The following is a 71,652-nucleotide window of genomic DNA, read 5'->3' as shown; positions in this document are numbered from 1 at the left end:
TATTAGGTTGTCACAAGTAAAGGACGCAGCTGAACAGACAGGTGGGACTGATTAAACTGTCACATGCCAATAATACACTAAGTTACTTTGTCAAGGCAGGAGAAGCAGAGTGGCAAGGTTGCTGTCACTGAGTGTTTTGCTATGTATGGCCACAAATGAAACCCCCAGGGATGTCACGGAATAAACACGAGGACATAAAGCAGGGGAGCATGCATTATGCATGCACAAGGAGGAAAAAACAGTCATTAGTTAAGGACTTGGCTGTAAAGACACAGAGTATGGTACAAAGGATGAAGCCCTCTGCTCCCAGAGGACCTTGTTCTCAGCCTCTTTGGTTTATGAACAAATGATTTGCTTTAAATCAAAATGAATACAAACTACATTTACAGAAGCCTGACAGGTCATAGCCAGAGACTCCCTCTTTAAATTCTCATAGATATTAATTTTCCTGACTCCTGCAGAAAAGAAGGACATGACTATGAACACCTATTGTGTTTTCATTTCATATTAAAGGCAAAGACAAATGGAGAACATAACACTTGGAATTTCGTTTGACTAAGATAAGCCCCTAAAAATGAGAAAGCTTATTAAAAATAAAAAGACTTCTGTAAAAAAATAATAATAAATGTGTAATTATGCAAGACATCAAGCTATTCTATGTTCAAAATTGCTGGAAATTCACACATCTATTTCTAAAAGGATTTCAGGTTTCCACTCAGATCCTGACCAGAAACTAAAATAAGGCATGTTTTAATAAACATATGCCATGCATATCGGTTCAATGAATAATTTTGCTTATGGTACACCACTCCTGTCTTTTCTGTCTTCTACAATAGAATCTATGGAAAGATGGTCTGAGGTCAGACTCACCACTGAGGATGGCTTGGTCTATTTGGTGCTGGTTTGATGATCATTTTAACAGATACATCATGCAGTGTATTCAGAATCTTGAGCACAACTCACAAAAATGACCTATTCTACTCCAAGCCATAGAAGCTGCGGCCCACTGAAATATTCTGCATAACAAATAGCTTTTCCATTTTATCACTTGAATCACATTCAGTGCCCAAGGAAGAAGCTTTGCATGATTGTTGAGGCATTTAGTGTACGTAGGATAGTTAAATATGAAAATATTGATCAACAGTAATGGGAAATGTGTTCGTAAGTCCTATATGGATCATAAATCCCCAGCTTAGTATCACAGAAACACAAGATGCTTGTTTCCAAAAAGTTGGTTCCTATCCTTTGATAAAACTTAGATTCTTACTGTGGTTTTGAGGGATTCAAGAGATGTAATTCCACTTCTCCCAGTTTTGTGTCACCAGCAAACTTACTGACAGTGAACTCTATTCCCTCATCCAAGTCTTCGATGTATATGCTGAATAGTACTGGACCCAGTACCAGCCCTTGAGGGATTCCACTAGATACAGGTCTCCAACTAGATTCCAACCTATTGACCACAACTCTCCAGCTTCTTTCCTTCAGCCAGTTCACAGTCCACCTCACTACCCAATCATCCAGACCACACTTCCTCAGTTTAGATGCAAGGATGCTGTGGGAGACAGTGTAAAATGCTTTACTAACATTTTACTGCCTTTTGAAGACTGGAGTGACATTTGCTATCCTCCGGTCCTCAAGCACCTGTCCCATTCCCCATGACTTTCCAAAGATAATGGAGAGTGTCCTAACAATGACTTCTGCCAGCTCCCTCAGCATCTGCAGGTGCATCCCATCAGGACCCATGGATTTATGGATGTCCAGATTGCTTAACTGGTCCTTAACCCAGTCCTCATCAACTGAGGCAAACTCCTCCTTGATCCTGACTTCCTCTGGAGCCTCAGGGGTATGGGGCTCCTCAGGACAGCCTCCAGCAGTATAGACAAAGGAGGCATTTAGTAACTCCGCCTTCTCTGCATCTTCTGTCACCAGGGCACCCACCTCATTCATCAGTGGGCCTACATTGCCTCTAGTGTTAGTTTTATCTGCAGTGTATTTGAAGAAGCCCTTTCTGTTGTCCTTGACCCCTCTTGCAAGGTTTAATTCTAAGGAGGCCTTAGCTTTCCTATTTTCCTATATCTGCTGACAACAGTCTTATACTTCTTCCTAATGGCCAGCTTCTCCTTCCATGATCTGTATTGTCCAAACAAGTAGTGTTCACTTGCTATACTTTTCCAGTTCAAAACTTATCATCGAAAAGGGCCAAATCCTATTTTTGGCTCCATCTACAGCTACAGTCTTCTGCCAATATCAGCACAGGCACATGTTGAGCTATGGACATTTTACTGGGCTTGAGCATTCAGCTGCTTCTCATGACAGATCTAACAGAAATTAAACTTTGATCTGATTTCTCTGTGGAATTAATTCACTCTCTTTGTGTGTCTAAGCATCCTTCACCATAGATCTGAATATCACTGTTTATATTACCCTTTCTTCAGCTCACAGGCAGCCCAAACAAAAAAACCTCTAAAGATTATTAAAGGATTCCCAATGGCTGCAGCATACTTCAAGAAAGCTGCCTAGTTTTCATATACTTACCTTTGGGTTTTTATTACTGCAAATATTATCTTCAAGTACCTTCTAGTTTTAATTTGCTTTGAACCTCTAGAGAACAGCAAGTACAATGTGCTAAGCTGGTTGGTCACCAGAATCCTCGCCCCCAGATATCTTCTCTCCAAGCCTGGTGTCTTACAGACACTAATTTTTGCATTTGTTGTGGCTTAGAGCACATAAGTTCAATGTGCAATTATTCCAATTGCTTGCAGGCTGAGGTCTTTTTCTATACTGATCCTTTTATCCTAAAAACAGGTCTTCGTTTTAAACAAATAGATGCTATAAGGAAGATATCGAGATCCTGGAGCATTTCCAGAGAAGAGAAACAAAGCTGTGAGGGGTCTGGAGCACAAGTATTATGGGGAGTGAGATGAGGAATCTGGGATTGTTTAGTCTGGCAAAAAGGATGCTCAAGGGAGACCTTATCACTCTCTACAGCTCCCTGAAAGGAGCTTGTATTGAGGAGGGAATCAGCCTCTTCTGATAGTTAATAATGACAGGATGAAAGAGAATCACCTCAAGTTGCACCAAGGGAGGTTCAGATTGGATATTAGGAAAAATTTCTTCTGAGACAGGGTGGTGGAGTATTGGAACAGATTGTCCAGGGAGGTAGTAGAGTCACCATCCCTGGAGGTGTTCAAGAACTGTGCAGATGTGGTTGATACTTAGAGACAGGGGTTAGCGGACAATAATGGTGGTAGGTGGATGATAGAACTGGATGATCCTACAGGTCTTCTCCAACTTTAATGATTCCATGATTCTACAGGGAAAATAACTTCCCACAGCATCAGAAAAAGGAAGACATTCTTATCCCATAACAGTACAAAAGATGAAGTATGTGTTTTCACAGTACCACAGTAGAACACAATTTAATGACGCTTACAGCTACAGCCCTTACCTACAGACCACTAGGTTTTTGCATTAGTTGAAGTAGAGAAACACAGAGCAATTTACAACTGTCCATCCTTCAGCTTTCTCTGGTGTTAGAAGTAAGGCCATATTTTCCTTTCAGTTGGGAAATAAAGACAATCAACAAGAAGCCAAAGGATGCCAGCTTATACTAAACCACATACGAATGTTATATCTCTAAGGTTTTATTGAGTTTTTTAAAAATGAGGGATTAGTATCTTGTAGTGAAGGGAAAGAGCTGACTTGTTGTTTCAAGTTAAGTCTTCAGCAATCAATTAATTGCCTGATCAATGCAGCATGATCTAAGCAGCTTAATTGCTTTTTATAAGCAATAAAGGACTTTTTATAAGGGGACATAGTGACAGGATGAGGGGAAATGGCTTTAAACTGGAAGAGGGGAGATTTAGACTCATCTTGATGAATAATTTTGAAAAATTCACTGTCTAATTGGGTTCAGGCTGCTATGAGTGCTGATAGCCATACTTTTTTCTTCTACTTGGAGATATAAATGTACAACTATAAAGTGAATCAGGTAACACACAAATGAAATAAAATGCCCAACTTACTTTGATTACCTTGCACATTACCAAGAAGGATTTTTTATGGAAGAAGAGGACTTGATGTGAAGGAGTTAATGGCTCTAGGATATTAATATCATCTAGTCATTTTTCTGTCCCATTTTCCAGCCAATGGCCTCAGTACAGCAAGCACTTACCAGTGCATTTTTATCACACATTCAGGTGGTCCCAATTGTAGTTATAGGTCCTTCAAGCCATGTTAATTAAAATAGTAAGATAAGGGAATTAATTCCCAAAGGCAGACTGATCCTCAGCTTGTACTGAAAGCTGACACCAGCTGGGAGTGCAATCCCCACAGCCACCATTTATTTACTGCTCCGAATAACACACCTCCATTCCAGTTCTCCATTTTCATGGCCATGGATTGACAGATCTTGTTATCCGGTTTGAGAAACATTTAAATGATTGTGTCAGGACTGTGAGCCCTGGTAAATAGGGGCAAATGGTGGCTTGTTCTGGGCTACCACAAACCCAGGCAGATTCAAATGTGAACACATTTCCTCAATATTCATCTGCTCAGGCTGACTCCTCTCAGGATTGAAGACATTTCCTGTGGTAAATAAAGGGCTATTACACAGAGTGTGAGGTATTGGCTGTCAGAGTAAATTAAAATTAAATGGGGCCCAATTAACACTTGTTGCTTTAGCCAGTTTCTTTTCTGAACAAATGCACAAAAGTTATGACAAACCTGTACATGCAGCTTAAGCAGAAATCGATAGAGAGACAATTCTATTTCTGACTGAAATCACCGCAATAGCTTTCTTTCAGAAAAGCCTAGCAGAGGATATATGAAATAGGTACTTAAAAACATCCACACATAAAGCATGCCCTTCAAAAACAGCTTGCAGACTGTTTTACCTAGTCGTGTATTCTTTTCTTAGAGAATTCTAAACATCCTTGGTTAATGCATTACAATTGGAATGGTAGTGCCTACACAAAACACTTTCATCAATGTGGCATCAACATATTACAATGTCATCATGTATTGCTCAGCTGACTCTCGTACATCATTACTGACCAACACCAACACCAGCTCCAGCAAAGAATACAGACATTAAACCAACTTACTCTTCATTTGACCAAGGTTACTTTAACTTTTTTTGGAATGACCTCTTTTTCTCAGCCACCCAACACTGCAATTCAGGCACATTTCTTTGATTCAGTGGTTATTTTCCTGCATAACTAAAATACTTCAGCGTGGTCATAGCATCGTAGAATCATAGGATGGCTCGGTTTGGAAGGGACCTCAAGGATCATCAAGCTCCAACTCCACCACCACAAGCAGGACTGGCAACCTCCATATCTAATACTAGACCAGTCTGCCCAGGGCCCCATCCAACCTGGCCATGAACGCCTCTAGGGACAGGGCATCCACAACCTCTCTGGGCAGCTGTTCCAGCATCTCATCACTCTCATAGTAAAGAACTTCCCCCTGACATCCAACCTAAACCTTCCCTTCTTCAACTTAAAACCATTTCCCCTTGTCCTGATGCTATCTACCCTCTATAAGAGTTGACTCCCCTCCTATTTGTAGGCTCTCTTTAGGTACTGGAAGGCTGCAATGAGGTCACCCTGCAGACTTCTTTACTCCAGGCTGAACAAGCCCAGCTCCCTCACCCTGTCTTCATAGGAGAGGTGCTCCAGCCCTCTGATCATCTTTGTGGCCCTCCTCTGGACCCTCTCCATCAGCTCCCTGTCTTTCTTGTACTGAGAGCTCCAGACCTGGACACCATACTCCACATGGGGCCTCATGAGGGCAGAGTAGAGAGGGACAATCACCTCTCTGTCCCTGCTGCTACCCCAATTCTGATGGGGCCAAGAATACTATTTGCTTTCCGAGCTGCAGTTCAAATCTTAGCAGTGTACTTTTCATAAAACAAAATCACCACAGAAGTGCACAGCTAGTTGTGAGTATCACCTTGCCCTAACTGTAGCAATACTGACTGCTGTTGAATAGCAGGAGTTGTTGAGTACTTTAATTAGGGAACTCTCTATTTGAAGTTTAACAGGATGGTCAATGAAGTTAACAATACAGATTAACCTTATGTAAACTGGCAGGTGTCCAGTAACCATCCAACGTCTCTCCTTTTCCCTCTGTTTTTCCACTAGACAAACTCACTGGAAGTTGAGCTTGGAGCAGGGCAGGCAGTAAAACAGCAATAAATATATTCTCAGGAAGCTGTGGCTGTAAGGGCTCCATTGCCTTCCAAGTCTGTTGTAAATTATGCATTGCTGTTTAGTACCCTTGACATTTTTAGTAAGTACAATAAAACACCTTTATAGAGTTGGAAAGAACTGTGTGTCGGCTCAAGGGAAAAAAAAAAAAAAAAAGGAACAAATGAAAGACATAATTGTTTTATCTACAATAGATTTCTTTAGTAGATTAGTACTGAAATGCACTGACTTTTTCCCCATCTACTAGGCAGGATTAAAACCTGAAAGCTCCCATATTTCGTTCAGCCAGCCATTAGATTAGAAAATAAGGTGCAGAAATGAAAATCAAAGAAAATCACAACTGCAAAGTTCAGCTACAGTAAGGAGCTGCGTTTGCCACCATTTTTAAAGTAAACAGAGATGTGAGGATCAGTCAGCTGCTGTCCACAGGTCAGTCAGCATATCCTATATCTCTCCTGTGCCAAAATCCCAGAAGTAAAGTCAGGCTTTGAGCATGATAAAATATTATACAGAATCAGCAGTAAGAATCTAGCTCAGAGACAGATCTTATATTTCTATGCACTTCAATCACAGAATCAGAAAATCATAGAATAGCTTCAGTTGGAAGGGACCTTGAAGATCATTGTGCTCCAACCCCCTTCCATGATCATGGTTGGCCCCAGCAGCTCAGGCTGCCCAGGTCTCCATTCAAACTGGCCTTGAGCACCTCCAGGGATTAAGCATCTAAAAATCATAAGAAAGCTATGCTATGCCTTCCACAGTGATCACAGTCTAAAGGATCTCAAATCTTAAATCAAGGCTGCAGGGAAGTCCTAGAAAGCAGATTTTCATTTTTTGCAGTCATGATGAGAACTTTGATTTTCACACTTAGTCTTAAATACATTCATCCATCAGACCGCATCATTTCCAACTGTCTGACAACAAGAGCAAAGCAAGCAACTGGAAATTGAGATCATTGCTTTTTCCTTTTACTTAGAGTCCGTTTGCTTTTGCTGACATTCAAGTAAAACAAACTACTAGACTGTTACATGTTAATCAGTTCTTTGTGTCCTTCCTGAAGAAGCTGTATAGTTTCCATAGCTTTGATTTCTGCCAGAAATTCGCTTCTTTGGGTCTTGAAATAAACTTATAATGAAGTTCAAACTGTGAAACTGAACTAGTCCTTCTAATAAAAGTTGTATTTTGACAATGCTTTCTTCCCTTACTACATAGAAAAAGATTAACCTGACAACATCCCTCCAAGTAGTTCTTTCTACTCCTGATGGCTACTTCTCCACCCCTGTTCTGGCTTGAAGAACACTGAGACATGGAAGTGTGTATGAAGTAAAGGTGTGGAGCTGAATCCCTCCATGTGGAAAAATCTGCACCCATTGGCATTCATCAACAATTACTGAATGTTTATGGAGTCCAGACAGTGAATGTGAGCACACTGGGTGGTGCATTTCAGCAGTGACAATGGTGACAGTGGGTCATCTCCACTGGTGCCAATTTTTATGAGTATGGCATGCAAGCTGTCGCTTTATGCAGATAAACATGCACAGCTAATGGTGATGACTGTTGAACAATAGTGGTTTGTAGCTGAGAGTTCACTCTATCAAACAGTGTTACTTTGCTCTTTGTAGCTGTTGTGGTTCCATGGAAATAAATAGGAGGTATTACTTTCAGAGTGATCTAAATACATTGGGTGGTTAAGGACATTGTAAAAACACCAGGCTGAACATCTCCAAGAGCACTGACGTGGCATCAGAAAGGTTTCAGACATGACCTGCAGGCATCTGAAAATGCCTGCTATTTGCTCATATCACATCTGAGTGAATATGAGGTACAACTGTGCAACAGACACAGTGTGTGTGTGTTTTTGCACAGATGTACACTCAGTGCCTCAGCTCCAGCCCAGTACAACTCCAGCAAGCTGCCACCAAGCTGACCCAAGAGCTTTAGAAACACATCATAGCAGTGCTTGTCATATCCAGATAATCACTCAGCTGGTGAACACATGCTTGTTCACATGCTCCTGGCACTGGAGCAGCAGGGCAAAGGCTGGTCTGCGTGCCCCAATCCTATACTCACCTCACCCCAATTTACAGATAACTACGCAAAGAGAAGCCTCAAGCTAACAATAAATAAATAAACAAACAAATAAATAAATAAAATAATCATAATCCCCCTATATTGCAGCAAGATTAGAGAAGAAATGACTCATCCAACAAAGTTATTTTCAGAGTCAAATCTATGTCCAGTGGTCCTAACAAGTGGCTTGCATTAGGTAACCTGGAACCTTTGATGTCTACAGTCACTCACCACTGGGTTTTTTTGTACATGCAATTTTTTTTCCCTTGAAAAAGTGTTTTTTTATGAACTGTGGGACTGCTTTCCTCAGATTAAATTAATGCCCTTCATTTTAATTGTCATTTTCAATTACTTTAAGTCCGTGTGTTAATGAAGAAGACAAAAGCTGATTATTATTTGAATCAGTTTTTACTTCAGAGAAATGTGTTTTGCCTTAAAATTAGTGATTTAAAATTACAGCGACCTGTGCCGAAGTTTAAACTAATATAATTACATTCATTTAAATTAAAATAAATGTTTACCAATGAAATTTCCAAAGACTGCTGAATTGGTGGAATTTACTGACTTCTTACCTGAAACTCGAATTTATTCAGGTCGTAAAATTATTTTTGACATTTGGATTCTCTTTTCCAAGTGCAAAGGGAATACTAATTTATGTTTAATCAATTACATCAGTGGAAGAACTATTTCTTTCAAACTATGGATAGAAATAGTTGAATAGCTTCTTTTCTTCCTGTGGTTTAGCACAAAAGAAATTACCAGAACAAATGAGATTCAGTGGTTTTAGAGTCTTAAAGGGCACTGTGACCAGAAATAATAATGTTTGCTAAATAATTAATGGTACTACTTCATTTGTTTATTAAATAATTTGCTTTAAATGTGAAACATTTTTTCATCAACTTTTTTCCTGATATATCTCCCTCTCCAAAGGTAGTTTTAATAAATTAGTCATTAAAATGCTTCTGTGCATTTAATTGAATTCTAATTCAATTTAAAAGTAGTTTGATACATAATGCACATAAAACATTAATCAACTGGTTGAAAGTAAAAGTATTTCATCATCTTACACAGCAAAGATGTGAGACAAAGATCATATACATATACATTAAGCTATTTTTTACAGATACATATAATACATATACACAGACATACAACTTTAGGCATTAAAATGGATATTTCTGTGTATTCACACACGTGGTATATGCACAAAGATACTGTCTTAGATAGCAGAAAAATACCAAATTTATTCTAAAGATCAATTCATTCCTAAATCAAAATGCTTTAACGGCTACTCATCGGTAAGGAAGAACTTGTCTTTGGTAAAGCAATTATAAGTATAAATTCCAAAGAAGATTATAATAGATTATTTAAATCAAGGAGCCTCACTTACTGATTTAAATTATTATTAGAATTGACAACATGCATCATTTTGAATTAACTCAATTTAGTCAGGCAAGGGCACTTTTTGTCATGGACTTACATAAAAAACTTACAGATAATTGAATTGGAATGTTATTTAATCAAAAATCAGTGTTTGATTCACAACAAAATACTGCAAGTTATTTAGAGTTAAGTCTCTGTGTTAAAAGTGCTGCGTAAAGAAAAAAATAAACATATTCCAAAGCGAGGAATTGTCATGTTCCTTGGAGACCCCATTCTCCCAGTCCTCCTTTGTCCTAACAGTGCTGCACTATTTTATACTTGAAAAGATTATCTAATATATACTTTCTTTTAAAAGATGGAGTTAAGGCAAAATAGGAAAATTTAGAAACAAGTTGTAACCTGTCTTCTTACCATATATATTCTTACCATATGTTGTGTGCTATGCACATACATGCGGCTCTGGGCAGCCTGGTCTGGGAGTTGACAGCCTTGCCCACAGAGCAAGGTGGGGGCTGAAACATGATGATGTTTGTGGTCCTTTTCAACCCAGGCCATCCTATGATTCTGTGATTCTTCCAGGCTGCAGTGGACATGGGTTGGGGACATGGTTAGTGGGCATGTTAGCAATGGATCAATGGTTGGACTAGACGACCTTAAGGGTCTCTTCCAACCTTAATGATTCTGTGATTCTGTGAACAGAATTACTCAAAATGAGATTCATCAATTGTGCTTATATCCCAATCCAGATCTGGAACCAGCATTCAAAGCTTTAATGTCTACTTGACCCTCATTTTATGTTTTATTTCATGACCACTTTTGCTTAAAATCAGCCCCCAGCTTTTGACTGGACGTGGCACCATCTGCAAATCTTGGGAAATAAACGGCTCACAGACAAACAGGAGGACATGTGCCATATTATGAAACAAAGGTTTGTCTTAGGTTTTGCATTATTCACCACTGTTAAAGATCTGGATGGTGGAAGGCAGATATTTAATGACATGACTATGCTGGAAAGAACTGGTAGTCCATTCAAGGGCAGATTTACTATTGAAAATCAACTTGAAAAATGGGGAAAATGGGGTGGGTGGAAGGGGGGGAGGGGCGCAAATATATATAAGATCCTCTCTTTAGCAGTGGAAAAGATGAGGCCCACAACCAAAAGTCCCCACACTAAAGTGGGCCAACAAGTTTCACTGTTGTTCTGCAGAAACGATCTGTGCATTGCAGTGGATCGTGATCTGAAAATATCAGCAATGGCATGAGCAAGGCAAACAGTAGCAGGAGACATAAGCAGGAATACTATCTCTGATGACAAGTGCCACAGAGATAGATGGCTTTGGCTAGTTTGTTATCTTCAGATTTTCAGTTTGCACTTCAGGAAATATGTGAGCTTTGGAAGAAAGTACAGAGCATAAGAATGGAAAGAGCCTAAAGCTCAAAATAAAAAGATGAAAAAGACAGAGCGTGTTTAGCCTGAAGAAAAATGAGGGTGAGCCACATCTCAATTTTTAATCCTCTCCCAGTCTGGATCCAACTTTCTGGGATTTGCTGTTTTCTGTCCCTCTCACTCTGTTGCATTTTCAATTCTAAGCAAGCTACAGAAAAACAAAGGTAGGATTTACCTGATCAAACACAGGCATTACAGTGCAAGCACATTTCAAATTCCTTTTCCAATAAAAACAGGTAAATTCAGTTCAGCTTGTGCAGAAGGCACATATTTGCTCCTGAGAAGCATGCAGTACAAATAAATTTGTAGGCTACACAGGGAATCCAGCATGATTAGCTTGGGTGTAAGTCCTTATTAGATATCGGTTGAGAGGAATCTCATCCCAAGTTATTTAGAACAATAGTTCAAGAAGAGCCACTTGTAACTACAGATTTTGCAGAATTATGCTTGTCAACAGAACTATATTTTCTCTGCTACAAACTGAAAAGTATATGTCCAGCTATGGTACCACACAAAACAATTCCCTTTTTCAGTGCAGCTGCTATCCTAATAATCCTAAATAGTAGTCTGAATACAGCAAATACACAGGAAGAAGAAAACGACTTAATAGAATTTTTAAAAAAAAAAAAAAAGAACACTAGGAAGGACTTTGCAGTTAATTCCTTATTTAGGAAGTATCAGCCAAGTAGTACGTGTAGTGCTACTTGGCTAAAATAAAAGTCAGCTTAAGGAACCAAATTAATAAGATCATAGAATCATAGTATTACTCGGGTTGGAAAAGACCTCAAAGATCATCACGTCCAACCACAGCCTAACCATAGTACCCTAACTCTAAAAACCCTCTGCTAAATCATATCCCTGAGCACCAAATGGCTCTTAAATACATCCAGGGATGGTGACTCAACCACCTCCCTGGGGAGCCTATTCCAGTGCTTAACTACCCTTTCCGTAAAGAAGTGTTTCCTAAAAAGATCTAGTTGTTTAGAGTATAAGGTTTTGTTCTCCTGGGACTTAAATGTCAGTGTTTCTTATCTGGGAGACATTAACAGGAAGAAATAAGTATGAACATACAAGAAAAGTCAAAACAGATCTGAAGACATTACAGAAATGCTGAGCTTACTGTTTAAAGAACAGCTAGCATACCATCCTTCTAAAATGTGAAATACAGCAGAGTATAGTCTTTGGGGCAAAAAATATAACTTCCAGAAGTCAGTTGTTCATACTGATTATATACAGGTTTGAATCCCTTTCAGTTTCTCCTCTCTGGAATTGATCACTGCAGCCAGTTACCTACTGAAAATGAAAACCTAAAGTTTACTTATTAAAGCTTCTCAGAGTTGAGAGTCACTTTGCATTTCTTAACTATTCAAGTGATTTCATCCTGAAGAGAACATGATTTAATGAATGAGATTTGATGAATAAGAATAACCCATGGCGTGTGCTTCCCTATTCTTACTGAGAGTTAGAAAGAATGAGTCTGACAGTGTGGATCAGTTCCTTAGAGGAAGAAGCCTGGCTCTTGTCAGTGATGCCCAAAAGCAGGAAAAGAAGCAATAGGCACAAACTGGAACACGCAAGGTTCTCGCTGACCATTAGGAAACACTTCTGTGCCCACTAAAATCCCTCTGTCTCTTCTACAGTGCTCCTGGTGGTTAAAAATATTAACATTACACACAATTTATTTGGAAAATATGTTGCAAGAGTATCCAACTGCAGAATAACTGTCTGCCTCTGGAGTCATCCCCAAGCATTCTCATTCACTAAATACAACAAAGTTTCACAAGATTGCCTCTCAAGAGCAGGCATTCAGTTCATCCTCCTGAACAACCATCATGACAGCTTTCCTAATGCATAGCTTGGTAAGTGTACCCAGTGCTATACAAATAGGTGAGCTGTGCCACACAAATTATACTGAGTTATGCTCTTATCACAGATGACTATAAAATTATATAGGCTTCTCTCCATAAGGGACTTAACTTGCTTTCTGTACTGAACACAAATGAGTGACATGAATCATGAGGACAATGATGAAACTGACTCTTAATAGCTAATTGCTTCACAGGGAAGAGATCACCTTTGTGGGGATAAAAAAAGGGGCCTGTAAATTTAACACAAAACATCTTAAAGCCTTCATATAAAGCTCAGGAGCAGATCAGTTCCCTGATACAGTATTGGGTGTCCTTTCTTCCTATTTTCTTGCACACAAGCCAGACAGCAGTTTTCCAAGCTCAAAATGTATCCTGACAGCATCTGAATTTCTTCCATTCTTTGAGGCAACATAAAGACAAACAGCTCCAGAATGCCATTTTTTCTTTAACCCCCGTCTTTCATTTTCAGAGAATCACAAAATTGCAGGCATTGGAAGGGATCTCAAGAGATCATCCAGTCCAACTCCCCTGCTAAAGCTGGTATGCTACAATAGGCAGCATGGGTAGGTGTCCAGACAGGTAATGAATATTTCCATAGAAGGAGACTCTAAAGCCTCTCTGCGCAAACAGTGCTCCATCACCCCTACAGTAAAGGTCTTCCACATGCTAGTACAGAACTTCCTATGTTCAAAAAACATTTTGTCTCCTCTCAGCAGATCATCGCAACAGACTGTGATGGCCATTGAGCTTAGTCCCAGATCAGGTGAGACATCCCAACACTGAAGAGGAGTCAGTAATGAGCTGAGACTTGCCCAGGTATGCAGACTCATGCCTTTCTCTATAGGGACAGGTCTTCCGTACTCTCTTTAGAACATTGACTGCTAAAAGAGAACGAATTTTCCCAGAAGGTTTTGCTTTTTCTGTCCAGTAAAGAAAATGGTAGGGGCCCAGGTAACTCTCTGACTTCCATTTTGGACATACATATGCACAAATACAAACACACACACTCATATATCTGCCACAGAGGAAGAAGAGCAGCAGACCCTTAATCCTGCCTGATCTCTGCCTGATGATGGATGCACCAAGAGCTGATACTTTAGGAAGAGCTGCATCTTCCTCTGGAAGCAAAAGGACACAGACACCAGGCCACAGTTCTTTTTCCAAACCACTCTTTTGGCCTCAAATCATTATAAGCCACACCATTAGAAAGTAATATATTTACTGTTATTCTCCTAGTTCTGTGCCTGCTTGAGTACAGCATGAAGAATCCCACGTCCTCACCAGCTGCTTCCTTACAAAAATCTATTTCCTTTAATAACCCAAACCAAGGTCTGACCTGAGTTCAATTGCTACATCTATGGGACTTCTGAGAAATGAAAGTATATAACCTCAGATATCAAGGAGCAGAGCAGCTCCACAAGTCATTGCTCAAGTTTAGAATGACATACCATATACTGTTGCACAAACATTTTTCTATCTAATGTCTCTAAGTCTAGTGATTTGGACTATGAGACCAGAGAATGGAGTAGAAATTAAACACTGGTGAAAGTATTTCAGCAGTAGTAATATCTTTCAGTACCTTTAGGACAAGACCAGTACTGAACGTGAACTTTTCCTTCACTGATCCTTTTAATAATAGCAATTCCTAATGGCACAAGGATGAATTTGGTTAATGGCAGAAATGTTTTGTGTAATCAAGACACATAATATTTTAGCAGTATCATTAATTGCATGGGCTATTCCATAGAAGTCCAAATAATCCTTACTACATCTGAATAGTGTCTTAGCAATAGGTGACCTATTCCAAAAATCATTTCTCCAGTTGCTGTCTACAATGATATTTTTTTTTACCTTTTATCTATTTCACTACATGAGACCAGCAGAGAAGACCTTAAGAAAAACAGTGAATTTACTGGAGAATCCTGCACTGTGTAAAAGAAATGAACATTTAACCATTGCTATTTCCTTAAGAAGATTGAATTCTTTGTAGGCAGAAAGTGTTGCAATGCACAGCTATACACCTTGTCGCCCACGAAAAGAATTATCTTACAAAGGAAATACTAAAGCAGCATTCACAAAAGTGAAGCTTCATTTTTAGGAAGGTCAGTTTGCTCCGAGCAAAGTCACAAGACAGTCTTTCCAGCTTTTGTAGGATGATATATCAACATCACATCGGTTGTGCATAGAAATTGTACAGTTAGAGTTTCTGTGCTGAGGGCAGGTAATCTGGCCAAATCCCCGTTGGCAAAACAAAGAACAACCAGATAATAACTCTGCACAAAGCCTACAAACCTGAGTGGATCTTGGAGCTCCATAAACAGATAAAACAATATTTTGTGGGTAAAGAAAGAAGAATGAGGAGTGTGTGTTTCCCTTTGGCAGAGAAAATCAAGAATAATATCTGCTGATGCAGCATTTCAGCATTTCAGTAAGTAATTGCAGCAGCAAGGAGCCAACCACAGGGATTTAGTCCCAAAGGAACACTTGATTTTTCTGTGTATCAGCCAAAACTGTAGATGTTGGGGATGGACCTGCTTTTTGGACAGCAATTTACAAACCACTGACATAAATACTCAGAAAATGAAAAAGAAAAAAAAAACCAACAAACCTTTGGCAGGGATTTAATATTCTGGATGAAAGTCCATGTTTAATATTCTGTAAGTATCAGTGCTGCAGCTGCCTAATTTTCTGTGGACTCCATCACTTTTCATGACAAGTTCCATCAGGCTGATCTGCCAGCACAGTACCTAAACCATATGTATGTATTCTGTGATAGGCTTCACGCTTGTTTTGGGTGGGGGTTTTTTTGGAGGCAATGCTTAGCCCTCAGAGCTTTCAAAGATATTAGTGTCAAGATCCTTAACAAAACACTGTGAATACATCAGGAAAGAAATACAACAGTATTAATACCCCTGTAGCAAGAAGTCTCTTTCAATTTTTTTCCTAGACATGCTCATGATCATAATGTGGAGTACATCCAGCACAAGGTTTTTATGTTCAAAAATTCAGTGTAGAGGATTTCCAAGGTCAAAAATGCAATAATGGCAGAAGCCCAAACCTCTCCTGAGGCTGTCACATTTTGTGACAAGTTTTGTGGGCTAGTAAAGTTGGAGGGGTAAAGACTGCATTTCTTTTATTAAAGCACACCTGTCTTGTCAATTTCCATGCGTGGGCTGATAGTTTTTGTAGTGTAGTGAAGATTTAGGATTGAGCTTCTTTCTTTGCAACATAATTCAGACTTGGAGTTTGACCTTGGCTCACTTAAGTGTCAAATATGTTTAACTGGACAATGCTAGTTTTGTTCTTCACATACAATTAAGCAGCTTCTGCTGAAGATACCGGAGAATGGGAGTTGAGAAATCCACACATTAAAACAATCATTTATTGCCTGTTCCTAAAATAGATTCCTCAAAGATTCAGAGAAGGAAAAATTACCAACTTTGCCTACAGACAAGAACCTGAGCAGCAAGAATGCCTAAAGCTTATTCTTCACCCTTAAGGACAATGTGGAGTTATTTGCCTCAAAATTGTTTTCTTCTTTGTATCCACAGTACAACATAGCATGGAATGTCTCACGGCTGCAGTTTAATTTATGCTCCCACACAATGTTTATTTTTCAAAGTATTCAGCAGATATTCCTGGTAGGGAAACTCAGGAGAGCCCACTGCCTGGAGCACATTTGCAACATGGCATTGGAGGTCCCGGGCCTCCTGCTGACTCATCCACCCTTGCAAAAATAGAGTCAGGCAAAAATGAAAGTTTTCCTTTCAGATACACCAAAAACTTTCCTTGGTGAGCCTTGAGTCACTGATTACAAGGTCAGAAAAGGGACTGGAGATGTTAGTTGACAGGGAGCTGAACATGAACCAGCAGTGTGCCAAGGTGGCCTTTCATCACTTCCTTTACATAGAACTGGTGTTTTAAAAAGTGGAAGAAGAAAATGAACAGCCAGCAGATCCTTCCAACTAAAGTAGTCCTGCTTTTTAACATATTCTTTGCTATTTCTTAGCTGTCCTTGGACTGCAGGGCAAGGACAGAATGTTCTTTACAGATAAAGTGTCAAAATTGCTCAGAACCAATCTTCATATTCAAAGACATATTTGCCTTTAATTTAGCCTTACTGAATGGCCTCCAGTCACTTGAAGATGTTTAAAAGCACCAGAATCGTAAAGAATTATAGCATTTGCTTTAACCATAGAAGCAATTAACTCTCCAGCAGTGTGGAAAACAGCTTTTGAGCTGTATTTATTGATGCATAGATTTCACTGTAGTGTGATATTTGAAGGCAAATTGCTGTGCCCATAATTAAGACCGTTGAGGAATTGGCAAGTGAAATATAATGATGAAAGACCAGCTCAAAGGGCAAGTGAGTTAGATTGGTCAGGATGATACAATCTATACGACCTCAGTGCCCTATTCCTGCTCATTGATTTCCCAATTAAATATAACTTTTTATTCAATCAATTAGAATATACTGCAGGTTATTGATGCACTGCTAGTAGGAAAAAGCAATGAAGTAAAGATAAAACAGTGGGTGAGCACTGTCTCATTTTAACATTTTATTAACCTTAATGGGGTCATGATGAAGATGATGTTATTCACTTGGATCTTTTCATCCTTTTTTCATCTCTATTTTTTTTTTTTTTTGTTTTAGTTTAAAGTGAACTAATTCTGATCAAACTAGGATAGTCAAAGCTTCATACTGGGAATTGTAATGCCTTTTGCTCTCTTTTATTTGAACAATGCTGAAATTTCATTGTCAGTACTGCACCTTCACCCCTTGTCAGCTGGATTAGAGACAAACTAGGAAATGCATAGACACAATGAGAACTGTGGTATAGATTCTCTGCAAGGAGAAACTGGACAAACAAGGACTTTAGCTTGGAAATAAATAAATAAATACATAAATAGGCTTTATGAAATAAGCACAGAATTGCAGAATCACAAGGTTGGAAAAGATCTACAAGATCATCTAGTCCAACCATCCTCCCATCACCATTATTATCCATGAGGCTCACCATTGCTACTCTCTAGCACCTCATCCAGACACCTCTTGAACACCATAAGAGACGGCAACTCCACCTCCCTGGGCAGCCATTCCAGTGCCTGACCACTCTCAAAGAGAAAAACATTTTTCCTTATGTCTAATCTAAAACTCCTTTGGTACAACTTGTGGCCATTTCCTCAGGTCCTGTTTGAGAATGAGTCCAGAATGAGACTAAATAATCTTCTCCAAGTCCCAAAGAAAATGAATGAGAAATGGGACTCCGACAGAACTTAGTTTATTCAGTGTGAAGCACAGAAGGCAAAAGGGAGATGATACAACTGACTACAGCTACCTAATGGAAAAACAGCGAGATGCTGGTGCCAGAGAGCCAGACTTTTCTCATAGGTACACAATGGTAAAACAAGAGGGAATGGATCCAAGAAGAACATTAAAAAATTCAGTTAAATACTAGGAAAAGAATTTCACGAACTGGAAGAGAAGGCCAAAGAGATTGCCAAATCCCCATCTTTAGAGATGTTCAAGCCTCAAAATGGATAAAGGCCTGAGCAATCTGACAAGCTGAGAAGAGGTTTGGACTAAATAGCCTCCAGAAGTCCCCTCCAACCTAATAAATTATTTAGGTGCTGGAGTAAGGACAGAGCCCCAGCAGTGCACTGTTACAGACCAATGGCACCTCTACACACACTCTAGGTATCAATTCTGTGAGCAAAGGGACTAAAAGGCTTCCTGAAAGAACATTAGCTTCATTATTTCAGAGGGTAACACACCAACACACTTGTTAGTGGTTACTGCAGCATCTGAGATCTTTCTAGAGTTAAATCCTACTGTGAACCTACCACCAAAACCCTCCAAATCATGTAGGTCCAGATCTCTACTTCACAGCATGAGAAAGAAAAGATACACTCAACAAGAAAAGAATATTTAGTACTGTAAAGAAATGAGCACAGAAATACTACATCACATACTTTCAGGAAAATGTAATCAGTGTAGCTAAAGTATCTGTTAGGTTATCTGACTAACAGTTAATTGTATTTAAAAAAGATCTGGGGAGGATCAGAGGAAAAATGGGACTTAGAAGAGTCCCAGTAGCTTGAAGCACTGAATCCCCTGCTTCTGTGAGCAAACTGAAAGTAGATGTTGGCCAGATTGGGGATGGACTTATTATGGGAGGCTTGAGACTGGAAAAGAGAAAATCATTTTAAAAGCACTCTGAAAGGTATACAGCTTATTATGGGATGTTTGCAGGAGAAATGAAGGGTGTGGAAAGCAAGATGAAAAGGTAGATCAGAGTGAAGCAAGTGTGTGGGAACAGAAGAAAGAGGGGACAAACAGGTCCAGCAGTAGGAGCCTATAATCTACAAAGCCAGTTTTAGGCAGATTTCTGTCCTGCCACATCTCCCTATGAAGCTAGAGCGCTGTCCTGTTTGTGGGTGTTACAGCACCTAGGGACACAAGCAGCAATGCACCAGCTGAAACGAATGCATGTCTTGGTACTGTAGCCCTGATGTGCCTTACCACCACCAACAACACTCTTACCAAAACACAGGGGAACTACCTACTCAAATCTTTTATTGCAAAGAAAACACTCAAAGTAGCAGACCTACAAGGACATTGGAGAGAAGCGGTGATGTTTAATAGCTTAATTACCTGCCTTAATTTATTGGACATAGACAACTGAGTCCATGGATCACCAAAATTAATTCCTGATGACCTTGAGACGATATGGGAACAATACGTGATCCCATCCAGGGGGAACATGTGATCTTTTTTCATATCCTTTTATTTTATTTGTACAATTAAAAGGTATAGGCTCCATTTTAAAAAGATTTTAAATGTCATCGAGGTTTCAGCCTAATTCTCTCTGTTCCTTTTGTGGTAGTGGAAAGAAACAGGGACTTTGAGGTATACAGCAAATATCTAGTAGAACTTGTTACTCCAAAGTAAGAATCTCTGTTTCTGAGATCTGAACCTGTTTTGGAAGCAAATTAAGTGTCTGAAATGAAATCATTTCAATCTGAAAGAGGGGTATCCCCACAAGTCTGAAATGCGTCAGGATTTTTCCAGCACTCATTTGAGATACATTGAAAACTCCCTTGGCTGTGGACCCATGAGATATGAGCAATTCTTCCTGCGATGGATAAACACTCTTTCAAGGGAATCTTGAAAGTCTTTGAGTAGATCCTTCCTTTATTTTTTTCTGTTCATGTTTAATATGTCAGCAGATCATTGCATTAGCATAAACCTTCTCTGATTCAGATGTGTCACATCCATGCACAGATCACTCAGCATGGGCTCCTGCATAATGATCATCTCCTGAAGAAGTTTCTCTGTTAAGCCATTAAGTTTGCAGTGCCTGCGGAGATAAATAAAATCTTGCATTAAAGACATACATCCCAATGTATGTATGACCTAATACATCCCCTAGTGTGGTATTCCAGTAGCTAATAATTAAAAACACATTCCTTATTTCCCCCAAATTTTTCTTATGCAAGAAAATACTCTCTACTGCATTTGGTAGAGACCACAATCAAGGCACAAACAAATGAGCTTTACACCACTGTGTGGAATTCTGACTTTCCCTACAGAAGTTTCCTCATACAAATATCAATTTTTCACCAAATCTCCTGTATCAGCATTCTTAGAATTGGCTTAGCTTTACATTTCTCTCCCAAACTCCTTGCTATAAATAGCTAAGCCTCATATATCATTTAAGGAGAATAAAACATTGCTCCTTGTATTCATTTATTTGATTTTACTGCCTTGCTTGTATGTTAATCAAACGCATAAAGTGCTGAGGTGCATAGGTGCCAAGTAAAAGTCAATATTTTACCGTGAACCTCATTTATCTACATTAGCCTGAAATGAGGTAGATCTGTAAATTTGGACATTATTGAATTTAATGACAAAGATCAATTACAACATCTTTAACATGACAGGGATTTGTCAGATGAGGAGGAAAAATCATCACTTCTCCCTAAGGGAGCTTATAAATGCTGGGTGGTTGTGTCCATCCTTCCATGCATGCAAATGCTTGAATAATATTAGTTGCATCTGAAATAAAGACACAGAGTTTAAAAGGAGTTTAAAACAGGGCTAAGTTATAGTGAGCTCTCTGAGGGATTGCTCAGCAGGATTGACTGGAGTACAAGAAAAAAGAAGCTGAAAGTGTTTTCATGGGAGAGATACACAATTTGGCTGCAAAACAGAAAGCAATTCTGAACTTGGACTGCTGCTTTTCTGGTACACAAACACCAGCCACAATCATTTTACAAGCACTCTAACAGTAGAAACTGTAAATAATAAAGCTCCCTGAAAGCACAAGTGCTGATTTTCTGAAGTAAATTTGGGAACACGTGGACAATAATAACCTCCTCTGATGGAAACTGGTATACTTCACTGAGTTAAATGTCTAGAGACTTCTAACACTTCCTAACCCATCCTTCAGCCTTCTGTCCTTTCTCCATCACTGGGTAGGAAGCATTACTCTGCTCAAGTTGCTAATACACCATCCACTTGGTGAGCTGCTGTTTTCTCACAGCCACTTATATTTTGGCCTGTCTTGAATGGAGGTAAGGTTCCCCAGAGAAAGGATTTATTTTTCTACTGAATTTTCTAGACAAGTTGAGAGGAACCTTCACAACAGCCTTTGATCTTTGACCAGGAATTGAAGAGATTCAGCACATCTCAGGATTGGACCCATATCTCAATCCAAATCCTGGAAGCCAAGGCTGACTGCATTCTTCATACATATTCTTATTTGGCAGATATGAAGAGGTTAGTTCATAGAGTCATAAAATTATGGAATCACAGAATTATAGAATCATAGAACTGTTAAGGTTGCAAAAGACCTCTAAGATCACTTAGTCCAACCATCAACTCATCAACTCCATTACCACTAAACCATGTCACCCAGGCTGACATCTGCCCTGTTCTTAAAGACCTCCAGAGATGGTGACAAATCTGACATGGAAGTGTATAGAAGCAAAGGTGTAGAATTGAATTCCTCCATGTGAAAAGAAAAAAACATGGCACCCACTGACATTCACTGATATTTGCTGGATGTATCTGGAAACCAAACAAGGGATATGAGCACAGTGAGGCAGTGGATGCTGCATTTCAGCAGAGAGCAGTAGTGGGTCTGCTGGTGCAGAATTTAATGAGTGAAGCATCCAGGCTCTTATTCATCACTGGTGAAAATGCAGTTAATGGTAGTGACTGTGTTGAAAAATAGCATTTTCTAGATGAGATTTTGTTCTATCATATAGTGTTATTTGTTCTTTTTGTATCAGTTGTAGCTCCTTGGAGACATAGAAGGCATTGTTTTTGGAGAGACCTTTGTGCATGCTGCCAAAGACAATTCCTGTTCTCCCAATGTGGCCTAGGCAAGCCAAAAGTTTTGACATCCATGGACTACAGTCTCCATATCAGATATTGATTCTACTACATGGAGAATCCCACTGACAGTTCTTAAAAGCACCATTTGCTTCTCACCAACTTCTCGTACATGACGGCCTTGGATTCAGTTCCTGTCATCATCTCAAGACGGACTAGCTCAACCTCTTGCCATATTGTGAACCAATCCTTGAGAACATTTCACACCTCACCTTCAAGAAGTTGCACATTCCTCCCATCTCCAACACCAAATGCAGTCATCTTAGTGTAGAATTTTCTATTCAGACATTTCTGACCATCAAGAAAAGTGGGGCAATTCTGCCCAGAAAAAAGCAAAACCAACAGCACATAAGTAAGACAATCAAGTCCAGACAATGAATGTCTTGCTTACACTATAAATGAATACATTTTTTTTCCATACACAGCTGTATGCCAGTATCTTTTTATTCATTTATATGGGAAAGAATCAGTGCAGCTTCAGAACGCTGGTAACTGTGTGCCTGTATGTGTGTGTGGCATGAGTGGGACTCAAACTTCTTGGGATTAGTTGCAGTAAGGCAGATGGAGCATTGATAACATTCTGTAAGGGTCTGGCACTGTCGTTTATCTCCGTTGTATTAGCAGTTTGATCTTGAGAACATAGTTGACTGGTTGATAATTAATTACATCTCATTAATACATTTATGAACTACTACATCGCAATTGTGGTTCAAACTGAGCAGTTTTTCCCTGAGACACAATAAGAGCCAGTCTCAGCTTTTGTCATGTGGTATCCAATAAGCCAAATCCTGGTATTTTATCACCATCTGCTGGAGATGAAATGCCATTCACTTAAAAATATGAATTTAATTTCAGCTTTAAAACTTTTGACTTCATGGACAAAATATTACATAGCTGTCTATAAGGATTCATAGAATCATAGAATTACTCATGTTGGAAAGGACCTTAAAGATCATCAGGTCCAACCATAGCCTAACCACAGTATCCTAACTCTAACAACACTGCTAAATCATATCTCTGAGCACCACATCCAAACAGCTCTTAAACACATCCAGGGTGCAGGATGTCCCCTGTGCTGCAAGGTGAGCTGGTGGGGAAGAGGATCAGTGTGGACGAACTGGGAACTTTTCCTGAGGCTCTCGAAGAAAAAGAGTATCTACCTCCTATAGAAGAAGGGGTGGGCAACTCAGGGAGAGTAAAAAGAAGAAAACTCCTGACTCAGCAAGAGCACATGAGAGTCCTGCTGAGCTCAAGCTTACAAGACGCAAGATAGGGTTGCCCCGTGCCTTTCAGACATGGTTTAATCTCAGAGGTCTATAGTAAATTGGCAGTGTGAGATGAGCTCTTGCCTAATTAGCAGATTTCTCCTTGTGCTTCAGTGAATGTACACCAGAGAGAGTTTGGCCAACTTCCACTAATTTGCAACATCTCAAGCTTTCCTTTTTTCTTTCCAGATCAGCAGGGCCAGCTGGAAGAGCACCTGCCAAGTGGAAGAATTCACTTGCAAAAGTTCAGATCCAAAATGAGATCTGGGACTGGGGTAGTTCTGCACCAGTGCCTTAACAGTTTTCACACCTGACTTCTTGCTAAATCTAAGAGGTGAATCAGGCAAATATTTCTTCCATTATGTTCCCCCCTTCCCCACCGATTTACAATAAAAAACAAAAACAGTGGGCCAGCACCATGATTTTTAATAATCTTGCTTTCATAATTCCTATGCAAAACCACACTGCAATGCACAGGTTGGTCACTCCATCTGGTAGCAGGCACCAGGGATTTTATATTTTGCATTCTTTATGTTTTCAGAAGTTTTAAAGGCAACACCACCCTTTGCTAAGAACTCTATTGCTGCAAAGCTGGCAGCGATGTGAGCAGCAGTAGGAGCTTCACAGAGGGTGGTTTTTGGTGGACAGCTGAAGACCAGCATAAGAGCAGAACTTGTCCAGAGTTTGAGCCATATCAGGGGAAGGTTGGGTTGGGATCAGGGAAAGACTCCCCACCAAAGGCTGATGGGCAAGGAACAGGCTCCCCAGGGCAGTGGGCATGGCCCTACGCTGCTTCCTTGGATCACAAAGAACACAGTTGCAGATTAACAATTATTGCATTAATTTGGCAGAGGAATTCCCTAAAAACAGAGACTTAAACTCAGTCTCTGTGAGCTGTCCCTTCTCACCCCTCCAAAGCTTACGCTCTCTTCATTCCACATTTCATATTCTGTCAAGAGGTGAATATCAATCCATGACTTGAAATGTGTTTTATTTAAACATAATTATCACGTTAATCCTAAAGAAAATATGCCTAGACAAAAATTGCATTATCAGTCAACAATGATAAATAGTAATAAGGCATATTACTGATCGCATTATTACACTGTTACAAATTCAAATGAGATAATTCCTTACAAGGAAGTATATACGAGGTGCTGTGCAGGACCTAAAGGTGTATCTGCTGGTTCACTATATTCTTTTTAGTCTTGTTCATATGTAATTTACATCACTTGACATAGCTATGCCATTTTGCCATTGTTCTATAGGCAGATCATCTCCTGAGCACTGAGGACTAAAGAAATGTGTTAAATGTTAGGTATTTTTTATGTATGTTAGAGAAAGGCAGCGAATTACCACATGCTAATTTCAACCCATAGCCCAAGGAGAAAGTGCAAACATTTTCAGCCACCAGAAGGTTCTTCCTCTTAATGTGGCACAGGGCTCCAGATCTGCTCCTTATCTTCTCTGAGATGTATCAGTGTCTGTGAAATGCAATCAACAGGTTCCCTGTCACCTTCTGCTGAGCTTCTGTATTGAACTTAACCCTATTGCTATCACAATCCCTCCCTATTTTTACAGAAAGCTGGAAAACATTGAAAGGCACTGGCAGCAAGTGAGGAATGATGGCATAGCAAAGACCATCCTTGAGCTTGCCCAAAGAGAACAGGGATTGTTCCTATCAGTTCCACTGAGCTGATGAATGATGTTAACCATGGCATTTGATTGTGGAAGGTTTGATGCAGGCGCAGAAATCTCACCAGTAGAAGCTGCCAGCTCCTGCACTATAGCTATTAAGACAAATTCTGTTTCATGTTAATGCACTACCATATACTATTAGGTCAGTATTCTCTCAGTGTACTTTTAGAGCATGTCAGCATGTTTAATCAGACTGTTTTTGTTTTTGTTTTCTTTTAATTAAGCATTACTTTTCAATTTCTTAGCTTTCTAAATGCAGATTTTGTTTGCTTCTAATTTCTTTGGTCAGTTTTATCTGAATTTAAACACTCATCTTTCATCAGGCTTTCATCTTTCGCTTTCATAGCAACTTCAATTTCTAGATACAGAAACAAGATACAAAATTCCCTCAGCACTTCACTATGCAGAGTTCATCAGCCATATCTTAACTCAGAGCAAGGAATAGCTGCCTTGATGAAATCCTAATGCCTCATCTCCGGCCTGCAGAAATCATACACAAGAGTAGAAGCACAAGGTAAAAGCAGTTTGCTTTGGAGTTGCATCCTCTGTAGTTAAAGCAATTGTAGTACTATTCATCTAATCACAGAATAACATAATATTTTGGGTTGGAAGGGACCTTAAGGTCCATCCATTCCCAAATTCCCTGCCATGGGCTGGTTGCCACCCACCAGTTCAGGCTGCCCAGGGCCCATCCAACCTGGCCTTGAGCACCTCTAAGGATGGGGCACCCACAGCCTCCATAGGCAGCCTGTGCCAGAGTCTCACTGTACTGTGAGTAAAGAATTTCCTCCTGTATCTAATCTAAGTCTCCCCAATTACAGTTTAAAACTGTATTTTTCTTTGAATACATGCAACGTTTTTTGAGCATATGTAAAATTCCCATGTTTATGACTGGCAGAATCTGCGTCATGTGAATAAATAAATCATTTTAGAGGATAACAAAACTGCATGGGTTGGAAGGGACCTCTGGAGATCGTGGAGCACAACCTCCTACCAAAGCAGGTATCCTACAGCATGTTGCACAGGGAAGCTTTCAAATGAGTTCTGAGTATCTCCAGAGAAGGAAGAGTCCACCACATCTCAGGGCGGCCTGTTCCAAGGCTCTATCACCCTCACAGTAAATAAGCTTTTGTGTTCATATGGAACTCGCTGTGTTCCCATTTGTTCCTATTGCCCCTTGCTCTGTCACTGGGCACCAGTGAGAAAAGCCTGGCTCTATCACTCTGCCTTCCACCTAATTGATAAGCACTGATAAGATCCCCTCTCAGTCATCTGCAAGAAAGACATTGAGGCCCTGGAACATGTTCAGAGGAGGGCTACAAAGCTGGTGAGGGGTCTGGAGCACAGGCCTTATGAGGAGCGGCTGAGAGAGCTGGGATTGTTCAGCCTGGAGGAGAGGAGGCTCAGGGGAGACCTTATTGCTCTCTATAACTTCCTGAAGGGGGGTTGTAGTGAGCTGGGGGTTGGCCTCTTCTCTCGTGTAATCGGTGATAGAACTAGAGGGAATGGTTTTAAGCTGCGTCAGGGGAGATTCAGGCTGGACATTAGGGAGTATTACTTCTCAGAAAGGGTAGTCAGGCATTGGAATGCACTGCCCAGGGAGGTGGTGGAGTCACTGACCATGGGAGTGTTCAAGAAACATTTGGATGTGGTGTTGATGGATATGATTTAGCTGGGAAGTATTGGTAATGGTTGGACTAGATGATCTTCCAGGTCTTTTCCAACCTTGATAATTCTGCGATTCTGTGATGTTTTCTTCAGGTCTCTTAGCTTTACTTCAGACAGGAGATTAGACCCAAATAATCTCCATGGCCGAGGGGCCCAGAAACGGGATATGTGACAACATAGCAACATCAGGGAAGACTATAGAGAGGAAAATACCCTCCCTCGACCTGCTGGCCACGCACTTGTTAACGTAACACATAAAACCATCGACTTTACAGCCACATCGACGCTGCTTCTACTGACTGAATTGACAGGGCACTTGCGGTGCGCTATGGGAGCTGTAGTCTGAGCGTGCACCGGATGTGATGGAGGCACTCGGGGTGACGGCGGCGCAGCTTCTTCCGGCAGCCGAGGCTCATGGAGGAGGCTGGGCAGCAGCGGAGCGGTTGACGGGGGTTCTGTGGTGGCCGCCGCCGCCATGTTCGGCTGCCTGGTGGCGGGCAGGCTGGTGAGCGGGGCCCTCAGCCCGCTCGGGTTGGGGGGGGGTGGTTCCCGAGGGGCCGCGCCTCCCGTCCTCACGGACAATTCCGTTGTGGATCCTGTCCTTTCTGCTAATTAGTGGGATCCTCAGAGAAAAGCTGGCTGCTTTAAAGAGACATTGGCTGCAGGGTGTTGCATCTGGGGGTGAAGAGGAGGAGGTTATCTGTGTCTGGGGTCCCCCGTGCCGCCTGTCTGAAGGTTTATTGTGTTTCCTGTGTGAACAGGTTGCCGTGCTCCTGGGGTTGTACCAGCCACTGCTTATAGACTTGGCAACCTCTTCTGCACCCTATTAACACACGTGGGGAGTGAAGGTATTCTCTTATAGTGCTGGGTAGGAGATACTTTTAGTGTAGGTAGAAGACTGTTGTGCTTTTCCAGTGATAGTTATTGCAGTTCTGCTTTGTTTGCCTTTCACCCAACTATTTGCTGTTTAGGTTAGTACACACCTCACTTCTTGTTATGTCTGACTATAGGTATGTTTCTGTAAAGGGCTATTTATAATTAGCCTAAAATGGAACGCGTTAACGAAGGCTTTATTCTCTATAGGTACAAGCAGCTCCCCAGCAAGTGGCTGAAGACAAATTTGTGTTTGACTTACCGGACTATGAAAACATCAACCATGTCGTGGTCTTCATGCTGGGAACTGTACCATTTCCTGAAGGAATGGGAGGATCTGTCTACTTTTGTTACCCGGACCAGAGTGGGATGGCAGTGTGGCAGCTACTGGGGTTTGTTACTAACGAGAAACCAAGTGCGATCTTTAAAATTTCTGGTTTGAAATCAGGTAAGTACAGCACAAAGTAGCAGTCAGCAAAATGAGTGTGTTACTGTATGTGTGTATGAGGGAGTAAATGTCAGAAAGTGTTTTTTAAAGGTGTTTATAAAGGTGGCTCTCTGTATTCAGGTAGTCCGTAGCAGATGAGTAACTAGAAGCATTCAGTCACTTCTGTGAAAGTCTGCATGTACCTTTATGTTCTTAATCAACTCTATCACTCTTCTTATCTCATATATAGTGTCAATCTGGAAATTCAGTTCAACAGGTTTGACATGTTTTCCAGTGCTTCTACAGAATCTGATTAAGAATGAGTCTCTATATTCCTTGGTGCAGTTTTCGTTTAGGTACTGGAATAGGCTCCCTAGGGAGGTGGTTGAATCACCATCCCTGGTTGTGTTTAAGAGCCGTTTGGATGTGGTACTCAGGGATATGATTTAACGTAGGGTTGTTAGAGTTAGGGTACTATGGTTAGGCTACGGTTGGACTTGATGATCTTCAAGGTCTTTTCCAACCTGGGCAATTCTATGATTCTATGTGTTCAGCTAGACAATGCTGCAGTATTTCTTCTTGCTCTCGCTGTCTAGCTGTTGTATTCTTTGCAGCACAGAGAAAAGTTTTGCAGTAAGCAAAGTGTAGCACGGTGACTTCAGAAAACTCGCTTCCTCTGGTAGTGTGCACTACATAATGGTCCAGTAAAGAGTTTATTATCAGTCTTTCAAATGTTGTAGTGGTTTTGAGCTGATTCAGAGAAGGCTGATGCTACCTGAACTCTGTGTGTGTGTGCGTGTGTATTTTCTGTTAATACATAATGACGTGGGCATTTTTTATTAGGCACATTGTAAAAACAACAAACCACCCCCAAGACACAGCCACTAGGGGAACGTACATCCATCAAGCAGCTTTAAAGGATTTCACTAATAAAGAATGAAGGTTTTTTTTCTGTTAGTTTTTGCAGCATGCTCATCATACTCCAAAGATTTCCTAATCTGTATGTGTTTAGGGATATGATTTAGTGTAGCGTTTTTAGAGTTAGGGTACTGGTTAGGCTGCGGTTGGACTTGATGATCTTCGAGGTCTTTTCCAACCAGGGTGATTCTATGATTATATTTTCGGAGAGCTTTGTAGGTAAAGGTAGTTTCAGATGCTTTTACAGAGCAGTACCTTTAATCATATCTTTATCGGAAGAAATCTTTACTTTCTTTTGAACTACGTTTTTACTTCTGTCTCAACAGTTCAGTCGCATCAGTGTGCAAGGGACTGTTCTTGAGGATGAGCTTTGTGGCATGGGTGAATGTGTTATCCATGCCAGGTGGCGGTGCTGTGCTTGCTCTGATCAGCTGTTCTGTTGTTGTCTACAGCTTATTTCAGGCCGTAGGAGTCAGAACGAGCTGATGCTGTGATAATGAGCCATGTTCAGTGAGGAAGGCTGAGGCTGAAAAGGGGAAACAAAAGCAAGTGGTTATAGAGAAAGGAATCAGAGAGGCATCGCTGTCTTCTGAAATCTGTTTGATTTTCTCAGGCTAACTTTTGGAGCCTGCTGTTGAGCAGTATTAACAGCTGCTGCTCTGTGGTGTGCTGTGTTGTCTTCACCTTATTCCATTATTGAATGTGGAACAAATTTCTGTTCCTTATTGTTTGTCAGTTCCCCTGTGATGAAGCAAAGGTAGAAGAGTTTCTTTCCTACTGTGTGAAGCAGTGATGGTAGCAGAGTTTCTTTCCTACTGTGTGATAAAGGCCAGCATGCATTACCTCTGTGGATATAAGTAATCAGCTGAAGTGGTGAACACGCCAGCTTTGGGAAAGTTTAATTGCACAGTTTATAGCTCTTAAGTGTGCATAGTGTCTGGAATGCTGGTTTTGCAATGTAAGTTGCCTGTGTTGCATGTTTTTAGGAGTGGTTGTGATGTTAGGAGTGTTGTTGCCCCAGGGTTTTTAGTTTGCTTCTTCTTTCTGTCCCCTGCTCACTTAGTAAGGCCAGTGCTGGTGAACATAAGTGTTTCCAAGTTTGGTACCAATAGTTTGTCAGGACTGAACCAAAGGGGAAATTGCTTTTGGGAAATGCACTTCAATATGAAAAAATCATGTGTGGAGTGGGAACTGAATCATTAACTTGGACTCTTTTTCCTGATTACAGGTGTTATTACTCAGATAATCTTTCTTGAATAAGAGGTTTCCAGATCAGGTTCTGAAGGTGTCTCAGAAAAATGCCATGGAACTATCTAAAAGATTCCTCTAGAGTTCCTCTATAGCTGTAAGAAGCTGGTCAGGTTGTGCTTCTTAGTAGTCTTGGTAGTAACTTGTTAAGTCTAAAAGCAGACTTTTCTGTTGTTCCTTGTAGCACCATGGTCCCCTGTAGAGGGTTGTATGATTAAAGCCACTTGTCTCTAGATGTTTGTCACTGTGTGCAGAGATTCTAGCTGAAGCTTAGGCAGGAACTGCTGGTTAATACTGAGTCAGAAGTGATGACAGGGGCTGTGATGATGCCTACAAGAGCAATATGCAACATGGGGGTGTTTTTCTGCTTAACGTATTGTTCTTTCTGTGGCTTTTGCAAAACCAGAGGCCTTTCTGCTCCATGGTTATTTCTTTCACCCTTGATGGTTTCCAGCTGTTCTGCTGATATGTGTGGCTGTGCAGACCTGCTCAATGGTAGCTTCAAGTCAGAGTGATCTTGATGGAACGTGATCTGTTTTTTCATGCACAAGCAGATTCAAAAGCACCAAGTTTGAGTGAGTGAGTCAAGATGCTGTGCAGCAGTGCTGTGTGTTTCCTTATTTTCTGTAATGTATGTGCTTGTGTGTACACGTACCTGTGTTTGGACTGTACTGTCTGATTTCAGTGATAGGGAGATGTGTTCCACACCTCCCTCCTCATATAGAAGGAACACTGGAATCTCAGTAGCACTATCTTCAAACATACATCAGGTCTAACATGTGCTGTTTGTGGTGCTTTCAGGGAAGGGAAGCCAGCACCCCTTCGGTGCCATGAACCTCCCGCAGACACCAACGGTGGCCCAGATCGGCATCTCGGTGGAGCTGCTGGAGAACCTGGCACAACAGACTCCTGTGGCAAATGCTGCTGTGTCATCAGTAGATTCATTCACAGAGGTATTTCAAATATCCTGTTCTCAGAAATCCTCTGCAGTTCTGTAGTTTTTAAAGTACAGGCTCTGAAGAACTAATTCAGAGTCCAAAACAAAGACGTTTGGGGATGTTTTAGGGTTGTAACCAACCTAGTTGTCATCAACTAGTTTGAAAACCTGAAATGACTTTTCCTTATGCTAGAAGGCTGTCTTCTGAAAGTAATCAGATTTTGTATTGTATTCAGCCAGTGTATTCTGTCATACCCATGTCAATGGTACGAAAAGTATGCGAGTCTTCCATATGGGAGCAGCTACAGCGAAATGCATGTAAGACAGTGAATCTTTGCTGATTTCTAGATGCTGGAATTTAAGTGCACAGAATTCTGCAAGGATGGTCAAAAACTACACAAAAGTTAAGGTATACGTGGGCTGGATTAACATAAATATCTAGATATACCACTGCCTCATAAGAAATCCTTCTGATCTAGTACTGCAGCATGATAAAATCATGCCTTCTCCCACAGAAATGTGTTTTGTTTTGTTGGGTTGAACAGGACTTGGAGCAACTAGAGCTCATGCAAGACATCCATGCCCATGGCACAGGCATTGAACTAGATGATCTTCAGAGGTTCCTTCCAACCCAGACTATTGTGTGATTCTCTGTATTGCTCCAGTTTCTGTTTTACTCTATCATTTTACTATCTCTGGAAATAATTTGTTGCCCCACAAAAACATCACATTTTTCTCCTACAGCAAGTAGGAGAAAGAGGAAAGAATCACAGACTACATAGCTGAAGGAAATTTCCCTTCAGGGGAAGGGACACGAGTGAAGATCTGAAAATGTTTTCTAAACAGCAGGTGGATCTGAGGGCAAAACTAAGAGTTAGGATCTTTTGATCTCTTTCTAAACTGACTTCTCTTGCTCTAATGTTCGTACTTCCACTGGGTTCTAGATGGCAGTGCTGTTTTTATTTCACATAGGAGTTGTATATCTGCCGAAATACTGCACAACAAACCGTATTTAACCAAGTACTTAATGAGCCTCTCTCTGTTATTTCAGTTCACCCAGAAAATGTTGGATAACTTCTATAACTTTGCATCCTCGTTTGCTGTTACTCAGGCACAGATGACACCAAACCCCTCCGAGGCTTTTATTCCTGCAAATGTCGTTCTGAAATGGTAATGGAAATGATCTTTAGTAACTAGTGTGTAGTTACTAGGCACCAAAACAGCTGTTTTCTAAGTATTACTGTCACACTCTTCCAGTGAGATGATGTAAAAATGCTGCTCTGGATCTAAGATGCTCTGTCTACTGCTTTTAAACTTGTCACCGTTTTCATGTAACTTTTATAGCCTTTGCCTTTTGTTGCATTTGGAAATGTCACCCTTTATACATATTGGTTTGCAATGCGTTGCTGACTGCAGGATTTTGAGTAAAGGGAAAATGGATCCTTGATGCCTGTCAGTTTGTTGTTGCGAGTTGTTTTTATGCTTGAAGCCTTCATAGACATAGTGCCATCAGGGTTATGTTGCTTAAGGAGGTGGGAGGGATGGAGAAATCATGTTCCAAGTTTACATGGTTCTGCCATCAGCACAAAATAGTCTCCCTGAGTGCTGTTTTCCAGCAACTGGCTTAAAAGAGAATTCCTATCAGGGATGGTTTGCAGTCTGGAGGTGAACTGTAGGCAGTACTTCCGAATGTCTTTATAATTATTTCCTACAGTTTATAAGCTTTTACTTCAATATTTATTGATGTAAGCCCTTCTTAAAACAGTATTTTGGGCTTTCTGGATAGTTGAGGTCAGCATGAGTAGGTGAGCAGTTAACATAAGCAACATGTTTCCTCTGGAAATGTAATTTGATGCAGATTTCTTTTATATAGAAGGTAATTGTAAACATCCCACAGGTGGGGGGTCTCCAGTAGGAAACCAAAGGGAAGGCAGGCTGAAAAAGCAGGGTAATGTCTGGCTGCTCCCTGAGTAATGATGAATTTACTTTTGTTCTAAACAGTAAAGTGAAGTGAGGCGTCACTCCAATAAAGCAAACACATTTTCTGCATGTAAATCTGTTAAACTGATTACAGCCAAAAGGAAAATGTTTCATTTCATCTGTTTTGTGAGTCACTATAATGTATTTTATTATAGCTTCTACAATGGTATTTGAGGTCTCTGCATTGGGCTGGCTGCAGTAGAAATGCATTTAGTTGGTTTACAATGCCATTAATTAATAAGCCTTTTTCTTTCCTTTTAATATGAGTAGGATGATAATAAAGCCTTTCAAAATCTCTCCTTTGATTGGAATTCAGCAGTAGTAGCTTGTGTTACCTTACAGCTCGTGTTCATGCTGATCTGAAGGGCTTTCCAGGCTCTTGTAGCTCAGAGTCTGCAAGTTGAGAAAGCCATGCAAACTGTACTTCCTCTGGTTCTGGTTTTGCTTTTTTTTTCTGTTCTGGATCTGTAATGGATTCCAACATTGTTTGAACACCTTTGCTGGTTAGGAAAGTGAAATTAGGATGATGTATTGGCAGGCTTCATTCTACACTGTTAATTACTTAATTAGATTTCGCTAAAATGTGACTGTGGATAATAAGTGTGGACGCTAGAATTATTTGGGGAGATGAAAAAATAATGTGGATTAATTTCTCAGGATTCCTATTGGAGTTTATGTATTTACTTATTTTCTGTAGGTATGAGAACTTCCAGAGACGCCTGACACAGAATCCTTTCTTCTGGAAAACATAAGCTTGAATCACGTTGCTTGAAGTGCTCTCTGATCTGGTATATACAGTGAATAACTTGGTGGAAGAACCTTGAGGCAGAAGAAAACGATTAGTCTGAATAGACCAACCTGTAACTTTTATATTACTCAAATTATTTAAAATTAAAATCTGTGAAAACTACTTGCTTATGTGTTGTTGTTTTTTTAATGGAAATACTTGACTACAGCAAAAGTCAGTGTTGTGTGTGTAGAAAGACTCTCCTGAAGCTGTATTTAAAATGGAAGGAACTACAAGATGAAAAATGAAAAGCAGTTTCATACTTGTGAAGTTTTGAGGTGTGTTTAACTGTAAGTAAAATTGATGTCGCTTTTCCCTCTTAGTCTCACTGTGGTGAATGATGGGGAAACAGAATATGGTGGCGTTTTTCCTTGCTGGTCCTTGTGCTGTAAATGCTTTTAATTCATGGACAGCTCAGATTCCTGTCCCCAGCTTGTATGGATTATTACACCTCCCTCCCTTTGTCTGGAATGTGCTATGGAGCTTAATCTCAGTTACATCAAGGGTTACATCAAGGTGTTTAAAGTCATTTCAGGGATCTGTGAGGTACCTTTGCAGTGTTTGAGGGGAATTTATTGGTGTCTACGTAGAGAAACTCATTGATGTGGAGTGAACTGAAGCTTCACTTGATCCTATGAGCCTCTCCATAGAACTTGTCTGTTCTCGGAACTTAGAACAGAGCGTCTCCATCAAAACAAGGAATGTTGCTTCTGAGTGATGCTGGGGGTAGGGGGGGTTGTGTTGGGTGAAGCTGCTGTCCTTTGTTTAGTATGAGAGAGCGTCTTCTCTTCAGTATAATCAAATATTTAATGTTCCAGACAGCACGATGTCCCTAGTGCTACTACAATGAAGAAAAAGGTTTGTTTCTAAGCACCCTGATCTGTTGCAGAAGTTAATTTCAAGTAGGCCTGCCATCGCTACACCCTATTCTCCTACATGTAATGTTGGTGAAGCCATATAAGAAGGAATTGGTGACAAAGCAGAACAACTTTCTGGTATTTCCTCCACCCCTATGTCAATGTGTGAGGGAGATGCTGGTGTTTGAAGGAGAGCACTGGATGGCTCCTCTGAAATCCAGATGAGAACATTTAGAATAGCGCAAGAGAAACATCTTTGAACTTTCAGGTCCAGGTGTTAACCTAGAGGGTGAGTATGGCAGACATGGCTTCATTTTTCTGGCCACGGAGAGGTGACTGGAAGGCATCTGAAGGAGCCTTGTTTCCAACACTGATGTCTCTCACAACCAGAGGTAAGAGCATCTGGAACGTTTTCGTGATACTCTCATAATGCCTATTCAGTGGTAGGAAAGGATCGTCCTGCTCAGTGCTGCTGCAGCTTCACCTGAAGTACTGTGTGCAGTTTGGGGTATCTAATAATAAAAGCAATAAGGAACATCTAGTAGTAGATATGCAGGGGGATTGGAGCTTTGATCCTTGAGGTTCCTTCCAAGCCATTCTATGATCAAGCTATTAAAAAGCATTGAAAAGAGGGCTACAAAGGTGGGGAAGGGTTTTGAGGAGGAAGATGTTTGGGGAGCAACAGGGCTTGAGGGAACAGCGTGGAGCTGTCAGGGGAAGGGTGGGTGGGTTACTGCCCCAGAGGGCAGTGGGCATGGAACAGGCTGCCCAGGGCAATGGGCCTTGGAGTTGGATCCTTGTGGTTCACTTCCAATTTGGGATATTCTGTGATTCAAAGTACAATAATGAGTTTAGGAATGTGCTGCGTGGTGGTAAGCTTGGTGACACCAAGCATGATGTTCTTTTGTTTGCTCTGCAGACATCGTGCAGATCTGGGATCAGGTGTCTCTTGACGTTCAGCGACAGTTGGCACTGAGCAAGGTGATCTTCGTGCCTTGTGTTTCCTCTCATACTCGGGTAGTTTGGTAGCCTGACCCTGCCAAAGTCATTAAATACCATTAATGTATCCAACTGCACTTCTCTTCCTTTGCTATTTTCTTTTCCTGCTTTAAAATGCAGTTTAAATGTGCGGCACAAGATAGATATTTTTGAATATATACAGAAAAAGATAAGGCCTAGTATACCCCAATAATTGATGCTTTCAGTTTCCATTCCATGCTGCCAGAGCAGGTCACCCAGCTCACCTGATCCTTTAGAGATCTCAGAAACCCTCTAATTGAAGGATGCTTGCATTAGCTTGTCTTGAAATCCTCACCTTTCCTTTCTCCTCTTCTTCCTTCTAGAACATTGAAATAGTTGGACTGGGGATTTTCGCTGTTCATAGACAAGAGCTACGCATAGGAAAGAATGACTGCGTGCTCATTCACAGACCTGTATTTCGAATCTCCAACGTCATCAGAAGCGTTTTTGATCTTAGCTACGCTAAAAGAATCATTCCTGGTGAGAAGATGGAGTAAAACTGTATTTCCTGTTGATAACACCTGCAGGGTTAAACCACAACATTGTTTTCCTCCTAGAATGAAAACAGCATCAGATCATCACAGCCTGAAACCAGGATGTTCCTCTGAAACACTTGGCACGTCTGACTGGTGTCTAGTAGTGATTGCTGGGCCTAAAAGTTGCCACATCGGCCCATAAATCTATGCTACTTTTTGATTAGTCTGAATGTTTCTCAGAGGGTCTGAGCAGCTTTTCTGTTTTCCTTAACTGTATGTTTGACAGAGCAGTGCTGCATCACTCAACCCTTCCATGCCTGCACACTGAGTGGGGGTAGTTAAAACGGTCTTATCATGGCACTTCAAGAAGCCCATTCTGTAACATGTAATTGTCCAAGGGCCTGAAGACTGCAGAAAGCTGATGGCAATTAGAGTTTTAGTTATGTGTCCCTGTGCTCCTCTTGTGTTAATAGGTTCTACGCTAGCTGTCCCATTGAACTATGCCACAATTGCCTGGGAGACATCTCATTCCCTGGATGTTGTGGAGAACTGCATAAAAGAGACCGTGATGTATCTCTCTCGCTGTATCTCAAACGGACTGAATATCGACTTTGTTCTCAGGGACGTGGGTGTCCTTCTTATTAGGCAAAAGAAAGTCAAAATGAGGTTTTATGAACATTTTCTTCTCAGCCTGGACACAACAGGGAACTTGAAGGAAATGATTATCAATGTAAGTCTTACACAGTGCAACTTAGAGGATTTCCAACTGAATCTCAAGGGCCTGTTGAACTGGTGCCTCCTGGTGTGCCATGACTTGGCCAGCCACTTGGCTTAGATGTAAATTACAACAGAGGAATTGCTCTTTGGATTTCTTCTTATATAGTTGGTTGTCTTGCTGAAATGTAAGATGTGAAATACAGCTGTATTGGACCAAACCAAGGCTCACAGAGCAGCTGAGATTGGAATGGATCTCTGGATATCATCTTATCCAAGTCCTTTGCTCAAGCAAGGCCATTTAGACCAGGTTGCCGAGGACCGTGTCCTGGTGGCTGTTAAATACTGATCACTGGGCTGAAAGATCCAGTCCAGTGTTCTGTCTCTGAAGGCTGAGGGAAGAACCAGCCTGTGCTCACCTCCTCTGACTTCTCCAGTAGTCAAGAGACTTGTTTTCTGGGTGAACCCATTGAGTGTCACTCTCACAGAAAGCCTGGCAGTTTAAGTACCTTGAATCAACTCTCTGAAGTTGCATCTCTGGTGGTTGTCATGAGAGGCTAAAGTTAATGCAGCTGCTGCTTTTATCAGCTGAAAGGTTTGCTACCTTGGTTAGTAATATGTTAATTACCTTGGAATCATCTTGCCTATCTCTGTCCCTTTTGCAGAGGAAGAAAGGGACAATGAACTGGGTCATTTTCCAGGGAGAAACTGAAGTTTCTGATGTCTGTGCTGAACCTGATATCCTGTTCCCCAGGTGAGGCTATTTCTGTTACCATTCACTGATGATATGATATGATATGCTTCACACTGGGCAGCACATTACTGGGGTTTTTCAGTTACTCATGGATTTATTGAGAAAACTTCATTCACAGTACACTCCATGCTTAATGTTCCTTGGGTTGAATGATGTATGTCTTCACTTGAAGTAATACAGAGAAGTGATTTCTCATACATAGCCATAAATCATGCAAAATAAATGTTGTTTATTCTTTAGGCAGAATTTGCAGAGCATAGAGAAGAAGACAGGCAAATACTGGCAACTTCTTCAAGTTTCACCTGCTTTTTTTAATTCTTTCCTTTTGATAAGACTGCAAAAAGGAAAGCCAACAGGAATGTTTATAGTGGGACAGGTCACCAGATGGAGCGATTAGGTTTTGCATTAATCTGCACTGTTAGCAAGCTGAGTCAAGTGAGACCTTTAGCATGCATGGACAAAGCCTTTCCTTCTACAGGCACTGGAGTCCCTTCCCATGTAACTTCATTTCCTATACAAGCATTTGAGGGCATTTCATTCTAAATGGTAGACTGCAAAGTACTCGTAAGATATCTCTACAGCAGGACGAGGTCACTCATGAAACTGCAGAGGAAATGAGGTGCCCTTCCTGCACATACAGCTGTTGCCTTCTTGTTTGCAGCCTGCAGTTTAAGACCGAACATGGAAAATTACTCCTTAAATCCCTCCGTGAAAAACCTACCAAAACCTTGCAGGAGAAGAAGACAAAAGATGTCTCTAAGGAAAAGATTAACGGAAAAGGTAATGTCAGAGCACAGCAAGACTCCTGGTAGCATTCAGTATGTTCTCCTTTTGTCCTGATTTCAGGTGCTTCATGTGAATGCTAAAAGGCACCATGTGGCACAGCACAACTGTAAAGTAACGCTGCTTCTCCAAGAGAGACTAACACTGGGGGAGATGGGGAATTAACAGTCTCAGTGGTATTTATGACCTAAGAGTGTCTGTGTGTTGTTCTCATGCGAATCCTCAGCAAGGTGTTGTTCTGATGGTGATGTTGTTTCACACCCACAGGGATTCTTTCAGCTCTTCCTCATAGTGGTCCTGTGAAAGTCAGGGCTGTCGACTTGAAGGAACAGCCAAGGGAGAAAATCAAGAGAAGAGAATCCCCTGTTAGGTGAGTCTGTGAAGGAAATGGTGGAGGGTAATGCTGTGCCTTCGTATGTATGAGAACAAGAGGTTTCCTTTGTGTGTATATGTGAAATCTGAAAGACTATGGCTCACAAGGAGAGCAGCAGGCTGTGAGTAGCAAACTTCTTTCACACCTTTTGGATCTACTTCATTTTACTTGAGCTGTCTTCCAATGCATTCTGTTTAGTAACTGAGTGAGGACAATTGTTCTAGAAGTTGAGGATTATTTTCCTATTCTTTTATTTGAATGAGCCTGCTCATTTTGTTTTCTGAGAGTAATGTTCAGAGTCCAACAAATACTTTGTGAAAGGGAGGATGGGTCTCAGTGCCCTATGAACCACTCCTTGAGCATGTATCAGCTTTGTTCAATACTTCCAGCTCTTCCCAAGCACCAGCAGAGTGCAGAGGTAACTAACCATTAAGGAGTTCTCTTGCTATAGCTGGAAAGGTGTTGCTTGAGTGGGTAAAACATAATTCAAGTCAGCCCATGCTCCCCAGAACCACAGCAGGCTTCTTTTAGAGGGATAACATCAATACCAATAAGGACTCCTGACCTTGGAGCCTGGAACCAGGGCTGCATTACACAGCTCAAGGCTTTTGCCTTCACTTTTGTTGGAGCAAGGCAAGAGACTACACAGTTTTACAGATCCTCCCTTCGTACCTGAAGCAGGTCCTCTGCTGTGAATATGAGCTATAAGCAAACTCATCCTGGCCTCACTCAAAATGTTCCTGGTATGGATCTTTTGGAGGCTGGAGGAAGATGAGGGAAGATCCTGTAAGGAACTGGATGGTAAACAACAACGCTTTAAGCAGAACCCAGAACTGAGTTCCATGTTCCTCACCACTATATCAAAGCAACAGCAGTAAACTCTATGGAGTTCTGTATTTATAATGACAGCTTTAACTGTAAAAACACTTAGTAAGATGATGTTGATCCTCAACAAATTCAACTGTTTTCAATGTTGTATTCAATTGTAGCTTTTGGGAACTTACTGGGCACAGCCCAGAGTTGTTTTTCAGAAGCCTTGGGAGAGACCCAAACCCTCAAACTCTTGCTTGGTTTTCTTTAAGATGTCCATTTGTGGAGGAGCAGCAATGAAGGCAGCTAAAAAGGCCGAGGCTGAACTGCTGGAATGGATCATAGCAATCATTCTGCTTGACCCATCAAATCCTCCTGTAGGATGTGGCAGATTTTGTTATGCAGATGGCAGATACCACATACAGCTGACAACATCACAGGTGGTAGTGGAAGAAGATGGAGGAGACAAATGGAGACTGGAGTAAAAGTTGTTGTGACACAGCACTGAAAGCTGGGTGGTGGTGATTGCTCAGGTTTTCACACTACTGTGCAAGTGCCTCCCCCTCTGTGGAAGTAAAATTAACACCTCACAGGCCTCTGGAGGCCTCAGCTAATTAAAAACTGCATGTCAGCATGACCTAATGGCCTCTCTAAGTCAGCCAATTAATAAAGGAGCCAAGGATATTTTTAACTAAAAATGAAAGAATAGGGGGAAAAAAACAAGGGGGAGGTTATTATATAGAGTTCCCATGTCCGATTTGCTAAAGCCTTCCTGTACGCTGTTATCCATTTGCTCCTTCTTGCATTTTTCTGTAGTCTTGCTATGTGACTTAGTGACAACTGAGTTTTATAACCTAAAGGCAGATAGATAAAACTGCAATGGCCTCATTTTGGCAATTTGTACCAGCAGAGGAAGTCACTCTGCTGCTCTGCCTTCTCTTCTACAGCTATAGTAACAAGCTGCTTCTGTTCTGATGAGGTCAGTACTGCCTTCATGTTATTCCACAACCCTGAGCTTTTTATTGTTGGGGTTTTAGAAAGCCAGATTAGATCAAGTGGGTGGGACTGTTAAGTCTCCCCAAGTTGCCTTGGCTCCAGTCTTGCAGGCTGCAACTGAACATATGTGATCATACATGTTTTAATTCAGCAGCGTGCATTAAAAATGTCTCCTAGTGCACTAGCCCTTGTAGTTATAGCCAGATCCTCTCTCTCTCTCTAAGCTTAGTCATTATGGCACGTGCTTCAGAACATCACTGTAAACTACTTTCCTCTTCTTTCCAACCTACTGTGGCTGAGCTTGCAGAACAGAAACTTGCAGAAGGAAGACTCCATCTCCCTTCACATTGTATCACATAAACATCTCTCAAAACAACTGTGGATTGCTCATTTCAACTACCATGCTGCTTTTTCTTGCTATCCTGTAAGAAATACTGGTTATGGTATGTTACTGAATTTCACTGGCTGTACAAAATTTGAAAATATGAGGGATGCTTAGGGAAAACAAGAAATTTAAGACAATTCTAGGTGCTCAAAGTCCTGTGCAACCTAACTCTGAAATCAGCTAGACAAGCTCTTTAAACGACAGTAAAGATGCTTGAGACAAACTGCAGTCATTTATGCTGCAAGCACCTACACCGTGTTTCTCCCAGGCTACAAATACAGAGAGAAGCTGGTACCCTCATTCAGAAGTACCCCTCCTATTCTGACTGATACTGTCCCCATACAGTGGATATTTCCAGTTGGGTGAGCAGTCTGCTACACTATGTATTTTCACTTATCCATCCTGGATTAGAGCAACTGTTCTTGAATATTTTTTTACACAATTAACTGTAAGTGCTTCAGTAACTGCTGTTTTCCTCCCTAGTTCACTCAAAGTCTGTACCATGTCTGTGTGACAAGGAGATCAATCTGACCAATGCTGCTCATAACAGAAGCCTAAATCAGAGACAGATGCTGTATACCATAACCACCTGTAGTTTAGAGTCAAGGTTTACAAAGTTAATTAGCTCTGACATTTGTTTGCTGTGTCCCAAGAGCGAGCAGCTCTATGACTCTGAAAGAAACTGAGTCCAGTCCCACTACAGGGAAGAAATGGTAAATACAGCAATAGCACTGACGCTGCACTTCAAAGAACAAAGAGCCCCCACCAAACGGGACCCAACCCTAAATCACATTCCAAAGGAAACCTCTTAGAACATTTTCCTCCATTTTAAGAGAACAGTTATCAGAATATTATGAGTTGATTAAAGCTGAAGCCACCCCTAATTGTATTTAGGGCTTTATTTAAGTACCACCTTTCCTTCCTGTCAAAAACAGAATAGCTCATTGGTAAGAACATGCAACTTAAAATATAACAAACAACCACCGTTGAAAGTCACAACTGCTTTTGTGTCCTTTTTCACTTTCAACATTTGCAAACACTCAATGCTATCAGTTTCCAACATTATGTTCTGAATAGGGTTTAGCTCATCCGGAGAAAGCCTGAGTATTCCCACAGCCTTTTTGGAGTCCTCTCCAACTCAATTCTCCTCTCCTACAGCTTTTCACACTACCAGGCCCACACACATGAGATACACAGGCCCACACTGCTGCTGCCACCTAAGTGCTAGTTCATGCTGTGCTAGCAGTTCAGATGAACTAGAGATTAAAACCTCCAGTCTCACTTGTCATCTTTCCCCTCATCAGTTTATTTTGCTACAAAGGTATTACATCTGTTCTCCAGGAATAAGAACAATATATATATATTTTTTCTTTTCTATAAGGGGGAATTAATCATATGTTACAGACTAACGCTTGCAAACTACTTGCCAGCTCCAGGTCTCATTGTTCTGCCAATTTCTAAGTACAAGCTTAGTCAATACCATTTCAAGCTGAACAGGTAGGCCACCTACACAGAGAATTTATGAGCTTCCCAAACTGGAACGCAGAGGCAAATGCAATATCCTGAAAGATAAAATCCAGATCAGTATATTCTTGAAAAGTCAGTAGGAGACAGAACTATTTATCTCCTTAATTCAATAAAAAAAAAGCACTAATATGTTGCCAAAGACTGTACTTATATGTATGTAATACCCTAATGTATTCTTTTCCATTAAAATGTTAGGGTAAAGGATAAGAGAACAGTAGGAAAAAGGAGCCCTAGATGGTTAATCTTTAGTAAATACAGTTACTAAACAGTCCCACTGTTCACACAATTATTCTGCAACATCTTAGACTACTTACACAGCACACAAGCATTAACGTTTCAATTATGCACACACAAATGTTTTATCCCTGGATGATATTCAATAGCTTCACTACGTTTCTAGTCAGCATAAAAAAGGATGAATAGAGCTTCAAGCACACACACAAAGTGTCAAGCAAGTTACTACGTATTTACACACTAGCTGTACGTAGAGCAATTCCATGGGCCATAACCAAAAGCTTATTGAGGTAAATAATTAAAATGGACAATTCAGAAAACTTTACAAAAATACTTCTTTTTATTGAAAGCAGCAAAAGTTCAAGCAGAACAATACACAGAATGTAAACATCACTAAGTTCAGCTCCAGCCTGCTGAACCTTTGAGAAAAGTCTACGCTAAACGCATCTACTGTACTAGCAAGTTAACAGACTATATTATAATCTGAAAATATATATTTTCTACTTTGAATTAAGAAAAAGTAACTTATCGTAGTCTGTCCCAGCGCCAGATACTGGCATCATCACACACAGCTATAAGGATACTACTATCCCTGCTAAAACTGGTTTGTCGAATGGCAGCAACACATTTAGGATGAGTAAGAGTCGTACACCTATAAATAAAAGAAAATTATTCAGCTGCAATGTTAAACCTGCACTTGCTGCTACTACATTATGGAGTGCTGTTTCACCAAATACTTATGCGACCTTGAATTCAGAAGGTAGCAGGATTATATCACAGTGTATTCTGTATTCCAAATTTGGACTTGGGAAAGCACTGATGTCTGGTTCACCCACTGCCAATTCTCATCCACCCAATTTTCACAGAAGCACTGATTAAAATCTTATTGAACTGTGTTATTTAGGACTTTGTAATCAATGTTCTTTTCCAGTTGTTTGGAGTAAAATATGGCCACTGGGCAATTCAAGACTGCAGCTTTTTTCAGCAATTTTGTATATGAGTGTCTGTATTTTCACATATGCACACACAGGCATTACTGGATGTACACAAATATACTGTACATGTGTTCAAACATGCAATAAAATTACCTGGCCACGCAGGCAAGAAACTGAAAAGCCATATTGTTTCCTTCAGGTTGTGCTCATAGCTAACCTTTGTACCCTCATTACTCTAGTCCTTCCATCTATTCCTCCTAATTGCTCCATAAATCTACCTAATCAGTGTGCAAGCAACTGGAGGAAGATGCATCCTTTCACTTTATCTTCATACACTGCTCAACACAATTTGATTGGTACCTCTTGGCACTATTGTAATGTGAATAATAGAATGGAAGAGCAAATAAGTAACCTCCAGGGGCTCAGAACATTTAATTACCTAGTAGTAAGAGTGGCTACCACTGTTTAAGAATATCAGTAGTTATCAGTAAAAGAAAGAGGAAAGTTCCCCAAATTCCTGTCTCAACAAAAAGAAAACTGAGCATTAAGTACTCACTTGGCTTTATGAGGATCCTCTATTTCTAAATCCCAAACGTAAAGTTTGCCAACCTGATTGCCAAGAGCAAGCATCTTAAAAAGAAAGCAGAGGATAGAGAAGTCTTACAGTATTATTCAAAAGACATGAAACTCATAAAACTCAAACTTTAATGAAGACTCTACAGTTATGTTTACATGTTTGAACATTAATTGCTTAACAAGTTTGATGAAGTGGTTGGAAATCCTAAATAATTTGCTTACTTTCTCCCATATTATTGTTATCTACCTCTGCAGATAGAGGAGGAAGATACCAATAAACGTAACAGTTTCCCATAAAACCACTTGCAGCAGACCATTCTGCTACTCAGACACCACATCACAGGTACCAAAACTTCCCATACACAGAAACATGGAATAAATGAAGGGCTACACACCTTCAGGGACAGCAAGGTCCAAGCTCACACATACCTTTTGCCAGAAATCCATTGAAAACCTCATGTACCATATATCACACTGGCTGTAATCGAATCTCCCAAGTATGGTCACATTTGACTCACTTGGCTTGATTTTATCTATATCATCTTCCATTTTGCCAGGTTTCCAGCACACAATGGCATTTTCACAAGACTAGGGAGGAAAAAAAAAAACCAAAAAAAAACAATGAACAACAACAAAAAGCGTACAACATTCAGTTTTAGGAGAACACACATGCACCAATTTCTGCCAAAGATGCAATGCCACCATGTAGTTTAATGTCTCCGAGCAAGCAGTGCTAGTGTTATCACACAAATCCAAGGAACTCCATTGCATGAATCCTCATTTCTCCTTTCAGCTGCAGGACCCTACATGAGTAACTATATATTCATTCTCTTTCTGTACTCCTCATGCAGAACACGGGTAGTTGACATGTTGCTACTTCTAGCACAGTTCTGACCACTGAACTCATTTTACTTTTGATGTAAAAGCTGCTTATCTACACATGCAAACAGACACCAAAATCTTTAACATAAAATCATTTCATGCAGCATAATAAGTTAACCTACAATTCGTATTCTAGTGAAACTACTACTGTTTAAGAGCCTAAAAAAGCAAATAAAAGCAAGGTAGCTGAAAAAGCTTGCACTTTACCTTGGAAAGAATTAGGTCACCCAACCATCGTACACAGTCAACATAGTTCCTATGTATGTCTCTTGTAGAAAAGTCAGGAAAGTGGATTTTCTGGGAAATAAAAGGTCTATGGAAAAAAAACAGCCATGTAAGATTCAGGGAAACACTGAAATACAAGCCTAATTTTCAATGACCAGTTTTAATATATTTCAATGATAAAAGGACAGGTCTGTCTTTTTTGATCTTTTAACAGTTTTGCTGCAAAGTAGATTTTGTCCCCTAAAATGGGAACTGTCCATTTTCATCTCATTTCTACTGAAATAATTTACTTTCCCAAATGCTTGATTATAAAAGACTGTACCAAAGCAATACCACTCCTTCAGAAACTGCGCACAGCTCCCATTGCTAAGTACCTCAAGAACTAATTAAACCTCCACCTTCCTGATGCTTATTTTGCAACATCTAGACTGTTAAACAGAAAAGCACAATAAAAAAAAAGAAATATTTTTACTTTTTTTTTTTTTTTAAGCATCATTTAATATTTGGTAACATTACCAAAAAAAGCGAGAGCATTTTCACAGCTAGTCTCATTGCTGAACACGTTCAGTGTGTTTTAGACTCTTCAATTCTCTCAATGGTTTAACTGGAAGTTAAGATTAAAGAGTTGATGAACTTCGTCAGGAGAAATTTATCTATCATATAACTAACCACTGTATTTAACTGACAATTTATGTGAATCTGAAGTCAGATAGGACAATGACAAAAATTAAAGTTAATACTACATAAGGAGTTGTCTTTTTCCAGCCCCTGAGACAGATAACAAATTCAATAATTAGAGATAACTACACAATATAAAACTCAATTGCTTACTACGTTTAATAATTGGATTCCCTCCTAGAAATTTGGAAGTGGGAAGAAAAAAGGCACTGACACATCTTAAAACATGATGTAATACAAGCTTTAAGACTGATAAAGATGATAAACCCAGACGTTCCCTACTCAAGTAAATAATGAAGATGTAATTAAGATATTCAAAAATAAAAGTGGTAGGAATGTTAATGAAATTTAATGAAGTTCTACTGAAGCAAACAACAAGAAGAGAGATCTTCAAAAGAGATTCAATGTCAAGCACAATCCCCAGGTCACTATCTCCAAGAACTTCCAATGTCTACAGGAATGAATCTGGGCCATTGATGAGAGTTTTTATTTTAAAATCTTTAAAAAGAACCCCAGAAAGCCAAGAAGATGAAGACTACATACCTGTTTGTTTTATTTGGGTTGTACTCATAAGACTCTTTGATGGCATTTATCATTCTCTTGGAATTAATTCTCCAAAGTTTGAGAGAGTGATCCATTCCACAAGACATGATTTTTTCACCAAGAAGATCATAATCCTATGTGTATGAAATGATTTTGAGCACCCCCAGCCTAAGCTGCATTATATCAACTCAGATTTTATGCAAACATTTCCATCAAAACAGCTTTTTCTGTGTAAAGAATGCAATAAAAACTGCATATAAGTTAATCTCACTAACTGCAAAGAAACACGATCTCTTAATAACCACAGTTACTCCCTATCAACAGAGGCATATTCAGCAGCACCGACAAACAACAAATCTACTGCTAGTGCTCCCTTTTAGTCAGTTTCCTAGGTTTCATTTTATAGAGGAATCCTGACACAACTCCAGAGCTACTGTATGGATATGACTACAAGAGAACACAGCATCAGGTCTTGAATAAATATATATCTCACCATTCAAATCCCACAACAGAAAAGGAAACAACTGTTATGAAAAGTGTGCTAAAAGTCAGCTGCTCTAGTCAGTATTTACTGGGTACCAGCATCTGTTTGTAGCCACTGAAAAGCAGCATAACTTACCTGAAAGAACTTCTTTCCTTCACTACCATGCCTCTAAAAGATCTGTTGCTTTGGCTTGATAAGACCACAAGAACTTCACAAGTGGGACTATAATAAACTCTTTCTAGCCCCATGAAGCTCTATCTTATTTAGTTCTAGGCTGCGTCGTGAGAAAACCAGCTACTGAAACAGATACAGAAAGTGAACACCTGTCCTGACTATGGAGAGGTGGCCAGATCAATGAAACCACTACATTTAAACTTTACTTATGCACTTCTCTTTTAAAGCAGGTAAAATATCAAAACAGTGCACAGGAGGATAAAAAGTTGCATGTTATAGGCTTGCTACCCTTTGTAAATCTAAATCACTGCCCCACAGTCTTCCACTTACTGCACTTAACACCTCATCCCTGTGCCCTTCTACTCCTCCAAATATTGCAACCAGCGTGTCTGTCTGGATGTTCCACAGTCTCAATGCATGATCTATAAAGAACAAATAAAATTACATGCTGCTTTTTATATGTACATAAGAATAATATATTTCAGCTTCACCACTTTCAATAACAGGTGTTGACGTAAACATTTAAAAAGGCACTTCATTTTTCTTCAGTTGTTAGAAACAATGGAACTGCATTAACTAAATTGCCATTAAAACTAAACTCAGAATAATTGTAATTGAGATAGTGTGCCCACCCCCCTCCCCTAGTGACAGTCCCTACCAAAATATACTTAAGTCTTCAGATCACCTGAAAGTAGATCTTGAACAAGTATGCCTTCGTTCAGCTTTATCTCAAAAGCAATTTGTATTTCAAATAAAGAAGTGTTAAAATTCCTTTCAGACATTCTTACAACAGCATTCAATAAGGGTTTTGTTTTTTAATTTTAATTTTCTTTTTTTTTTCTTTTAACTGCTATTCTTTATGAGCCACAGACCGGAGGGATGGGAGGAACTGTTTCAATAAACAATATGTATTCCAAAGTCAGTCAGACGAGCCTGCTTATTTAAAGACAATTCTGACAGTTTCTAATTAAGGACTTCTACTATATTCCCCATGTAGAAATAGGAACGTCTAATGCATTTCCCATTTGGATTCTACAAATACACACTACACTGAATTATGGTAATACCAACTGGAGGGCCACTCAGTCCCAAATATTTTTTATTATTTCTACTCATCTCTCAATCAAGCAGTTCTGAGACTCCACTACTCTCCTCCTTCATGCCTAATTATATACGCTGTCCAGATTAAACCTCATAAATCTATTGGCTAACATCAAAATGGTATCAAAAGGACAAAATATACAGAAGTCTTGAAATTCAAAAGTAGGCCCACAGCACAAACTTGACGGTTGGAAGAATCAGAGAAGTTCCCAACTCTAATTCTTATGGAAACAATCGGTGACACTGATTACACTTCAGTCAGAAGTCCCCTTATGTTACCAGCTCTAGTATTCCTGAAGGCTTGCTCCTGAGGCAAATCAAATATCCCCTTACTTAACAAAACAGTCCAGATTAGGAAACTGTGATTGTTTAGACTGGACAAGTCTATGAGACATCACAGCATAAACTTGCTTCTTTTTTCACGAATGCCCTTTTCACTCAAAGTCCTAAGGAAGTTTTCCCTTTGCAGGCAGTGGTGAATACTATCTGCAACACTAAAATACGCCCACTAGATGGCACCAGGCTTCAACAATTGAAAGAAGTTGAAACCAAGTAATAAAGGTAAGAAAAAACAACTCCAGTGCTTGCATTTCTTTCCTGAAAAAACAGTGGTGTACACAATCCCTTCGCACCACAGGTATTTTTTTTATTGTAGGCCATGGATTTAAAATGTATCTAATACATATCCAAGAAGACCAACGCTTGCTCTAGACTTCCAAGGTAAACTTGTTCAATCCCACTAGTAAAATTTTCAAAGAATTGAGAGATTTTGGCCATTTTCAAGATCAAAAATCCAATCAAAAGTATCCTGATTTGTACAACAACATAAGTGGTTTTTTTTTCCTCACCTTTGCTTACAGATAAAAGGAGATTTGGATCTCTTGGATGGAATTTCAGTTCATTGATTGCATTTCCATGACCCACGTAGTGCTGGGATAGAATTCAGAGACCAAGTTATAATCTCCCCTCACATTTACATGTACTTAGAAGACATGTTTCATGCCTTACAGAAACATAAGCTTCATTTCAAAGTTCTGAGCACTTACCTTTATGCACTGCATTGTAATAGGATTAATTATCCTAATAATACCCCTGGATCCTGCCACAGCAAGGAGAGGATGGCTTGTATTACTATCATATGTCCATGCACAGGTATAGAAGTTTTCATCTGCCTGCATCTTACGTTAAGGAACAAAGAAGAGACTGGAGGTTTTTGTTTTGAGCAAAATTAACTTTAAATATATTTTTAAAGTGCTTTTCCAAGCAAACTTGTTGTCCATGTGTCCACAAATGGATCCAAGAATAATTAAAAAAAAGAATATTTGATCATACAACTGCAAATAATAATCAGTACTGACTTTCCTAGAGATTTCCTCACTTCTGTTTATAAAACACATAAGGACACCTTTCTCTTGGCATCACTTTTCAATCTTTCTCCAAAATATCAAAAGACTGGGAATAAAAATGAGGATGAATCAAGACCCAGTCAGAAATCAGTAACCTGTGAACTGCAACTGATCAACAGAAGTTATTACCACTTCAGAGCATGAAACATAATTCTTAGGCTTGAAATCCAGTTCCAATTCAGAGAGCTGAGACCACTGTAGAACATGGAATGTGAAACTCTGCACAAATATTGGTGTTGGGAAGACTGAACTGACAGAGAATCAGTTTTCAAATACTTTAAGACAGCACGTTCCATGAGTCTGCATTTCTGATATTATTTCAATACGAAAGACTCGAGGATGTGGGAAAGACGAAAGAAGGCTAAGACCCAATAGGAGGAATGTGCCACATGAGCAGGGTATTAAATCACAGAAAAGCCTCTGTGTTCTTTTTCCTACAAAGCCTTCACTATTATGATGAAGAGGAATCAAGCAAGTGTGTTTTTACTTAAAAGGATACATCAGCATCCACATAGGACTGTAACAGGCGGATTTCTCCTTGGGAGTGGCATTCATATAAAGTAACCTGGGGAAAGAAAAAAGTGAGAGGGATTGTTACTTACTTGTGATAGTACAAGAGAAAACCAAATACACCTGTGCACTGTGCTGTTTGTGGAATGGCAGTATGCTTCTATGGTTTAGCTCTCATCTCACCTGTTTATCTAACAGTGGGTTTAATAAAACAATGTGCCCAACAGTTTTAGTAAAGCAGCATTCCAGGACTTGCTAGCAGCCCTTCCCAGATATTAAAATATACTCTTTGAATATTCTCTACTTATAACTAGTTACTTCATCACCTCTAACCAGACCTAGTCTTTACATGAGCATTTGATATACAGTTAATTTTAGTTTAGCACTTTTGTCAGGTTGGACAAACCTGGAAATGAGAGACTTCTTGTTTATGTGGAACACTTCCATAGGAGGAACTTGAAGACTAAAACAATGTAGAGTCTTGTTCAGAAAAAGCCTATAAAATCAGGCTATCAATTAAGCCTTCTAGAAACAGTAACATCTAAGAAGAATAATTTCAGTGAGAAGATACATTTATGCACCTGTCTTCTTTAACATATGTTCATGTTACTAGCAAAATTTTAATTACCACAGAGGCTAATTCCCAAGCAGCTAAGGCATGGCATCATACTGTAATTCAGAGGCAGAACATCTCCAAGATAACAGACACTACATACCTCATAAATACGGCTTTCTATGCAAGTCACCGTATGTTAGTACTATACACAGGTAAGGGGTTTCATTGAAAAAAATGAATGCAAAGAAAAGCAACAGGAGGTTGAAAACAAGTTACTTACTCTGTTGCTGCCTACAGTGGCAAAAACAAGAGGATCGCCTTCTTTACTGTGCCAGTTAAACTGGACTCCAAACAAAGGCTGACCATGGTCCTCCTGCAGATGTAAAGCAAGGTTAGAAAAAAAATAAAGCTCACAAACACATTATTTCTGTGAAATTCAGCTGTAATGGGAAACAAATTGTTATGTTTTCCCCCCAAACTACTAGGTTCACACCCAATATAATTTCATATAGCGAACAGTTAAGAAGAACAGTTTTGTAACATCACATTCTAATTTGGCTGTCTTCACAGAGGATAAAGCAGTATTTCTTTCCTCTCAACAAAGTTTTAAATTCTAAGGGAAGAACTGTTGCCTCACAGCTGAGAACAGAAGTTGGCCCAACTACTGCTTACTCTGCTTTGCATCTTTCAACAAGGAAACCTCCTAAGGTCACGTCTATAAGCACTTTATATTGCTGTAGTTACTTTCACACAGGGATTTACAACATCACAAAGGAGATCTGTTAGGATTGAGAAGAATTATACTGGTGTAAGGGTGGAGAAGGGTTACATTTCACTATTACAGCACAGTTAGGTCTTGCAACTCTATCACAGGCACAATGAATTAACTCCAGCATATCACAAAGCTGCTGCAAAGTTCATGTCTACAAAATGTTTTCAGATCTCCTTCACAAACAGTTATCAGAAGAATGTCAAGTATTATTTTTATAACATTTTACATCAGTTTAAGGGGGAGGGAGGGGGGAAAGAAGCAGATATGTTTACAAATCACAATGAATATGGTGGTGCTTGTTATTAATTGATAACAGTATTTTGGCCTGTTCTGACAGGATGTTTTCAGCAAGAATAATGTTCATTAAAGTGCCTCCCCACAGGGGACTGTCTGGGACAGTACAGGCAGGAAGGAAGTGTCTCATGATGGCTGTTAAGCAGCCTTCAAATGGCAGTGCTTCAGAGACAACATGAGAAATATTAGCCCTGGCAGCTCTGACCCATACAGGAACCACAAAACAAATTTGAGGAGGGGGTATGGGGTGAGGAATTCAATTCTACTCAAAAACAAAACAAAACAAAAAAGACTTGCTAAAAAGGAAGTTAGAAAGAATTTGAACTAGGCCATATTTACTGGGAAATGCAGTATCTGTTGTTACCTCAATGGGGACAGCTAGAAGAGCCAAGTGAAAAAAATAGCTTTGAGTGAAGGCCCTCCTGCATCTCATAAGGAGAGGCACAATTTTCAAAGCTGAATACAAATTAAGAAAGCATGTTTGAAGTTGAACTCTAAGCATTAGCCACTGTAACATTAAAGAACAGGTAGCTGTTTGATGGGGAGCGTGGGAAAAGTAGCAAGGTTATTAGTAACCCCAGTACAGAAGAAAAAAGAGGAGGTATTCATCACTAGTACAGCGTTAAAATTAAATTAAGAGACACAGAATTAGGAAAACACCAGGGTATCTGCCTGAAGTTATGCTTACCTCATTTAAACTACCATCATCCTCACTGGTCAGAAACAGCACGTGCTATTTTGATAACACTGATAACTGTTTTAATCTTTGTACCTGCTGCTTACTAGGTTTTCAAAACATTACACTATTAGGTGCTGCATGTTAGTTATCCTGAGAGGCTGGATCTGTCACAACAACCTGACTCCTGGCTTTATAGACAGTTTGACCCAGATATAACAGTAGAATGGTGAAAAGCCACTTTGACCCTGGTATAAATAAAAGGCATGGACTCAAGGTACTTGGGTTCTTCATGCACCAGAAAGAAGGCAAAGAAACAGATCCTACAGTTGCTATAAAGGTAAACAGATAATCAGCAGTTGGTTCTGCCCTCACTCACTAAATAGCAGCTCAACTTCGGCCAGACAAAATAAGGTTAGGCCTGTTTTTAGACAGAAGGCAGCGAAATAAACACTAAGCCAACACAAAATAATCACCTGCAAGTACATGAGCCCATTTTAAAATATCATCACCCACACTGCTAGTGAGGCACAAACTGACCACACATGCATTCCTGGTTCCTGAAGGGGAAGCAAACTACCACTAGAAGTGGTTTTAGCTACTTCTCCCTTACTCGACAACAAACTAGAATCCAATTCCCAGGTCCAGGGATAGAAAGTAAAAGCTGAGATACTCCATTCAACAGCTAACAGCTATTCAACCACACCCTGAACAAGAGGGAAGGGTAGGGCAAACTGGCATTGTTCTGAAGGGAGCACATCAAAGCAAAATTCCTCTTTGCTGGAAGATCTAGAAGAAAAATTATATGCAGAAGTGAGGATGTACTTTGTTAGTTGTATGTGCTCATTTATAAACTGTGTCGCCACTCAGCCCACGGACAGCAAAGACTTTTTCAGTATACCTTCCAGTAATGTAGTGCTGTAAAAAGCAATAAAATAAAGCACTTTTTGCTTTCCTGTTATTTTCCAAGTTATATATTTGTTTGCTTGATGCTTAAATTTCAGCCAAAATAGCTTCCACACTAGTGGTTAAAAGGCATATTTAGCAAGCACTGTGTTTTTCAGACTGAATCATAACCATCTGACATTCAAAGTAGTCAGCAATGGCCATGTTTCTTTGTCTTCAGGAGGAGAGAAGAAAAACAAAGGAGAGAGGGAAAACTAAGAATAGGAAAATGAAAAAAAAAATCTATACATCTCTAAAAAATATTAAAATGAATTTCTATGTCTTTAAATCACGTTGACTTTTCATTTATATCAGTACGTCCATCTTACAGCACAGTTCAAAGACAGAATGAGATGCATTATGTGAGATCCAATGAGTTTAATGTCCCTCTGGACCAACACACAATATTCAATTGTTACAGTTTATCTAAATAGCATCTGAAATATTAAGAATAAGAAAAAAGAAGTGAGGCTTCCCCAAAAATGAAGTAAAAAGAATTACCTAACCTGGCTACTATTTGTTCTTTAAACCAGTTCAAAGAGAAACTAGAAGACTTAGAAATATTATATCTTACTTAGCTGAAATGCTATATTTACTTTCTGTGTTTTACTCTGCCTGCACAGCAACCTGTTTCCAGGCCCTGATCCAAGTCCTTGAAGCTGGGAATTAACCACACAGGGCGATCTTTTGGGTCACCCCAGAGTAGGTATGAGAGATGCCCTGTTATTCCAGAGTACCCTTGAAAAGTACTAACCAGTTTGGGATGTCTGTGGAAAGAACACAAATATGCTCAGCATTACTCAGATACTGCTAAATGTTTGGGTGCTGAAAGGCCCACAGCCCTATTTGAAGCAAGACTTGAAGCCATAGAAAGCACCATCTGTGGGGGTGATTCATGTGAACCATAGAGCTGCTGCCTACCTGGTTGAAAATGAAAGATCTCCTCCACTCTGAAAGAACCAGAGATTATTTTACACCTCAAAAAGCACATTAAGATCAACTGCTTTCCCAGACACTTGTGTCAGAGTAACTTCATATCACAATTTCTTGTGCGGCAAAGCTCATTCAGAAGGTTTCCATGATCCAAATCTCTCATCCCCTCCCACTTAGCTACCCTAACATTTCAGCGAGGCAGTCTGAAGCCTAAATTCAGAAACAGCAACATCAGCAAAACCCAGCAGTGAAGTGTGGGAGAATGACACAAATCTGTTAAAGAAATTCTGAGAAAAACACCCACTATGGAGCTGCACATAACCTCTTGTTAGATAGACAGAAAGTTTAACACAACCCCCATCATTTTCAGTATCTAAGTGTTCCTTTTTTTTTAGAAATCTTATAAAAAAAGTCAAACCCACTGGCATATTTACTGCTTTTAACATATAAATATCCCACACGAAGCTGGGGAATGAAAGAATATCTTGACACTGTGCAAGAAAAGTGAAAACAACTCATTCAGTTCCTCACAGCCCTGTGCTTAGTGCAGAAGAAAACACTACAATAAACACAAGAACAGGGAGTCAAAATCAGAAACCCATATTCCTTCCTAGCAGCAGGTACTGTATATAAACATAAACATGACCCACATCAGGTACACACTCAACCCTCCTGACTAATCAAACCGCATGATGGGATTCATGACAACTGATTAATGACAATGGTGATGACAGAAAAAAAAGGGTGACAAGGAAAGCATGAGGAGAAAATCATTCCCAATATTGTGATTGGTTTGTGGTTTTCTTCTCTAATACATTTCATCAGGAAGAAAAATCTGTATGGAATCTGTGCTTTGCAGCAAGCTGTCACACATTCAGTTCTGTTCAGTTAATCTACCACATCAGTAACTACAGCTTTGATAAATGACATAATCATAAAACAGCAAACATAACTTTGTAAAGCAATTGGACTAATTGCAGCAATGTTGAGAAATAGGAATGGCATAGGCATTTTTCTTCTTCAAAACTTGGTCAATTCTCAATGAGAAAAACACTTTCTTAAATGAACACCAAACACAGGTATTTTTAAATTATATGTATATAATTGTCCTGACTGTCTCACAGTCTACATTTACATCACTGAAAGCAAACAGTATCCCACATTCCCATGCTGAAGTTTACATATACCCACCTTCAGGCTATTTACACATTTGAAGGAATATTTGCACTTCTTTGACTTCCACTTTCCTTTTCCCCAGCTTTTTCTTCCCGGTGCATTAGGAGTGTTTGTTGGGGTATCGGGGCGTTCCGTGTTAGTTCCACTTTCAATACTAACAGCATCATCCTGAAAACATTCCAATTACACAGATTGAAATGAAGATGTAATTAACTGATAGATAAAATCATCAGCTAACTGCAGCACTTGGCCCTTTCACTTTCCTCTTCCTCCTCCACAAGAACAAAAGATCCCCCAGGACTTGATTTTTATTTAGCTTCACATACTTAAACCTGTTACTAACATAATAGCATTTCTCCCTGGAAACAGAACATGAGTCACACAAGGACTAACCCAAAAGGGTCATATGTGAACTGTGATACAGTGAAACTTCTTTGGAATACAGGAAGCTCTTCTTAAGAAATATCTGAATACAAAGTAATTGCCTTCCTAGAAAGTATCTTTGACATACACGGAATGAATACTTCTGAACTAATGAATCAAGACAATGTTTGTTTAAAAACATATTTACCCATGTCAGGAATCTAACCTCTCTTGAAGTCCTCTGTAGGCCCTCAGCAGCATCAGGAATAGCACAGTTCTGCAATAAGTCAGCAGTGCCACTGGAAGAGGAACTTTCACCCCTTCCTCCCACTCTTTCTAACTGATTCTCATCTCCAGTAGTGCAAGACAGGTTTGGGAACCATAATATAAGGACACAAAACTATTAGGAGGGCTATGGGGAGTAAACCCACAGGAAAACGTTCAGCTTATTAAATTAACTAACTTTTTCTCCCAACAAACTCATTTCACAGCCACATGATGACAAGACCCAAATTTGGGGAGACAGAGGCAGACAACAAACAGCCTGTCATTGCAAGACATGAAGTATAACAGGAAGCTGCATCACAAACTCCGCTAGGAATATGGACTAAGGTCAGTCATTTCCTTCATACCGCATCCTAGCAAAGCTAACTTCCCCCTAATAAGCATAACCAGGTTTTGCAATCTTTACATTTAGCTATTTCTTTTCCTTTACCCTAAGCAGTTTCAGAGCCTGCCAAACACTGGTCTCCTAAGAGCACTTGCTGTCAAGAGTCATAATACTTCACAGAACTGAAGCTTCCTCTGGACTAATCAGATGCAGTCAATACAAGAACACATTATATTGGTATAACAAAATACAACCACGTAACTACAACTAAAACATGACCAACAAACATGCCTTCAGGATACCTGTGGAGTACCTGGGGAGGTGCTGGCACTGCTGCCCAGAGAAGCTGTGGATGCCCCATCCTTGGAGGTGATCAAGGCGAGGCTGGATGGGGCTCTGGGCAGCCTGATCTAGAGCATGATTTAGTGGTTGGCAACCCTGACCATGGCAGAAGGGTTGGAACAAGATGATTTTGAGGGCCCTTCCTACCTAACTACTCTATGATTCCATGAAAAAAGAGACTTCTTGCAAATCAACACTGTTACGTCCACTTTTAAGGAGAATCCAGGCCTTTCAGGAGCAACAAAGCTCATAACAAAGTTTTAGAAGGAGACTTTCCACCTTTGAGACAGCCTATAACAGACACCAAAGCAAACCTGAGAGCCTCTGTCACCACATCACACCCAGATTCACAAATCATTAAGGATTGTTCAGCCTGGAGAAGAGGAGGCTCAAGGGAGACCTTATAGCTCTCTGTAACTTCCTGAAGGGAGGCTGCAGTGAGCTGGGGGTTGGCCTCTTCTCTCATGTAATCGGTGATAGAACTAGAGGGAATGGTTTTAAGCTGCGTCAGGGGAGAATCAGGCTGGACATTAGGAAGTATTACTTTTCAGAAAGAGTAGTCAGGCATTGGAATGCACTGCCCAGGGAGGTGGTGGAGTCACCGACCATGGGAGTGTTCAAGAAACGCTTGGATGTGGTGCTGAGGAATATGATTTAGCCTGGAAGTATTGGTAATGGTTGGACTAGATGATCTTCTAGGTCTTTTCCAACCTTGATAATTCTGTGATTCTGTTAGAAAAATCATTTAAGATCATCTAGTTCAACTATCAACCCACCACCACCATGCCCACTAACCACATCCTTCGGTGCCGCATCTACTCTTTTTGAAAACCTTGAGGGACAGTGACTCCATGACCTCCTTGGGCAGCCTGTGCCAAACACCGAAACAATCCCTAACACACAGTTACCACACAGCCCCTCCTTCCTTCTCTATCCCTTCCGATGACCTTAATGTTCTGCAGAAGCTGAATGACAAACGTGTGGCCTGCATGTCCAGTGATGTTCAGTGAATAAGGCCCAGCAGCAGTGGCACGCAGCACCTCAACAGCAGCTGCTCTTGCACAGGTTATGGGCAATGTGCTCCAACGCCCATACTGAGTGCTCTAACCAAGAAAGACACCATGCAGAACTCCTATGTCATTAACTCCCCCAGTTCACCAACTGCATAAACCGACTACCAGATTGCTCAGACGATCACACAGAATCACAGAATTGTAGGGGTTGGAAGGAAACTCTAGAGATCATCGAGTCCAACCCCTCTGCCAAAGCAGGCTCCCTACACCATGTCACACAGGTAGGCATCCAGGCGCGTCTTAAATATCTCCAGAGAAGGAGACTCCACCACCTCCCTGGGCAGCCTGTTCCAGTGCTCCGTCACCCTCACTGTAAAGAAGTTCTTGCGCACATTCATGCGGAACTTCCTATGCTGTACTTTCATACCATTACCCCTAGTCCTATCCCCACGCACTGCTGAAAAGAGACCAGACTCACCACTATGGCTCCCACACCTCAGGTATTTATAAACCTGGATCAAATCCCCTCTCAGCCTTTGTTTCTCAAGGCTAAACAGACCCAGTTCCCTATGTCTCTCCTCATAGGGGAGATGCTCCAGGCCCTTCACCATCTTAGTGGCCCTCCGCTGGACTCTTTCCAAGAGTTCCCTGTCTTTTTTGTACTGGGGAGCCCAGAACTGGACATAATATTCCAGATGAGGCCTCACCAGGGCAGAGTAGAGGGAGAGGATCACCTCCTTCGACCTGCTGGACACGCTCTTTTTAATACACCCCAGTATGCCATTGGCTTTTTTGGCTACAAGGGCACACTGTTGGCTCATGCTCAATCTGTCGTCCACCAGGACGCCCAGGTCCCTCTCAGCAGAGCTCCTCTCCAGCAGGTCTTCCCCCAGCCTGTACTGGTGCATGCAATTATTTCTACCCAAGTGCTAGACTCTACACTTACTTTTGTTAAACCTCATCCGGTTTCTTACTGCCCAGCTCTCCAGCCTGTCCAGGTCTCGCTGAATGGCAGCACAGCCTTCAGGCGTGTCAGCCAATCCTCCCAACTTCGTGTCATCAGCAAACTTGCTGAGGGTGGTCACTATCCCCTCATCAAGGTCGCTGATGAAGATGTTGAACAAGACCAGACTCAGTACAGACCCAAATCAGTTGATCTTTTCAGCTGTTAAGTTACTTGGAATCAATCTCACGACCTTTGGTTTAAATACTCTGATTTAGTGCAGTTGAGAGGTAACAGCCTTCATCCCTTACAGCCAATTCCTGCTGACAGCAACTTATGAGCACACAAGTGCATGGAACCTGCTTTAGCAGAGGGGTCGGACTGGATGGTTTCCAAAGGATCCTTCCAACCCCTACAACGTTGTGATTCCCCCCTATTCCTTCATTTCCCCAAAACTCTGTGTGCACAAATTAACACCGAGCAACGTGTTAATGAACACCCCACACCGAGGCAGCGATGAAAAACGACAGATATACCTAAAATACAGATTTTTGCTCGCTACATCGCAATAAAAACCACTTAAAAAGTGACATTGAAAACCGCTCACACCTCAGGGCCTCCAATTCTCCCTCACGCACGCGGGGTAAAGCGCGGCCCCTCTGCCTCATGCTCCCGCCTCGCCACCGCCACCTTCCCGCTTACACCCCAACTCAGCCTCACGTTCTCATCTCCAGACAGATCCCCGGGGTTGCTGTTCTCATCGCTGCTCAGCTTTTGCTTCTTAGCCGGCATCTCTCCCGTCGATGCAGCCGCCGCCGCCGGGGTTTCTCCCCGCTCAGACATCTTCCCCGCCCACCGCCCACCGCCCACCGCCACGCAGCCGTAAAGCGCGGCAGGGGGGGCGTCGCAATGCTTTGCCGTAAAGCAGCACCGCGCTTGGCTGCCCCTCAGCTGCCACACTGCTGAAAAATCCGCCTTCCCGCGTCGCGCGGGCGGTGTCGCCCATCTATTAACTCAACTATTAATTACTCTTATTATTATTATTATTTATAATCGAATGTATGAACATAATAAAGCATAATGACACTTTATACCGTTATCTGTGGCCTGGACCAGCACTTTCGAGCACGTTCGTGGCATATAAAGTAGCCCGAGGTTCTGGTTACCACAGCTCCTGTGTCCTGTGAGGAGCACAAAGTTCCTCATCCACAAAGTCGTTTTTGGTTCTTTTGCTCTCCAAAATGCTCTATAGAGAAATGAGGTGTCTGTTCCCTGCCCTGTCACCCAGGCAGGGCTGGAATGAGGGGGAAAAAAAAGTACTTTCATCTAAAAAATGCTGTTGGGAGAGAAGAAAAAATGGCCTGTTTCAATGCCCCATGGCAAGTTCCTACCACTTGCAGATTGTAAATTAAATACTGCAGTTGCCAGATGATGATTTATTTCTTTATTTATTTTCCTAAAATCACATGTCCCAGAGTCATAATAATAACGAACAGTGGAAAAACAAACAAAAAACAAACAAAAATAAACCAAAAAATAAACAAAAAAATAAAAACAAAAACAAAACCTATATATAAACATATATATATATATATGTATGTATGTATATATATATATCTGATAAATAGGGGAAGTAATCTGCCCGCAGGCACAGTGCCTTATCTGCTTCTCTCAGAGAAGAAAAACCAAAGCTTTCCTCCCTGGAGGAGGCATTCCAGCCTTGCAAAGTGATTTCTTGGAGGGCAGTGACAGAAGTGAACCTTGCCTTTGTATCTACAATTTAATCTGGCATGAACTTCAGAGATAAGGGGGAGGAGAGGTGCTTAAGCTGGTGTGTGTACTGTAGTGTTTTTAGCAATAGTCCCTCCTGTAGGCTCCACTGGTGCAGTGTATAATACAGACCAAAAGGCTGTAGATCACAATTAATAAAAGCTCTGGGAACTTGCAGCTGCCCAAATTCATGCACTAAGATCAAGGCTGTGATAAAAGCGTTTTACACCTTTGTGAGGACATACACGGAGAATGAACTGACTTGTTCTTAAAATATGACGGGATATTTTTAGATTGGCATCTTAATTAAGACTAAATCACGACTGTGATTTAGAAATGAAGGGCGGGCACGGAGTTTTCAGCAGTGAGTGTTCTTAACTTCTCATCACGGATGACCTTGAGCTAATGGAGAGAAGACAGCTCCCCTTCATTTTGCAGCTGTCACCTGACATCCTCCAGATGGCCAGCTACACATTCAGCTCCTCCACGTTTCACTAGCTCATCCCAAACACAAGGAAAGTGAGGGCCCCAGTCAGGCTGTGCTTCTTGGCCTGCACACAGGAAGATTTCCCACCCACACCAGAATCAGTCAGCAAAACCCTTCAGTCTCCATCATCAACTTGCTGGGCCAAACTGGTCTTTGCCTTCCCTTGTTTGATTTTCTGGAGGACTTCTTTCTCAACATGACAGACCTCATGCTCCCTCTGTCTAGTTCTTAGTCCAAACCACTTGCCTTTCCAATTTCAGAAGATATGAAGGGCCAGTACACCAGGGAAGATGAGTTTCCAACAGTCATAGTACACTTCATCCAGCTTCTATTTAAAGAATTGGTTTGTGGTTAAATACTGGCTTGAAAGCTCAGAGGGTTGGCTTCAGTTTGTGCTCTGATGAAGTTCATAAGACAAGAAAAGCCCCCCTTTAGATACTGAAAGCCCACTCTCAGATCTCCCTGGAGCCTTCTTTCTCCAGGCTGAACTGCCCAGCTCTCTCAGCCTGTCCTCATAGGAGAGGTGTTCTATCCCTTGGATCATTTTTGTGCCCCTCCTCTGGATGCGCTACAACAGCTCCATGACTCTCCTGTACTGAGGATTCCACATCTGGACACAGTACTCCAGGTGAGGTCTCACCGGCACAGAGCAGAGGGTCAGGATCATCTCCCTTATCCTACTGGCCCCATTTCTTTTGATGCAGCCCAGGATACAGTTGGCTTTCTGGGCTGTAAGGGTAGATTGCTAGCTCATGTCCAGCTTGCCATCCATCAGAACCCCCAAGGGCTTATTGGCATGGCTGTGCTCTGTCCCTACATCTCCCAGTTTATGCTGATAGTGGAGGTTGCCATGACCCAGGTGCAGACATTGCACTTGGATTTGTTGAATCTCATGATGTTCTCCTGGGCCCACTGCTTGAGCCTGTCTAGGTCTCCCTGAATGGTATCCTGTCCCTCAGGTATTCTGACTGCACTACTCAGCTCAGCATCTTCTGCAAATAGTTGAGGGTACTCTCAATTCCATTGTTGATGTCATTGATGAAGATGTTAAGAGCTTTGGTCCCATTACTGATCCCTGAGGATCCCTTGTCACCAATCTCTGTCTGGGCATTGAGGCATTGACCACCACTCTCTGGGTACAATCTCCTAACCACTTCCTCATCCATTGAACAGTCCACCCATCAAATCCATATCTTTCCAATTTGGAGAGAAGGATGTTGTTAGGGACCACAGCTAATTCCTTTCTTGTTAACCTTCACCTCCTGTCTGGTTCCAACTTTTAAGATGAGTTTTGGCTTTGCTAACGTGAGTCCTGCATGCTCAAGCAAAGTCTGCGTATTAAGCCTGGGCTCTCCATCTGTGCTTCCACTTTCTGCGTGCTTTTTTTTTTTCACGTTGGAGCTCAGCTGGGAATTTTTTTCTACATCCATGCTGGCCTCCTTCCACACTTCCTTGATTCTCTGTGCATCAGAGTGGACAGTTCTTTTTCTTAGAGGAGGTTGTCTTTGAAGATCAACCAGCTGCTCTGGGCCCCTTATCCTCTAGATTAGCCCCTCTTTGGATCCTGCCAAGAAGATTTCTAACTAACCTAGTATCCGCTATCATGAAATCCATGGTTGTGTTTCTACTAATTGCCTTGATCATTTCTCTCAAGATTTTCAGCTCTACGGTTTTGTGTTTGCTGCAGCCAAGACTGCGCCTTCACATCTTTTACCAGTTCTTGTTTGTAACAGGTCCAGCAAGATATTTCCCCTGGCATCTTTCTTCCTTGATATGCTTCAGATCCTCTACATAAAACAGAAGGATCTCCACCTTCTGGCATCCTTTTTGTGATGATTTTAACAATTATTTGGTTCAGGTTGCCCAATATTTTCTCCAAGAGAAGGCTGTGCAAGATACTTAAGAGAATATCTAAGAAATTGTGGTGCTTTAAGAAGACAAACCTTCTGAGCAGAGCTATCTCAAAGTTTCTCTGCTATCTACAGTTAATACTGAATTTTGCTATCACAAAGATGAAGGGGCTGCACTGTGGGTGTGAATTGCTCTGCTATTCACATTGGGCCCTGGCCTTGTGCTGCCACTGTTTTTACTCTGTCTTGGTTAACAGATATTTTACTTATGTACAGAGAGAGCTCTGCTTCTATATTACCCAATAGCAGCATCTGCTGTATAAAGAGTTCTTTCTTATTAATATTAAGTGTTTTCCATGGGCATATCGGTAAGAATTGCTGAATTAACTGGCAATGGTAAATTTTTAATCTTGTTAGCTCAATGGAAAAATATAGCCATGGCAACTGAGGTGGATTCTGTTCTACTTCATGTATCATCAGTTAAGCTCCGATTATAGGGGCCATTTTAATGGTATTTTTTGTTAAGAATCTGAAAACACAGCTGGATTTTCAAACACAAGTTGAGTTTTAAGTCTGACAGCTAATACCACAGGTTCTGACTTCTGAAAACAGCGTATTTAGAAACCGATGGAAAACCAGTGATACAGAAACCCATAGCATCACTTCTTCATAATGGAAACACAACAGCCAGAAAAGGCTGCAGTGTTTTTCCCCCTCTTGCTGTTGAAAGATTACTGGGTCAAACGTTTTGCTGACTCATTCTCTGAAAGCAGGGAACAGCTCACACATTGAAATCTTCCTGCAGAAGTTTAGGATGACATGGATGAAAGTCATATACTTTATTCCTCTGCTACAGCTAAAAACCTTCATGAAAGTGGAAGGTGTATCTGAATCAGAAGATGAGCCAGCTGTATTGATCTAACAGCTCAAATCTGGTAAAAGAAAGATATCTCTCTCCTAGTTCTGGTTTTATACCACTCCTCTTTCCTGGGCTCTGCTTTTCAAAGGCTATCAACGATCCAGTTCAGCTCACTAACCCAAAAGAAAATTGATCAAGCACAAAGTAACTTGGTGTTTTCTCCTTAGCTAATGAGGGTCATACTTCTGCAAACTTTCTGATGACCACAAGATCATCTCCTGATGTTGGTGATGAGCTACAGATCAGCAGCCTCCTGAAATCCCACCACGTGGTCTAGTTTGTGGCTTTATCTTCAAAGGTAAAAGAGTTTGACCCAAGGTATAGGACTATTTGTACTACTTTAACAACTCTGCTTCCATGATGACAGAGCAGCAACAACGTGCAGTTAGCAACAAGAAAGCCAAAGTGCAAGTCTGTTGTTCCAAAGTAGGCAACGGTGGCGCTCAGACAGTCCTATCTCTGCCCATCCAGCTAATTTCTACTTCCACCTGCCCTGCTGTTCTGTGCTACTGAGCAATCTGGGTAGTTGTGTAGTGAATCACACTGGCCAAACATTCTGGGTGAAGAAAACAAACAGTATTTCTCTATTCTGCCTAGATGTAGATGATCAGTTTGCTTGTTTGTTGACCATGTCGCAACACAAAGAATTCTGCTGGCACAGTGCAGGGAATGGCACTCCATCATACCATAAGTGGGAAGAAAGGGAAATGGGAGGAAAAAAGCCAGGATTACTTAAGCCTGTATCATCACCAAATAAATCCTCGTGGACTCACAGCTCATGTGAACAGAGCCTTTCGTCCATTTTATAGTGACCTTTCTTCCAGAATAACTTGTTCTGCATGTGAAGGAGCTTTCACTGGGCCAGGAAATCACATTTTACACTGGATGAAGCCTGTTTACAAATGGATTTGAGACCCCAATTTATGGAAGAAATCTGAGGGATCTGCAGCCTCACACTGGCTCTGTATGAAGGTCCAATAGCTGTACAACCTCTGCCATCAACAGGAATTCAGCTTCTGGTTTACTATGTCATTTCTTTTTTAATCAGGAACATCCTAAATGCTAAGAGCTAATATCCATCCTTTTGTTTATCCAAGGACTTGCTCCTAGATGTGTATATGGTACCACATCTATCACTAAAGCATCAAAGAATCTGAAGGGCCAATATAAGAAACTAATGTTCAGATAAACTGTATGTCACTTTCCTCACACTGAGAACAGATATGTGGAATTACCTCCTTAGAATTTTCTCCATGTCTTTCCAAAAAAAAACACTTCAGAGATGCTCCCCACCAAGACTTGCCTTCAGCTTGGGACTGATGCAGCAGGTCAGCACCATCCTCTGTGGAAGCCCTGTGTTCCCATTACCTCTTGGTGTCTCTAGGGTAGAGTACTCATGGCCTGGCTCAGTTCATAACACCAGGGAATTCTCTTAAATAAGCACCCCCGTTACAAACACCAGGGAATTCTCTCAAATATCATCCCAGACAGTCTCTGGGGAAGTCAGTACAGACTCAGCTTTGAGCCACGCTGTCTGTTCTGTGTGAGCAGCATTGGACAAAGCAGTGCCTTACGTGAAAAAATACATTGGAATCAAGATTTACGAAACGTGACTTTTACCTTTTGCCATTAATATGTAACTTCTGCCTCTTTTTTTTTTTCCCATGCCCCACCTTATTTTTACCACAACAATACACTTTCCTTTAAATATTTCTCTATTGAAATAGCCACGCCCAACACTTAATCCGGAATGTTTTCCACTGAAACACACTCAGCCACGATGACTGTGTTGGCATCAACTCCAGAAGCTGCAGTACTAAAATATCAGTGCAGTGCTCAGCTGCAACAAAATCTGTTGGTTTAGAAACGCCTTACAGACATACTTATTATTCTTTCTACTTCAGGCTTTCTTTAGCTGCATGGTGCAGGAATTGTTTGCTTGGAAAAAATGGTCTGACTCCTAAGGTTAATCTATATTTAAACAAATAGTTTATTCTCTCAGCTCGTATTTTGATTTAATTTTTCAGTAGTTACACTGGAAAGATTCCAAAGTAACCACAAAACCTTGTAACAGGCTGCAGGCGTAGATTTATCGCCGGTATTAAGCAGACAACAACCCAAAGCAGCAGCTGCTGGAGCAGCACCTATACCCTATCAACTCATTACTTTTCTTTGGCTCTTTCTTCTCCCAAGAGCCTCATTCCACAAGCCAGGAATCTACATGGAAACTTTCTATTCCTGAACAGTTCCTCTGGTTGCACCAGTTCATGTAAACTGTTAACTCTTTACAAAGAAGAGAGTCTCAAGTATCAGTGGCTTTTCTTCCCTCTTAGTTTCACCCTATCCCAGCTCAGTGCAGCTGCAGGCTGCCACAGAAAAACATGTTAACATTCTACAGTCTTGATTTGGCCATGTGTTGTGTTACATGTGGTGGCAAACCTAATTTGTATTCATTTAAACTTCTTGGACCCACAATCTTACCTATGGGATGCACAAAACAAGTCAAAGACAGTGTTGCTGCTACATTAAAGAGGCTGCTGCGGTACTGCTGCCTTCTATGCCATTCCCCCATTGTGCATGGGATGTGGATGCACAGATTTATTAGGACAAAGATTTATTAGCAGCGTTCACAGCCAAAGTCTTCATACATATGATTGAGTTCAACAGTGCAAATAAACTGGAGAGAGGGTGAATAAGAGAGAAATGTAGACATCTTTCAAGTGGGCAGCTCGGAAAAAGATTGTGGGGAGATAAATGTAATCTCTTGGCCTCCTTTCTACACTCCTCCCTGCCCACCATAGTGCTTTTCTCATAGTAACAGCATAGTTTTCATTAGGACCTATTCAAAGCCACGGCTTGTACGTGCTTATGTTGCAGGTGGTGTGTGCTGGTTGGTTGTTAATCTTTGTGTCCCCTCTAATATAAACTAGAAGCTACAAACAATGGGTAGGAAGGTGGGGGGAAAGGGCAATTCTCACGCTGGTGGCAATTACTTCCCATAAGAATCTGCCAAGAAAGCTATCAAAGTTTGCAGGTGCAAGGTCATGAATGTAACAGCACGAGAACAGCATGAAAAATATAGGAAAATATACTGTCCCAGAAGCTCTGGGAAACACTGCCAGGTTATCTTGGGCAGAAGATAAAGAGCTGAGAACGGAAAGCAGAGTTACAGGTGGGATGTCCTTAGCAATACAGTTAAGAATGCAAAGGTACTGATGCAACATCCCCAGTACACCACTGATGTGTCCTTTATATTAGTCTCATAGAAAGACACCAAAGTGATGAAAAGTGTGATAAATGAAGCAAAGCATCGTCCAAAGTAGATGAAAGCTGGTCGTGATACTAATTTTTTATAATTTTTTTCTTATGTCCAATAATTGACTTGAGCCAAAATTGGAGACATCTTAGATCAGCCAGATCACAGATCCCATTAGATTGAAAGCTAACCAAACCAAAAGGAATGCAGTATTCTAAAGTATACGCCCAGCATCAGAGAGAAGACAAGAGCACAAAGATCCACAGGGTTATTCCTATTAGCAAAAACACAGGCTTAGACCTGTTAGACCATGGCTCAGTATTTCTTTGTGCCACTTTTCCATGTAAAGACTTCAAAGGTATGGAGATGATAAATTCAACATGTCTCTGTGCTGGGTACTACCAGACTTAGGGTAGTGCTGTCACAATTGCTTTGTACCATTCCCTGCTTCCATGATTTATTAGAATGTCAGTACATTCTAGTTGGTCTCCCCCTATTAATCTATTTAATCTTACTACTAGAATGGAAAATGGGCCCATTCCACATGGAAATGACAGTGGTGGGAAGGGACTGAAAGCACATTGGCACATAGGATCAGAACTCCAAAAGTTCTTCACATATTTCTAAAAGGTTCTGAAAATAGATTTTTAGTGGTGATAAATTCAAGACTGAGACAGAAATATTCAACTGCACAAGCATGGGACAAGGAACACAGAAGTAAGGACCAGGTGTCTGGACAGAGATTGAGATTATAGCAGATAGAAAGTCTTCCATTGCAGTTAAGGTCTTTATACAGCTTCAGGCACTACAGTTCCAGAACAGTATGACTCAATTTGAGAGTACCCATAGAAGAACCAATGGGAACAGTGAGAAGGTTGAAACCATGACCTGCAATGGGGAAGCTGAAGAAATCAGAACTTCTTACCCCAAACAACTGAAAACTGAGAACAGATGTGATAATAGGGCATAAAAGAAATGAAAGACCAATGAAAAGAAGAAACAGTTTGTTTGTTTTAATGGGACAAGAGGCAATGGGCTGTAACTGTTGTAAAAAAGATTTGATTTACGTATAGAAAACTTATAAGAATAGCCTAGTGCACAATTAGCATACATTCTAACTGTACCAAATTATGGCTTCATTCCTGTACTCAGATGGCAGCACACTGCATGCAAGCTGAGCATGAACTACTTCTTATCTTCTTATCATCTCCCACCTGATATCATTTATTTGCTAATGTGGTGCACATTGCTGCACATGTGTATGTGTGATATTGTGAGATACTTACCTAAGACAGAGACAGCAGGATCATTGTCACAGGTTCCTGCCAAGCACTGGACAACTCATTTTGTCACTTCCACATTTAAAGCTGAAGTAAATAATAGTGTTCATTTCTTTACTAGTGAACTTTGAACCCTACTGAGAAAAGGAACTCTTTTAAGAGCTGCTCTTTTATTTCACTTAAAGGTAAAATAAAATAAAATAAAATAAAATAAAATAAAATAAAATAAAATAAAATAAAATAAAATAAAATAAAATAAAATAAAATAAAATAAAAAAAGCTCAGATTTTTAGAGTCTTGGAAAGCGTTTGACATGACTTGCTGGGAAAACTGCAGATCTAAGACTACATGTAAAGCATGCTACTCAGCCTTCATTCACACATAGCATCTGTTGTATCTGACTAAATGTGCTTCTTTCTACTTATCCTTCACTTGGTACTAATGCATACTTTCTTTTTCACCTGAATCTTCTGTATTTATGTGGTTCAATCTGAATCAGACACAAAGAATGCTGGATTAGATGCCATCATCTTAAGAAGCTACAGACAGAGAGAGATGGACCTCGAAGGGGAGCTCAGTGGGAGAGGACATCAGATCATCTGGAGCTGTGGCAATCCAGCCAAACCATTGCCACAAGATGCTGACAGGGAAAGAGTATGAAAGCATGCCCTAAAAATTTCCATAGCAAAACTCAATAGCTGTTTCATTTATACTTTATCAATTTTTAAGACTAGAAGGATTATTATATCACTTACCATGACCTCCTGCTTAACATTCACAACAGCGTTTTCCTGAGTTAGTGCTAAGCCCAAAATCTCATGTTTTTTGAAAGCATTTTCCACAAAGGCATCCAGTTCTGAGCAGAAGACTTGAAGAAATGGAAAACTGTTCCACCAGTTAATAACTGTCACAGTTGAATAACTCTGCCTTATTTCTCATGTGAGTTTTGCCTGGCTCCAGCTCTAAGCCATTTCTTGTTATGTCTCTCTCTGCTAAGCTAAACTTAAAGAGACTTGTTATTTCTGCCCTTTAAGAAGCCACCTAGCAGCCCATCTCTATTTTTCTTCACTTGTTTTCCTTTTTATTTTTTCCTGAAGATGAAACATTCTCTTTCTTGAAGGGTACAAAAAAACCATGCATACTTTGAGTAGTTTTGGCCACAGAAGTTCTTGCTGTGTATACCCATCACACTTCTTGCCTTGTTCTATCTCTGGAGCTTATTGTCTGCTGGACTCCCAACCCATTTCAGTCTCAAACAGTTTGGTTAGCTTAAGCTCCTTAAGAGTAAATGTCTGTCATTGAATAGGGCAGCTCCGATGGAAGATCCCAGCAGCATTAACCATCCTGTGATTCTGTCTGCATCACCATTAGGTGGCTGGAGGAGGCTCGGGAGAAGCAGCCAGCACAGCTGTGCACAGGAAAGGTTGTCCATACCCAGCCACAGGGCTCTGATCACAATTCTGTGACAATTTAAGTCACATTGCCACAGCCCTGAACAGTCCATGACTATGTGATCCCACCTGATCCTAGTGCCAGCTCACTCATAGCCCTCAGTGACCCAGACCGTGGCACCAAATCAGCAGAAAATTTACACAAGGTGACACGTAAAAAGAGCATTTGTGCTTTCATTTGATCATTCTCATCAGAAATGATCTTGGAACAGCATTCAAAGGCTCATTCAATTCCAGCTCCCTTGTTACCTGGCACTGGCTGCCCACAGAAGCTGTGGATGCCCCATCTCTGAAGGTGTTTGAGGCCAGGTTGGATGTGGACCTGGGCAGCCTGAGCTGGTGGGAGATGTCCCTATACACTGCAAGGGAATGCAACTAGATGAGCTTTAAGGTCCTTCCCAAGCTAAACCACTCTAGGATTCCATGATTCTAGTCTACATTTCTTCACTTCCTATGCTATTGGTGAATTCAGAGTGCCATAATACAAGGGTGAGGCACAACTTCCCTTTTTAGATGTGAGAGAATCTGCCTTATTTTGATTGTCTTCCTAGTTTAGCTTTCCATTTTTAACTGTAGCCCAGCCAGTATCCGAGGCAGAAAAAACATGGCCTTGCTACTAGCTGCGTACATCAGCTGCCCACGTTCTTTCTGAACAGTAGGCACTTTCAGTCTGTGACCTGATACTTCCCTCTGCATTCAGCTGTGACACTGGGAAGTGTTAGCACTCCCCAATGTTTCTTGCTGCCTTTCTTCCATGGATTCCTGACCTCTTATTTCTGTCAGCTGAGTTTTTCATGTAAACATTGCTAAACCCTTCTCAGGCAAAGTGACCTAGATTGTGAAAGTGAATTATTTAAACTCTCAAAGCTAAGTTATCTATTTTTCATTCAGTTGGGTTAGGAAACATTCCCACTGCTTCAGAAGAAAAAAAAAATAATCTATGGAGCTGGTACTTTAAAAAGGTAGAAAGCATAGAGACTTATGGGGTAGGGGGGTCAGGCAGAAGTGGTCACACCTTCCACCAGCTGGCTCTGGAGGAAAACATCTGTCTACAGCCACTGTGTGGTGGATGGTCTGGAGTTAGAAACAATCTTATAAGACACAAGAGCAGTGGCCTTTGGGTTATTATCAGCAACAGTTCATCTGGGAGCCTTGCGGAGGGGAGGGGTCTGGAGAAAATCCTCTGAAATTTCAGGGAAAGGGTTTGGGGGCTTTTAGCTCTTTGATGAGCTTCTCTTTTTGTTCTGAAATGGGAATGATCTGAAGCTTCATGCTGCCTTACTGCTCAGGCACAAGGACTCTTAAATCACAGTTGGGGGGATGTAGCATGGGGAGAACATTCACAACCAGGCAAAAGAAATGCTCTCCAACTTTGCACATTGCACAGTAGAG

The 71,652-nt window shown here is 40.7% G+C and overlaps 3 protein-coding genes across 5 annotated transcripts; 2 read left to right on the top strand and 1 right to left on the bottom strand.

Annotated features, from left to right (window-relative positions):
• The first annotated feature begins 27,384 nt into the window (after positions 1-27,384).
• Positions 27,385-34,304, top strand: HIKESHI (heat shock protein nuclear import factor hikeshi). Of its 2 annotated transcripts, XM_015852402.2 has the most exons (6): positions 27,389-27,516; positions 27,773-27,859; positions 28,095-28,332; positions 31,279-31,430; positions 32,466-32,584; positions 34,092-34,304. In XM_015852402.2, exons 3-6 carry the CDS (start codon positions 28,182-28,184, stop codon positions 34,144-34,146), a joined length of 477 nt encoding a protein of 158 aa, XP_015707888.1. In that variant the 5' UTR covers positions 27,389-27,516; positions 27,773-27,859; positions 28,095-28,181; the 3' UTR covers positions 34,147-34,304. The 2 variants fall into 2 exon arrangements, with proteins under 2 accessions (XP_015707887.1, XP_015707888.1); XM_015852401.1 differs by lacking the exon at positions 27,773-27,859 and having other exon boundaries at positions 27,385-27,516.
• A 551-nt stretch (positions 34,305-34,855) lies between these two features.
• CCDC81 (coiled-coil domain containing 81) lies at positions 34,856-40,472 on the top strand. Its single transcript, XM_015852400.2, has 9 exons — positions 34,856-35,039; positions 35,307-35,430; positions 35,958-36,019; positions 36,382-36,538; positions 37,008-37,264; positions 37,914-38,002; positions 38,664-38,782; positions 39,053-39,155; positions 40,241-40,472. Exons 2-9 carry the CDS (start codon positions 35,334-35,336, stop codon positions 40,266-40,268), a joined length of 912 nt encoding a protein of 303 aa, XP_015707886.1. The 5' UTR covers positions 34,856-35,039; positions 35,307-35,333; the 3' UTR covers positions 40,269-40,472.
• A 2,953-nt stretch (positions 40,473-43,425) lies between these two features.
• On the bottom strand, positions 43,426-60,114 carry EED (embryonic ectoderm development). 2 transcript variants are annotated; one of them, XM_015852399.2, is made up of 12 exons: positions 59,968-60,114; positions 55,992-56,144; positions 51,461-51,553; positions 50,614-50,679; positions 49,755-49,880; positions 49,557-49,638; positions 47,938-48,029; positions 46,950-47,083; positions 45,711-45,816; positions 45,051-45,209; positions 44,602-44,675; positions 43,426-43,762 (listed from the first exon to the last, which is right to left on the bottom strand). In XM_015852399.2, exons 1-12 carry the CDS (start codon positions 60,088-60,090, stop codon positions 43,636-43,638), a joined length of 1,335 nt encoding a protein of 444 aa, XP_015707885.1. In that variant the 5' UTR covers positions 60,091-60,114; the 3' UTR covers positions 43,426-43,635. The 2 variants fall into 2 exon arrangements, with proteins under 2 accessions (XP_015707885.1, XP_032298150.1); XM_032442259.1 differs by lacking the exons at positions 47,938-48,029; positions 49,557-49,638.
• Positions 60,115-71,652: the final 11,538 nt, after the last annotated feature.

The sequence above is a fragment of the Coturnix japonica genome, chromosome 1 (assembly GCF_001577835.2).
Source record: "Coturnix japonica isolate 7356 chromosome 1, Coturnix japonica 2.1, whole genome shotgun sequence".
Lineage (NCBI taxonomy): Eukaryota > Metazoa > Chordata > Aves > Galliformes > Phasianidae > Coturnix > Coturnix japonica.
Note: the sequence above shows the minus strand (reverse complement) of the source record. Positions and strands in the feature narration are given on the sequence as shown.

Bases quoted from the DNA above. Each gene is read 5' to 3' on its own strand.
- HIKESHI (XM_015852401.1), top strand. From the start codon at position 27,487: ATGTTCGGCTGCCTGGTGGCGGGCAGGCTG. The intron at 27,517-28,094 runs GTGAGCGGGGCC...TATTCTCTATAG, and splicing joins GCCTGGTGGCGGGCAGGCTG to GTACAAGCAGCTCCCCAGCA. The intron at 28,333-31,278 runs GTAAGTACAGCA...TGGTGCTTTCAG, and splicing joins AATTTCTGGTTTGAAATCAG to GGAAGGGAAGCCAGCACCCC.
- CCDC81 (XM_015852400.2), top strand. From the start codon at position 35,334: ATGGCAGACATGGCTTCATTTTTCTGGCCACGGAGAGGTGACTGGAAG. The intron at 35,431-35,957 runs GTAAGAGCATCT...TTTGCTCTGCAG, and splicing joins GATGTCTCTCACAACCAGAG to ACATCGTGCAGATCTGGGAT. The intron at 38,003-38,663 runs GTGAGGCTATTT...TCTTGTTTGCAG, and splicing joins CCTGATATCCTGTTCCCCAG to CCTGCAGTTTAAGACCGAAC.
- EED (XM_015852399.2), bottom strand. From the start codon at position 60,090: ATGTCTGAGCGGGGAGAAACCCCGGCGGCGGCGGCTGCATCGACGGGA. The intron at 51,554-55,991 runs GTGGGTATATGT...TTACATCTGCAG, and splicing joins AATGTGTAAATAGCCTGAAG to GAGGACCATGGTCAGCCTTT. The intron at 49,639-49,754 runs GTAAGTGCTCAG...ATTCTATCCCAG, and splicing joins TTACAATGCAGTGCATAAAG to CACTACGTGGGTCATGGAAA.